The 72089-nt window shown below is 42.6% G+C and overlaps 1 protein-coding gene across 1 annotated transcript; it reads right to left on the bottom strand.

Moving 5' to 3' along the window:
- Positions 1 to 25039: 25039 nt before the first annotated feature.
- LOC119648478 (ataxin-8-like) lies at positions 25040 to 67020 on the bottom strand. The gene is made up of 2 exons (XM_038050240.1): positions 66827 to 67020; positions 25040 to 25214 (listed from the first exon to the last, which is right to left on the bottom strand). Exons 1-2 carry the CDS (start codon positions 67018 to 67020, stop codon positions 25040 to 25042), a joined length of 369 nt encoding a protein of 122 aa, XP_037906168.1.
- Between the last annotated feature and the right edge of the window lie 5069 nt (positions 67021 to 72089).

Raw genomic sequence — 72089 nt, 5'->3', positions numbered from 1 at the left:
AGGGAGCAACCACACCAGGCGCGGAAGTTTTACCAACAAGTCAGCAGGATGAAGCCTTATACACCTCGATGCACATCCTGCCGAGACAAAGAGGGAAATCTGATTTCCGACAGAATGGGCATATTTGAACGATGGGTTGAGTATTTTGATGAGCTACTGAACAACCAGAACATCGGCGAGTTGGAGGTCCCGCCAACTGAAGACGGCGGACAAATACAGCCACCACCAAGTATAGGAGAAACAGTCCGTGCAATTCATCGGCTTAAAAATCATAAGTCGCCAGGAGCTGATGGAATTACAGTCGAATTAATTAAATATGGAGGCGAGCAGTTACACCAAGTGGTTCATCAACTTGTGCTCAAAGTATGGGACAGCGAATCAATGCCTGACGATTGGCAACGAGGTATTATCTGTCTCATACATAAAAAGGGATATATCACACAGTCCAGCAATTATAGAGGTATCATGTTGCTGCGTACCATCAATAAAATATTCTCCGCTATCTTGCTAGGCCGGATAGCCTCATATACCCAGAACATAATTGGCCCATAACAAAGAGGCTTCACTCCAGGCAAATCAGCAACAGATCAGATTTTCTCTCTGCGGCAAGCGATGGAAAAAGTGTGTGGAATATGGACAATAGTTGCACCATCTATTCATCGACTTTAAAGCTGAATATGATAGCATAGCCAGGGTAAAACTGTACACGGCCATGAGAGAATTCGGTATCCCGACGAAATTGATAAGACTGACTCGGCTGACCCTGACCAATGTGCGAGATCTGATAAAAGCAGCAGGATCACTCTCAAGACCATCTGGCATCAACAACGGTCTACGTCAAGGGGATGCCCTATCATGTGTGCTCTTTAACCTGGCCCTCGAGAAAGTTATCCGTGATGCTGAGGTAAATACAAGAGGTACGATCCTCTTTAAGTCCACCGAACTACTGGCCTATGCTGACGATATCGACATCATGGGAAGAACCACCCGAGACGTACAAACTGCCTTCATCCAGATCGAGCAGGCGGCGCGAGATCTTGGGCCGCACATCAATGAAGGCAAAACATAGCATGTGGTGGCAACGTAAGCATTGAAAACCAACCAACCAACAACATCAAACCGCACTGATCAAACAGGAAGAATAAGGATAGGAGAATACAACTTAGAGCCGTTGATAATTTCTCCAATTTAGGGTCGAAAATCACAACCGATAACCGTAACGATGAGGAAATCCGCGCACGGTTGTTGGCAGCCAACAGAGCCTATTTCAGCTTGCAAGAACTGTTCCGCTCGAAACGTCTCACCATAGGGTTAGCTCTTACTGTACAAGTCTATGATCATGCCAGTCCTCATGTATTCCTCGGAAACTTGGGTTCTTATCAAGAAAAATTGCGAACTCTTGGCCGCGTTCGAGGGAAGAATCCTCCGAAGAATTTTTGGCCCCCTACATGAGGATGGACGATTCCGTAGCCTAGAATCCGGCTCAATAGGTTACGGTGGGCGGGTCACTTAATCCGTATGGATGAGGATGATCCCACCCGGAAAGTCTATAAGGGCAATATCTGTGGTAGGAAAAGAAGACGAGGCAGACCCTGTCTAAGATGGAGCGATGGCGTAGGTTAGGACGCCAGACAGCTTTTAGGGATATCGAATTAGTGGACCTCGGCGCAAAACGGGGATGTCTGGAGTTTTTTATTAAGGCAGGCGTAGACCGGATACCGGTTGTTGCGCCGTTGATGATGATGATCTTATAGATGGTACTCAGCAACGTGATACCTCTATAATTGCTGGACTGTGTGATATCTCCCTTTTTATGTGTGAGACAGATAATGCCTTGTTGCCAGTCGTCAGGCATTGATTCGCTGACCCATACTTTGAACATCAGTTGATGAACCGCTTGGTGTAAATGGTCACCTCCATATTTAATCAACTCGGCTGTAATAACGAGCGACGAGGTGTATAAGGCCTCATTCTGCTGACTTGTTGGTAAAACTTCGGCGCCTGGTGTGGTTGCTCCCTGTACTTCTCTAGTTTACAGACTTCGTGATTCTGTTAGGCTTCCCTTTTTCCTTCTGTGAAGTCGCTTCTCCGCTCGACGGAGTTCGTGATAAATCTCCACGCGTGCCCGCGTTCTTTGAGAATGCAACATCACTCGGTATGCGGCATTCTTCCTTATTTGTGACCGTATCAATGGTAACGTTCTTCAGGTGTTGAAGGTTGTGAAGATCATTTGTTGGTGCTTCATATCCAGGGTCTCTGTTCACTGCGGTTATTGCGGCGTCCATTTCGCCCTTATAGGTATTACGGAGGGCTGTATTGTGAATGGCTTGAGTATTCACTCTCACCTGATTGTCAGAGGGGATTTTAGGTAGTGTCGTAATTCGAGCGCGGAGCACTATGCCAACGAGATAGTGGTCCGAGTCTAAATTGACCTTCCTATATGTTCTTACAATCATCAATTCAGAGAGGTGGCGGCGTTCAATCAACACGTGGTGGAGTGGAGTGGAGTCTGAAGAGGCCCACGTATGTTTGTGGACCCCTTTCCGCGCAAACCAGGTACTTCCCACAACTATTTCGTGCGATACTGCAGTTCGTTATCATTGGTATCCCTATGTAAGTTGTGGGAGACATATGGGTCTGCAGGGGGACGGTTCCCCTGGAGGTTTGCAGCACCGGCTTCTGCGCGTCCATGGTGCAGGAAAGATACCCTTGAACATGCACGTTTCGAACAGCTCCGCAAACATACCCGGTCTACATTTGACGGGAAGTTTGAGGGCCTTATTTGGTATTCCGTCCAGACCCGGGGCTCTGGTGTCGCCTTTTCGACTGCACATTCACATTCATGGGACGCTGGAACGTGTCGATACCCCTCTTGCTGGCGAAATAGCCTCTGGATTATTTTGAACAAAAGCATAGGGCACGTGGTCTGCGGAAATGATCGCCTCTGAATCGTCTTGTCACAGTTTTATAGGTGCTACCCCACGGATTTATGTCCGCTTCCAAACAGAGCTCCTTGAAACATTCCCTCTTACTCCGCTGGATGGCGAGCTTGAGGTTCTTGCGAGCTTGCCTATATGCATGCTGCTTTTGCCGTTGATCGATCCTACCTATTGCTCTCTGAGCCGTTCCGCTGGTTCTGTGGCAAATCGATCGAAAACTGGCAAGTTCACTATTCTCGTCTCGTTCCCGCCAAACTCAATGCTCCTCGCATTGAAGTCACCAGCTATCACTTTTGGGCTTCCATCCCCTTGCATCGCGAACAAGATTGTCTAACAGGTCTTCAAACTGAGGCAGTGTGAGGCTCGGTGGGGCGTAGCAGCCGTATACAAATATACTGCTTATTTTTGCCCACAGAAAGCCGCTAGCTGCTTGATGCCTGCCATAATATATGGTTTTACAACCGCACGCCCAAAGCAGTGCAGATCCTTGCACTGTATAGTATAGAAATTTCATGTTTTTGAGAACGTACAGCGACATTCGCCCCAGTTGAGTTATAACTTGATTACGGTAGCCGTCAGGTTTTCCATGCTTGATGTTTTCAGCTCAAACATGAGATCTCTTTCTGGGTCCTCAGGATTTTGCTGACATTCCCGCCTAGGTCCTTTAGGTCGGGGTCAGATTTCACCTTTTTCGATATTACATTACATACATTAAGTTTCCTTTGCCGGAGATTACAATTGTCTCCGGGCGAATTCGAACCATTGGTTCCTTGTTCTCTTTTTTGTTCACGGCTTTACTCCAATCACCGCTTTTATTAAGGTTTTGTGTGAAACAAAACCTTATTAGAATCGAGACGGTGTCTGTCTGTCCGTCTGTCCGTCTGTCTGTCTGTCTGTCTGTCTGTCTGTCTGTCTGTCTGTCTGTCTGTCACACCCAATTTATTCGGAAACGGCTAGACCGATTGTCACGAAAATTGGTGAGAATATGTAATCTGGTGTTCCCTTTACATGCAGTAAGTGGCGCTATCTTGTGTTACGTTTAAGGGGGGCTCCCCATACATGTGAATGGAGGGTACAAATTTTTTTTTCATAGAATGTTGCCATGTGGGATATCAAATGAAAGGCCTCGATTAGTACTTTTCGAAACTGATTCCATATTTGATATTGGGTGAAACATAGGGGAGTGAGGGCTCAAAAAGTGACCCCCAAAAAGTGTAACAGGTCTCGTTCTCAGAACTTATTGAATCGAAAAATCTGAAAAAAATCACAGTGGTGCATCTCTACGAAATCTAGGCCTCAAAATATATGCGGTTCCGATATCTGCACAAATAAAGTTAATAATAGTATATTTCCACATTTTAGAAATTTACCCGGGAACCCCCCTTATGTTCATCCCAGAAGTACGCAGTTGGCATGCGTATAATGAAGAACATAATGCACAAGCTAGTCAAGTTTGAAGAAAATCCAACTATTACTAACAAAGTTATAGGGGGTGAAACTTTGCAATTTATTGTGAATTTCGTGCACTCTTCAACCTGCATGACGTCATCATCACATATCAATTCGTCAATACCGCAACGAAATGAGTTCTTATGAATTGGGTCGCAGAGAATTATTTTGTTTTAGTTTTTTTAGTTATTTGCCAACCAGACATGTGTGCATGTAGGTATATAATATATGCGTGCTAATGAACTTTGCGGGTAGTGCCTAATTCAGACAGATATAAGAAGTAAATCGGAAATATGGGTACCATCAATTTATATACGTGCATATATGTGTACAGTATTCGGAAATAGGCAGTTTGTTTGTTTAGGGTGAGCATAATATCGTATGTCTCGTAGTTTGGAAAAATATGAAGGAATATGTTGGGTTTGTAGCTATATACGGATAGAAAAATGTGCGTTGAAATTTCTTACATAAGATGAACACAAAACCTTTATACCCGAAGCGCGAGCTTCCGGTATTCCGACTTGTTTCCCTTCGGTTTTGCTTCGGTAGCCGACATTCCCACTTCGGGCACACGTTTTCCCCTTCAGAGCTTTTAGTTCCGTTTCTTAGACTGGTCAAGACCCTTTTTTTAAGGTTTTGTGTGAAACAAAACCATATTAGAATCGATTCGATGTCTGTCTGTCCGTCTGTCTGTCTGTCTGTCTGTCACAGCCGATTTATTCGGAAACGGCTGAACCGATTGTCACGAAAATTGGTGGGAATATGTGATCTGCCGCTCCCTTTACATGCAACAACTGCCGCCATTTTATATTAAGTTTAAGGGGGGCTCCCCATACATGTGAAAGGAGGGTGCAAAATTTTTTTTCATAAAATGTGGCCATGTTGGATATCAAATCAAAGGTCTTAATTAGTACTTTTCGAAACTGGTTCAATATTTAATATTGGGTGAAACAGAGGGGAGTGAGGGCTCAAAATATGACCCCCAAAAAGTGTAACAGGTCTCCTTCTCAGAACCTATCCAACCGAAAAATCTGAAAAAAATCTCAATACTGCATCTCTACGAAATCTAGGCCTCAAAATATATCCGGTTCCGATATCTGCACAAATAAAGTTAATAATAGTATATTTCCACATTTTAGAAATTTACCCGGCACCCCCCTTATGTTCGTCCCAGAAGTACAAAATTTGGCATGGGTGTAATGAAGAACATAATGCACAATTTGGTCAAGTTTGAAGAAAATCCAACTATTATTAACAAAGTTGTAAGAGGTAAAACTTTACAATTTTTTGTGAATTTCGTGCATTCTACAACCTGATGACGTCATCATCAGATATCAATTCGTCAATACCAAAACGAAGTAAGTTCGTATGAATTGGGTGGAAAAGAATTATTTTGATTTAGTTCTTTAATCATTTGTATATGAATATCAATTATTCCAACGAGACATGTGTATATGTAGGTATATAGTATATGCGTGCTAATGAACTTTGCGGGTAGAGCCTAATTCAGATAGACATAAGAAGTAAATCGGAAATGTGGGTACGTTCAATTTATATACGTGCCCATAAGTGTACAGTATTCGGAAGTAGGCAGTTTGTTTGTTTAGAGTGAGCGTAACATTTACGGCTGTAATATGTACGTATGTCTCGTAGTTTTGTAGCTGCATACGTGTAGAAAAATGTGCGTTGAAATTTCTTAGATAAGATGAACACAAAACCTTTATACCCGAAGCACGAGCTTCCGGTATTCCGACTTGTTTCCTTTTTGGGGCCTGTTGATTCCCCAAAGCTTCCTCCTTTTTGTCTCGCACTCTTTTACTTGAGCAAAGGGCGATGACTTTTTGCTTTGGTGTCACTTGGGTCGCCTGTGACACTGTTGAGGCTGGGATGTCCGGCTTTTCCCTAGGCTTTCTTATTTCTTCCTGTGACCTATTGTGTAGCACCCTGATGGCTCTCACCATGTTCTTAATGGCTTGGTGCACGTTGTGTTTGTCCTTGATGAATTCGGACAGCTCAACTATTTTAGTCCCAAGCTGCATAAAAGGTAGTTCCTCTGGGATGATGAATTTAAGCCTCTGTTCTCGATGAATTTAAGCCAGATTACTCCTTTACAGACGCCTTCACCGTTTTTAGTTAACAGGCTCCCATGAGCTTTTTCTTTTGTCGGTTTTGGTAGTTTAGGAGATTGTAACATTGCTGAGCTTCTCCTGAATGGATGTATTTGCTGCTGTTGGAGTACCTTTGACCTTTTTTGGCCAACTATCTCCGACGGTAATGCTGACGACATTTTCTCCTACAGTGTACTGTAGCGTACCGTTACGGTCTTGAATGAAGTGCTCTTTCACACTTTCTGATTCAATATTGATTATTGCGCCAACGATTATTATTATTATTACCTCCTCGTAGCCCATCATTCTCTGTCCTTGCAATTGGTGTTCTTGGCGCAGTTGTGCTTCATCTAAATACCTCCTTCTCCAAATCTTGTTGCCAAGCTGTGCACCACCGAGGCACTGCGGTCGAGAGAGATCGACGGCCGGGAGCCCGCTTGCTCATTCCCAAAAGCCGCGGCACTGGGCTCCTGCACCGTAACTTTACTCCTTCTGAATTTGTCCATGTTGGTTTTATTTTCTGGGTGTCCTTTCCATAACCATTTGGGTCCACGCACCAGAGATAAGCAAACTCTCGCCCATGCACAGTTAGAAAAAAAAGTGCATGAACACATATTTACGCATTAATAAGTATGCCCTTATCCGCCACCTGGGGTCGCGCCTGATGGGAAATCTGGCAACTGCTCACAGGTCCGTCTGTCCATTTGTAGGCCTGTTCCTCTCTCCGTATGTCCATCTGCCTGTCTCTCCGTCTGTCCGTCTTTTTTTTTAGGAGATGGAAATCTTTAAATGATAATGGCCTGGATACGAAAGCGTGTGGGATTCTTTCCCACTAAAACCACCCCCGACTCCCCCAAGCCCTGTGGAAGCACCGTACGGTATTACACCACAGGGTGTAGTCAGCTCATTTTAGTTTGATCACATTTCGTCTTCACGCGGCGTACGCAACGCGCTTTTCTAGTCTCCTCTGCCTTTCGCAGTTTTCTCTGGATAGATACGAACATGGAGTTGATCGCCTCCGAGTCTTCCTGACATGCGAACATTCTCCGCACCAGATTTTTTGGTACGAGGACCTCTCCTAGAGTCTCCTCTAGGTTCTTCCTTTCATCCACAAACCTTGGACAGTAGAAGAATACATGCTCGGGGTCCTCTGGGACTCCATCGCAGTTATATTATAATTAATCTGAGGGATGCGCCTGTGTGTCCACCGACCCTTTCCCGAGCGTTCCCAACGCATCATCCTTGCCAGGGCCACACTTGCAGTGAATACTTCGTCATAGACATACTGCACGTGTGCCTTATAGCTAAGCTTCCCATCTATCATCACTCCCAAGTATTTCATCGCAGGCTTAGAAGTGATGATATGATTCCCAATTTGAATACGGGCAAAATTTCTTGTTGATAAGGACCGCTTCCGTTTTTTCCTCCGCAAGTGTCAGACCAGAACTCTCTAGCCAACAGCACTGATCCTTCCCATGAGTAAAACTCAGCATCTTCGAGGTGCTTTGCGGCCACAACCAGCGCTACATCTTCGGCGTAGCCCTCCACCGTGGTTTCCTCCGGAAGGAGAAATTAAGTACATCGTTGTACATGATGCTCCACAGTAGTGGCCCCCCCCCTGTGGGACACCCGCAGAGACAACGTACTCCTGGGGTTCGTCATCGATGTCATACCAAAGCCTCCGTTCTTGTAAATAGCTGCGGACATAAGCTGCAAGATAAGCGGGAATACCAATCTTCGCCAGAGATTCCCGTATTAGGTTCCAATTGGCCGAATTGAATGCATTTCTCACATCTAGGGTCACTACTATGCTATATTTGCTAGTACTGCCCTTTCCGTGGATTGCATCTTCGGCCAACGCAGTAACCAATTTGATGATATCAATGGTTGATCTGGCTTTTCGGAATCCATACTGCCGATTTGAAAGGCCGCCCCGGCTCTCAACAACCCAGAATAATCTCTTATAGACTGCCCGCTTTAACATTTTCCCCACCGTGTCCAAAAGACATATGGGTCGATATGAGGATGGTTCAACTGGAGGTTTACCACGCTTAGGCAGAAGTACCAACTTCTGTCGCTTCCATGCCGTTTCGGGCATGATAACTCTTTGCCCTGAGGCTCGACAAATATCTCAAAGAAGATTGTCTGGTGATCGCTGTGGGTGTAGCGTTCACTGACGCACCAGGACATACCACGCGCCAGCGAAGGGCTGACAAAGGTCAGGTCTACAACTGAGCCTGACACCCCTTTCTGGAAGGTTTTTACAGCACCTCCGATAGCCAAAACCATGTCCATCTGTGCGAAAGTTTCTATTAAACTGCGCCCCGTAGCATTTAATTCTCTGCTGCCCTACTCTAGGCCCAAGCATTGAAATCACCAGCAATCACCTTTGGACTCCGTTCCCTTGCATCGAGAACAAGATTATCAAGCATTTGCTCGAATTCAGACAGTGTCAGACTTGGTGGGCCGTAGCAGCTTTATACATATACACCACTTATTTTCGCCCACACAAAACCACTGGCTACCTGACTTGCAGTATATTGTATGGCCTGTCGACCACAAGCCCATATCGCCCCTCCACCAGTCGAATCTGCGACCAATACGCCACCGTTTCTGTATGGCTTACTTATGATGGCGATTTCCATCTCAGATTCGAACGTGGTCCGCTCAAGTAAATCCTGAGCGACCCTGCATTGATTCAGCTTTATTTAAATAAACCTCATTTTCTTATTGCAGTGAGCGGTTTCCTAAATTCGCGGCAGTTACTTCTTCTGGCAATATGCTGGTTATCTTGTCCCTCTTTCACCTCGCACAATAGGCATTTCGGGTCCCTATTGCACTCTCTGGCAATATGGCCCTTCTCCCCACACCTTCTGCATCGATCGGATCAATCAATGCTGCTGGTGCATACCTTCGCGAAGTGCCCAAACACGAGGCATTTAAAGCACCTCTTTAGTGAAGTCTGTTCTCTTAAACGGAAGACAACCCATCCAATCCGAACTTTTCCGGCCCCCAATAATATCTGTGCTGCCTCGGCTAGTACTCGTATTGTGGCCGTTTGAGTATCGCCATAGGTTTTCGTAAACTCACAACAGACTCCTCAGCAACTTCTTCCAACTTGAATTGCTCTTTCAGAGCAGTACAAATTTCTGCCTTCGATGTTATTTCATCGAGATCCTTACATTGTATATAGATCTCATGTTTTTGGGAACGCACTGCGTCATTCTCCCCAAGTGAGTCATTCACCCGAGTGCGAAAGTCATCAGCCTTGCCCACGCTAGATCTTTTCAACTCGAACATGATATCCCCTCTCTCAAAGTTGATGAGCTTCTTTTGAATGCATCCTTTTCTTGTTCCTGGAGCACTTCTTGTCGTAGCGTATCTTGAACATATGCGGTGGGTGTTGCCACAGTTTTTGTCGTCCAACGATCCATCTTCAGTTCATTCTTGGTCGTTCTTGCTACTGGTGTTCTTGGTAAGGTCGTACTTTGCTTGAACACTTCCTTCTCCAGATCTAAATCACCTGTAGCATTATATACCAAGGTGGCCAAGTTGTCCACCACCGAGGCACTGCGGTCGAGGGATATCGACGACGGGGAGCCCGCTTGCTCACTCCCAAAAGCCGCCGGTACTGGGGTTCCGAGCCCCTGCACCGCAAGTTTCCTCCTTCTCTCGTCTTCCATGGTGGTTTTATGTTCTGGGTATCCTTCCCATAGCCATTTTGTTATGCGCACCAGAGCTGAGCAAAAAGCCCATGCACAGTCAGAAAAGAAAAGTGAATGAACACATATTTACCCATCAATAAGTATGCCCCAATCCGCCAGTTGGGGTCGCGCCTGATGGGAGATCTCGCCACTCTTCACAGGTCCGTCTGTTGGTCTGTCCGTCTGTCCGCCTGTCCGTCTGTCCGTCTGTCTTTTTTTTTGAGGAGGTGGAAATCTTTAAAAGATTCTGGTGTGCCCAGGCCAGAGATTTTTACCCACTAAAACCACCCGGACTCACTCCTACCCCGTGGAACCCCCTTTAGGTATTACATCACGGGGCGTAGTTAACTTACTTTAGCTAGGTCTCCTTCCGTCTTTCCGCGGGGTTCGTAACCGCGTTTTCCTCATTTCTTCTGCTTCCGCAGTTTCTCGCACTTCGTACTTCACCTAGAGTTTCCTCTAGGTTCCTTCTTTTTTCGACGACCCTACGACATTGGGAGAATACGTGCGCTCAGTTCTCTGGGATCCCGTCGCGGTTTGGACAATTAGGTGAGGAGTTCAATTTAAACCTGTACAGGTATTGGCAGTATTTTCCATAGCCGGTGAGAAACTGGATGAGATTATAATCGATTTCCCCATGCTTTCTCTCCAGCCACTCCTTGAGGGAAGGGATGAACCTGTAAGTCCAACGACCCTTTTCTGACTGGTCCCATCGCTGTTGCCATCTGCTTATGGATCTCTCCCTTTCAGCTTTTTTCACCTGCGATATGGGAGAGGTGGACCTGGTGTTATTAATGTCCATCTTTTTGGTTGGCAGGATGTCAATCGGCATCACTCCCGAGATAACGAACGCTGCATCCTCTGAGACGATCCTGAAGGTAGAATATACCCTTAAGGCTGTTCTTCTGTAAACCGCACTCAGTTTATATGCATTGCCTAAAACCCGCAGCACGTTTCCCCAAACTGTGACTGCATACAACATGATAGAACTCACCACCTCGGCTATGAGCAGCCTGCAAGTGTGCCGCGGGCTTCCTACTTTCGGCATCATCCTTGGCAGAGCCATACTAGTGGTCGATGCTCTTTTACAAATATGCTCTACGTGCTGCTTAAAATTAAGTCCTCCGTCTATCATCACCCCCAAGTATTTGATGGCCGGCTTGGAAGTGATTCGATTCCCGATGCTAATACAGGCGTAATTTCTTTTGCGGCGCTTAGTGATGAGGACCGCTTCCGTCTTTTCCTCCGCGAGTGCCAGTCCAGCACTCCCTAACCAAGCCTTAACCACACTGATTGCTTCGCTTGAGTACAACTCAGCATCCTTGAGATGCTTTCCGACCACAACCAGTGCTATGTCATTGACGTAACCCGCCACTCTGGCCTCCTTCGGAACCGGAAGGTTAAGCACATCTTTGTACATGATGCTCCACAATATTGGGCCCAGTAGAGAGCACTGTGGGACACCTGCGGAGACAACGTACTCCTTGCGTCCATCATCGGTATTATACCACAGTGTTCGCTCATGCAAATAGCTATCTGTAATAGCGGCGAGGTAGGTGGGAACACCAATCGTCGCCAGAGACTTTCGTATAAGTTTCCAATTGGCCGAGTTGAATGCATTCCTCACATCCAGGGTGACCACCACACAATATTTGCTGGTACAACCCCTTCCGTGAATTGCATTTTCGGCTAAACCAGTAACCATTTTGATGTCATAAATGGTTAATCTGGCTTTACGGAACCCAAACTGCCTATCTGGAAGGCCCCCTTGGCTCTCGACGACTGGGAGTAGTTAATTATAAACAACCCGCTCCAACATTTTCCCCATAGTGTCTAGAAGACATATGGGTCTATACGAGGACGGTTCCCCTGGAGGTTTGCCAGCCTTAGGCAGCAGCACAAGCTTCTGCCGCTTCCACGATGCTGGAAAGATGCCCTCCGACATGCACGTTTCAAACAGCTCCGCGAACATATCCGGTCTACATTTGACGGCAAGTTTGAGGGCCTTATTCGGTATACCATCTAGACCCGGGGCTTTGCTGTCGCCTATTCCACTGGAGATCGCCAGCAGCTCGTCCCTGGTGACGCTGGAAAGTGTTAGCACCCTGCTCTTGAGCGGCGTCAGCTCATTCTAGCTTAGTGACCCTTCTTCTATACGCGGCGCACGCGACCGCGCTTTTCTCCTCTCCTCTGCTTTTCGCAATTTATCTTGAATCAATGCGATCATGGGGTTGACCTCATCCCAATTTTTTTGATGTGCTAGTATTTTCGGCACCAGATTTTCTGGTACCAGCACCTCTCCTAGAGTCTCTTGCCATCTATTTATGGATCTCTCCCTTTTAGCGTTCTTTGTCTGTAATAAGGAAGAGATTGGCCTCGCATTGTATATATTCGCCATCTCATTTGCCAACATGTCAATCGGCATCATTCTAGAGATGACGAATGCTGCATCATCTGAGACAGACCTGAGGGCAGGGCATACCCCCAGAGCTGTCCTCCTGTAGACTGCATTCAGTTTGCTAGTATTAACTGACATCCGCAACGCCTCGCTCCAAACTGGGGTCGCATAGAGCATAATTGAGATTACCACCCTGGCTATAAGGAACCTAGAGGTATGTCGTGGCCCTCCCAAGGTCGCCATCATCCTTGCCAGAGCCATATTAGAAGTGAACGATCTTTGGCAAACATCCGCCCGTGTTGCTTATAGCTGAGCTTCCTGTCTATCACCACCCCCAATCTCAGTGTCCGTCTGTCCGTCTATCCGCCTTCTCGTCTCCCCGTTTATCCGTCTGTCTGTCAGTCTGTCACACTCGAAAACGGCTGAACTAATAGTCACGAAATTTAGTGAGAACATGTAATATGTGTGCCTCTTTAAATATAGCGAGTGGCGCCATTTTGTGTTAAGTTTTAAGGGTAGCTTTGCGTACATGTGAAAAGAGGGTGTACATTTTTTCAAAGAATATGATCATGTGGGGTACCAAATGAAAGGGCTCGATTAGTTCTTTCTGATATTTAGTAAAGTATAGGCAGATAGGGCGCAAATTGTACGCTCCAGAAAGACTTATTCTCGAAACCTATCCATCCGAAAAATTTGAAAAAAATCACAGCGCTACATCTCAATATAAATCCCATTCCGATATCTGCACCAATAAAGTTAATAATAATATGTTACCATGTTTCAGAAATTTACCGGAAAACCCGCTAAAGTTCATCCCAGAAGTATCGGCGTAGACGATAATATAGGACATAATTCTGAAAAGTGTGGACGCAATCCAACTATTGTTAACAAAGTTAGAGAGGATCAAAATTTCGCATTTCGGGTAAATTTATTGCATTCTCTGACATGTATGACGCTGTCATTACATAAAGTGAACTTATGTGTATGAGGGAACGTTTTGGTTTTCCTTTTTTATTAAGGTTTTGTGTAAAATAAAACCTTTTTAAAATCGATTCACTGTCTGTCAGTCACACGCATTTTTCTCCAAAACGGCTAAGCGGATCCAAACGAAATTTGGCGGATAGATGGGAACTAGGAAATCTCACGCAGCTAGTGATGTGAATTCAGGTGGAGTTTAAATTTATGCAAAGGGCGAATCTAAACATTTTTTTCAGGTTATCAAAGGTTTCGATCAGTACTTTCCGAAACTGTTATTAGTTTGGGCATGAATTGCAAAGTGCGCGAGTGAGGAGTCAAAAAGGAAGTACGTAAAGTGAGACAGGTCTCATTTTCGGAAACTACGCAAACCAAACATCCGAAAAGTACACTTAGATGAAATCTAGGCCTTAAAATATGTTCCGTTCCGATATTTGCTTGAATAAACTTACTAATAGGACTTTACCAGCTTTTAGAAATTCAGTGAAAAACCCTCTTAAATGCACCAGTATATTTCGCATACACATGCCGAATTTCGTAGAAATCTGACCATTAACGCCGAAGTTATAACAGTTCAAACTTCGCGCTTCTAAAGCCATCCAAATAAGATACTGACGTCATAATTAACGAGAATAATTAACATTCGCATGAAATATTAGAGTCGCATTTATGAAGAATCTACTTCTCCGGTTTCCCTTTTCACGGTTTTGCGCAAAACACTTATGTGAAATTTAAGCCTCGAAAAATGTCCCATTCCAATATCTGCTCAAATAAACTTACTAATAGTATATTACCATTGACTGAAAAACCCCCTTAAGTTCATCCTAAAAGTATTAAATTTAGCATCGGCATAGAGGACAGCCTCGTGCATGCGAGCTTTATGAAATTCCGATTTTGTGTTTGTCCGTGACACGCGTTTTTCTCTGAGACGGTTATAGCGATTGTCACCAAATTTGGTGAAAAGGTGGGAACTGTGAACGCTCACACATGCAGTGAGTCACATCCTTTTATGTTGAATTTAAAGGGGGTCCTCATACATGCAAAACGGGTGTGTAAATTTTTTTTTCACCAAATATGGGCACGTGGGGTATCAAATGAAAGGTCTCAATTAGTACTTTCCGAAGCTTAGCCTTAGTTTTGACATTTGTTGGAAAGGTGGGGAGTGCTTGGGTTCGAAAGTGATAATTTAATTAACGGGCCATTCTCAGAAACTGCCCAGCGGAAAAATCTGAAAATAAGTAAACAGGCTGCCACTATATCGTGCCTAGGTTCCGAAATACCTTCCATACCGATTTTCCTTCAAACAAAGTTAGTTATAGTATATTACTATAATGTTGAGTAATTGGCTACAAACCCTCCCGTAACTTCATCCTAGTACCACGATAATGTAGATTATAGCATAGAGCATGATCCTACCAAGTTTGGTGTAAATCGTGCTATCACTAATAAAGTAATAGTAGGTCAAAGTTGCCGTTTCATTACAAATTCAAGCGTCAATATCACCCGAAAGTGGATACTTTTACATGGATACTCTTACATAACATATGCATATGTTACGTGCTACGTACTAATGGCGCAAATGCACCTTCAAATGTCTTTTTATAAGAAGTACACAAAACCTTTCATACCTGAAGCGTCCAGCTTCCGGTTTCCCAACTTGTTCTTTTCAGTTATTAATCTAGAAACGTTATTCGGCTTTTTTTAGTTATTTGCATTTTGGTGTCAGTTACTCGAGGAAGTCATGTGTATTTGTATGCATGTGCCATAAAGTTTGACAGTAGTAACCAATTAAGATGCGTTAGGTCAATTTGTCAATGTACAGGTAATATACAATGTTTGTTAATTTAGAATGAACACAGTATTTATGTCGTTGATATATATGTACACATGTGTATCTTTAAGTTTGGCAAAATATGACGGAATGTGTACGAATGAAAAATCGTGCATAGAGTTTCGCACATAATATGAATACAAAACCTTCATACCCGAAGCGCTTAGCTTCCGGAATCTCAACTTGTTTTTGTCATGAATCAGGCGGAATTATAAGTAGGTTGAAGGCTTGGGAAATAGCAATGGTAGTACCAAATATCATGTTTGCTTCGTATTAAGTTTGAAATCGATACGCTCGCCTATTTTTGAGAAACCATCTGAACCAAGCGCAAAAACGTTGTTTTGAAAAGAGGGCATTTAAAATTAAAATTGGCTCTTCTAAAACACAGCCTTTATTTTGCGAAACCGTTACATAAAATCATGATTGTTCATATATCTGTAAGTGTATACACCGATCGGTTGCTTGTATATTTAATCCATAACCCCAACACCATTCACGATGAGGAGAACGGACATGATCAATGGTATTGTACTCTATAAACAAAATTATACACACCGCTTATCATTCGAGAATCGAATTAAATAAAAATTATTCCAAATTGAAGTTAAATCGTTTGCTATAATTCTGGAGACTCGGAATCAACATCATCAACCGCGCAACAACCGGTATCCGGTCTAGGCCTGCCTTAATAACGAACTTCAGACATCCCGGTTTTGCGCCGAGGTCCACTACTTCGATATCCCTAAAAGCTGTCTGGCGTCCTGACATACGCCATCGCTCCATCTTAGGCAGGGTCTGCCTCGTCTTCTTTTTCTACCATAGATATTGCCCTTATAGACTTTCCGGGTGGGATCATCCTCATCAATACGGATTAAGTGACCCGCCCACCGTAACCTATTGAGCCGGATTTTATCCACAACCGGACGGTCATGGTATCGCTCACAGATTTCGTCATTGTGCAGGCTACGGAATCGTCCATCCTCCAGTAGGGGGCCAAAAATTCTTCGGAGGATTATTCTCTCGAACGCGGCCAAGAGTTCGCAATTCATCTTGCTAAGAACCCAAGTTTCCCAGGATTACATGAGGACTGGCAAGATGATTGTCTTGTACAGTAAGAGTTCGACCCTATGGTGAGACGTTTCGAGCGGAACAGTTTTTGCAAGCTGAAATAGGTTCTGTTGGCTGCCAACAACCGTGCGCGGATTTCATCATCGTAGTTGTTATCGGTTGTGATTTTCGACCCTAGATGGGAGAAATTGTCAACGGTCTTAAAGTTGTATTCTCCTATCCTTATTCTTCTTCGTGTTTGTGTTTGACCAGTGCGGTGTGATGTTGTTGGTTGATTCGTCTTCGGTGCTGACGTTGCCACCATATATTTTGTCTTGTCTTCATTGATGTGCAGCCCAAGATCTCGCGCCGCCTGCTCGATCTGGATGAAGGCAGTTTGTACGTCTCGGGTGGTTCTTCCCATGATCTCGATATCGTCAGCATAGGCCAGTAGTTGGGTGGACTTGAAGAGGATCGTACCTCTTCGTACGCTCAACGGAGTTCGTGATAAGTCTCTGCGCGTGCCGGTATGCGGCATTCTTCCGTTCTGTTGCTAGCTTACATTCATCGTCAAACCAGCCGTTCCGACTCCTTTTGCGGCTTGGGCCAAGTATGTTTGTGGCCGTATCCATGATAACGTTCTTCAGGTGATTGTAAAGATCATTTGTTGATGCTTCATCTCCAGGTCCTCTATTGACTGCGGTTATTGCGGCATCCATTTCCCTCTTATAGGTGTCGCGGAGGGCTGTGTTGTGGATGGCTTCAGTGTTCACTCTCACTTGATTGTCAGAGGGGATTCTAAGTGGTATTGTTATTCGAGCTCGGAGCACCATGCCAACGAGATAGTGATCCCAGTCTATATTGGCCCCCTTATATGGTCTGGCATTCATCAAGCCTGAGAGGTGGCGGCGTTCAATCAAGACGTGATCAATTTGATTGAAAGTGGTTCCGTCTAGAGACGCCCACGTATGTTTGTGGACCGCTTTCCGCGCAAACCAGGTACTTCCAACAACCATTTCGTGTGACCCTGCTAATTGAATAGTCCGCAGTCCGTTATCATTTGTTTTTTCGTGTAAGCTGTAACGTATCGCCTGAATATGGGCTCCTTCCCTACTTGGCTGTTAAAATCCCCAAGTATGATTTTGATATCATATTTGGGACAGGCTTCGAGGGTTCGTTCTACTGCCTCGTAGAAGGTATCCTTCTCCGACTCTGCAGTCTCCTCTGTAGGGGCGTGAACGTTTATGAGGCTTAGATTTCTAAACTTGCCTCGCAAGCGGAGAGTGCATAGCCGTTCGCTTATGTTTTCAAAGTCGATAACAGCAGGTTTCATTTTTTGGCTGACTAAGAAACCTACTCCGAGCACATGGTTTACTGGATGACTGCTTTAATATATGGTGTAGTGGCTCTTCTCTAGGAAACCGGTCCCTGTCCATCGCATCTCTTGCAACGCTGTTATATCAGCCCTATATTGGGACAGGGTATCGGCTAGCTGCTCGTCAGCTTCATCTTTGTACAGGGAGCGCACGTTCCATGAGAAAATGCGCAAATCGTTATTCCGTGTTCGTTGCCGGGTCCGTCGTTTCAAAATCCGTCCTGTCCGATTCACTATCATAAGTGCTATAATTCGATATTCAACTGTTTTGAGAAAAAACCCAACGGTTGCCAGCTTTGATTCACTCTTTGGCGAAGAGGACGGCCTACTGCTGTGTCTGAGGCATCGACCAATATGGTTAGAGGTGCAAGTTGTTAAGGAAACGCCAAAAGACAAGCGTCTACTAGCTGTCGCCTCGTTGATTCAAACTCTTGGACGGTTTCTGGAGACCACACAACCACTCGCGAATCCTTGGTCTTTCGATCAGACAGAAAAGCATTAAGTAATGCCAAATGGTGAGTGGCTTCGGACAAGAAACGATGGTAGCAGTATAGCTCAAGAACCTTCTAAGATCTTTGACAGGGGAAAGCTCGCGATCGCTTGTATTTTGTATGGGTCGCGTTGAATCACCCATGTGGACTTAAAAATTTCATCTACTGCTGCATTTGTCCACGCTAAGAATTAGATTAGACATGTTCAGGGGGGCGTTGAAAAATGCACTCAAGATGTGCCAAATTGTCAGAATCGGTAGAAGATGCGCCCAGGACATCATCCAAGTAAACGAAACAGAAGTGCACGTTTGGTAGCAGAGAGCGGATGAATCTCTGCAATATTTGCGCCCCGTTGCATGGGCCAAAAGTCAACCGTGTGAACTCGAAGAGTCCAAATCGGGTGCAACTTGCTGTCTTTGGAATATCTTCGGGAGCTACGGAGATTTGTATGTAGGCCTTGGCGAATTCCAAGGTCGAGAAAACACGACAGTTTGCCAAATAGTGCACAGTCTTGGATGAATGAAATGGGGTACCGGACAGGAATCGTCTGAGCATTCAGGCGTCCATAATCTCCACAAGATCGCCATTCGTCATTGGGCTTGGGGACCAAATGGAGTGGAAATGACAAATTTCTGTTGGAAGGTCTGCATATACCCTGCTACTTAAGTAGTTGTTCAAACTCTCTCCGCACAACAGCGTACTTCTGGAGGGTAAAACATACACCTTCGAGAAGATTGGGGAACCAGTAGTAATGGACGTTATGCTTAACTGGTTCGGAGAGACTACATTCGGTAATAATGTTGCGATATTTTTGGATGAGTGGGCTTATGCGTGGATCGTTTTCCAAAATGATAGAGAGAGTTTTGGTGTTCGAGCAGGTTGAAATTTTCCCTGACGACGAGGTTGAGGGGTCCGTCAGGGACCTATGTCGCATATCTACCAGCAGCCTATAGTGACACAAGAAGTCTCCGCCTAATATGGGGAAACTAATGTCGGCCAAAATGAAGTGCCTCGAATAGGTCCTACGCAAACCAAGACTCACGCCTACTTGCCTGTAGCCGAAAGTTGCGATGGGCCTGAAATTTGCTGCCGCTAATTTCAGCTGCTGGGGAAATAGTTCATTGGGTCTGGAGACGGGAAGCGCCTGTGTCTACCAGATAATCGCATCTACTAAAGGGGTTGACACTGTAAGGCGACGTGCTGCTGCACTTCGGGTAGACGTCATCACGCCCCCAGCGAACTCAGTTTTTTTGGAGTCGCGTTAAAAGTGCATGTACCACATTTTATGGCTTTATCCGCAAACCTACGGTGGTACCAGCACACACCTAAATTCGATGTGGGCTGCGGCGCACGGCTACACGAATGCCCGTTTCTCGAGGCAGCCGCTGAACGTTCGAGACCGTTCTCTCGAACACAAAGCATCTACCCCCGCCATCAGTGTGGCTACATTGTTCGTAATCGCAACCGATTGTCTCCGAAGTTCCGTCACGCGACGGATTCGCGAGACAACTCACGTGACCACTGGGCGCGCGTGCACTTCATCTTATTCGCAGTTGCAGCCAACACCTCAAGAGAACCGTCACTATTCACACCACACTTGGTAAGATCAAACTCTATATTATAGCCTACATTGCTTCAAAATTTCGTGGTGCTAGGATGAACTTAAGGGAGGTTATACAGCCAATTATTGAAAGTTATAGTAATATATTATTATTAACATTATTTGAAGGGATATAGGTATGGAAGGCATTTCGGAGCCTAAGCACCGTATAGTGGCAGCCTCTTGGGTTTTTTCATACTTTCCGGATGGCCAGTTTCTGAGAATGGCCCCGTTAAATAAATGATCATTTTCGACCCCTCCCACTTCCCGCCTTTCCAACAAATGTCAAAACTAAGACCAGTTTTGGAAAGTACGAACCGAGGCCATGAATTTGATACCCCACACGACTATATTTGGTGAGAAAAAAATTTACACCCTCCTTTTGCAGATATGAGGACCCCCCTTAAATTCGTCGCAGAAGGATGTAATTCATTGTATGCGTGAGCGTTCATAGTTCCCACCTTTCCACCAAATTTGGTGTCATTCGCTGGTACAGTGTCCGAGAAAAACGCGTGTAACGGACAAGCAGATAGACAGTAAACCGATTTTAATAAGGTTTTGTTTTACACAAAACCTTAAAATTAAAATTATTATATTTAACTTATAGTTTTAACAACAACCTTTTTATTTTTGGTCATTACATTTTAGCTTTTTATTTTATTTATTTATAGCAAAACTACCTAATTCTATTAAAAATGTAAAATATAGAAATCCGTACTCTGCTTTGTGAGTTAGAATTTAAGAATATACTTAAGTATTCCTGTTAGTCCTGCATGGCGTTTAAAACAGTTCGAAATTGACGGGCTTGCAACCTGGAAACTTCGAAACAACTTTGCTATCGAAACGTCAAAAATCCCTCGTATAGGGGTTGACATCAGGGCTACAATTTTGGCTTTCGAAAACAATTTATAAATATTATAATTTTTGGAGTGTGTGCACGTTTCTCGGAAACAGTATGGAGAACCCGGCAGAACCCATGCTTTTCCCAACTTTAGCGGAAATGAGAAGCTATAGCCGGACATTTAGCACTTGACTGAAGTATGATGCTTAGACTCCGGAACGTGCTTTCTCTCTCTCTCTCTCTTGCAGCAATCCGTTTTTAAGGTTTTGTGTAAACACATTAAAATCGGTGTCTGTCCGTCACACGCATTTTTCTCGGAGACGGTTGTAGCGATTGACACCAAATTTAGTGGAAAGGTGGGAAGTGGGAACGCTCACGCATATAATCAGCTACATCCTTTTACGTCGAATTTAAGGGGGGTCCTCAAACATGCAAAAAAGGGGTGCAACATTTTTTTTCAGCAAATATAGTCATATGGGGTATCAAATAAAAGGTCTCGGTTAGTACTTTTCGAAGCCGACATTTGTTCGAAAGCTGGTGAGTGCGGGGGTTGAAAGTGATAATTTCTTTAACGAACCCATTCTCAGAAACTACACAACCGAAATTTCTGAAAAAAATCAAGAGGTTGCCACTATACGGAGCCTAGGTTCCGAAATATCCTCTATATCGATACCTGCTCAAATAAAGTTAACAGTAGTACATTACTAAAATTTTTAGTAATTGACTGGAAAACCCCCTAAGTTCACCCTCGCATCACGAAATTTCACAGCAATAATAGGCTACAGCATAGAGCATGATCCTGCCAAATTTGGCGAAAATCGCACTATTACTAACAAAATTATAATAGATCAAAGCGGTCGCTTTTGTGCAAATTCAATTCAAATTCACTGAATGTCAATATCACTTGAAAGTGGATATTTTCACATTGTAATATGTAAATTTTCACATGACAAATGCACACTCAAATCTCTTTATAAAAGAAATACACAAAACCTTTCATACCTGAAGCGCCTAGCTTCCGGTTTCCCGACTTGTTATACTCTGTCTAACGGTAGCAAACATGAATTCGGTGTTGCACTGTTTTTGAAGACTACGCCAAGGTGCGATCACCTGCGTTGAGCGTCGATTTAAACAGGATCCTTGTTGCAAGATTCTGGTCCACATTAAGAGTATCACAATTGTACCGCACTATACATAAAATGATATTTTCCATACAGTAGAGAGGGGAAGGTTTCTCTTAGAAACAGTATTCAGTTCACGAAAAGTATCCTAAAGATGACATTTTGACGGGGTTGTGTGACCTGAATGGCTTTGTGGGTTCTGACAAAATGTTTCTCAGCCATGTAATGAGAAGGCATGACCACTAACCGCATAATGATAAAAGTTGGAAACCTTCGCGATTCGGCTGACATCCAGTATTGCAAAAAGTATCTTGTTCCACTAGTAACACAAGATTTCAATATTTCGCTCGAGAATATTGATGAGAACTATACCGCTTTGGGAATGTGCGTAACAAAAGAGGGATTATCGTTGGCCTCGAAAGGCCCCATCATCGACTACGTGCCACTACAGTTTGCGTGCAGAAGGACACAGCGTTTTCCGCTCAAATTCAAAACAAGCTGTCTCAATGATCCAACTTTGCTTAAATTGCTTTATATTGGTGAGCCCTGGACCTCCAATAAGAGTGCTGTTATCTTTGGTGGAGACGAGGTGATCGACCTGGTTGACTGTGTAAACGTGAATGCGGATCGATGAACGCAGGAAGCTATGAGCCCTGTGGGTATGCGTCAGTCGTCGCGGGCGTTACAGGTATGAACTCTGTTACTGCGGCAAATTACGAGAACCGAGTCGTCACGAAAGAGCTTGAAGTAGTCGTAAACCTTATGGTCCTGTGAGGGACGAGAACGCTAGGCTTCTCATACGCAATGATGAGCAGGTCACGATGTAGATGAAGTGCTTCACCACGATTGTGAATCCTTTAACACCAGGTGAAATTTCACATCTATTCGATGACATGCAAGCCTCGGTAACAGGCGAACACAAATTGTTGAAGTGTTCCGACAAACAAATGCAAAATTATCTTTGCCATCAGCTTGACGGTCTGCTTGGGTGCAGCTCCTGGTCTACAGGGTTGCTACATTCATCTGCCAGTCTTAATTAATTACCACAAGTGGAGAAGCATTATCGTGTCTCTGGTATTCGCAAAGTTATTAACCGAAAGAATTCTGCAACATATCAGGGAACAACTCGCTTTATTGACAAGAAGTAAGCTGGTTTCCACCCTCGACCCTCCTGTACTGACCTCAGTAGCACTTTTTTTATCCTTGTGGAGCGGTGTGTAGAACTTAGCTGGTTTCCACCCTCGACCCTCCTGTACTGACCTCAGTAGCAATTCTGGCAAAACTAGCAGTCATTATTAGAGCGACATATGGCGGCGCAAAGTGTCACGTGCTCCAGGGAAGTAAAATATCAGAGGCGTTTGAATTCTAAAGTGAGTTTTGTTCAAGTTTCATTCTGTCACCAATATTTTTCCTCCTCGGGTCATAGACCTAGATCAAATCGCTCTGCCATCGTGCTCTTGCTGTTTGTATTAATATGATGATCATGGAAGGCGTCGATCAATTTATACAGTAGATCAGAACAGGAAGGGAAGATTGCAAGCTTCTTGGAAAATAGTGGTGGGAGTTGAAGACCATTGCCAGAAACTGACAGCGATATCGCGTATGTTTGAGTAATGCATAGTGCATTACTCAAACATACGCGATATCCCCACAAAAAAGTTTTATGAAAACTATAAAGCATGATATATACATAGAATGTCAGTGTCACATTAAAGTAAATATTTTGCTATTATATAAGCGATACAATAAACACTTTTACATACAATCCGCAAAACCTTCATACCTGAACGCCGAGCTTTCCAACTTAATTCATTTCTCCAGTAGTTCAAATTCTTAAAAATCCCTAATCCAGAGCGAATCGATATAGCTATCAACTGAATTGCGGTGATATCGTACTGTACTTAAACTGCTCCGTCTATATACAGTCCCTACTTCTGCAGGTCACCATGGGGGATCGCTTCATTGAGGCTCGGTTGCAGGAGTTTCCCCATTACTCGTAGGAACAAAATCGACGAATTGTTTTTAATTGATTAACCCCAGAGACAAGAAGACAACATGGTAGTGATCAATCGCTGTTGATTACTAGAGTCGGAAGGCCTAGAGGCCACATGGTTTGGTTATACCAACTCAATCAATTTCTCTGCCACTTCTATTATCGCATAATGAGCTTAGAGCGCCATGCCGGCCTATGATGAGTTCGTAGACCGATTTTAAAGCATTTTCCGAAATAGAATGTTGTCAAACAATACCGAGCGATAGTGAAAAAAAATAAGTTTCCCTTTTACGAAGTCTCACTTGCGCTTGGTGTAAAGTCATTAATTTCGATCGTAAAAAATATTTGGAGGAAGCCATCTTCGATGACATCGCATTCGCTAAGAACTCATTTGCTAAGATTTGTTTCTCGGCACCACTCATCAGGTGCAGTCTAACGAGATGAGGCGACCCCGCTTCTGAACAGCATTAAAGCTGCACAAGAAGGCAGGGTGTTTCAGAACTACCAGATAAAATGAATGCAGCGCTTTTCCTCATACAATTCTAAACAAAAAATATTAGAAAAATTCTTTTTAATTGTTGATCCTTTAGCTACAACGAACATTTCAAATTCTGCAAAAGATTGCCGCTTTTACGATACTACTATTTACCAACTATTTTTTTTAATACCCTGGTAGTCTAGGGGATTTAAATCGGCCGATTTTTTGATATGGGAAAAACTGAGGCCCTTCAAGTTAATCTCCGATAACGCCAACGCAAACATCGAAACGCTCGAAACATCTCCCCTTAACGGTATTCCTCAGAGACATGCGTTCTTGGTAGGAAAAATTGGGAGCTTTAAGCTTCGTTCAGCAACTGAGTCTTCCGAAGAATTTTTGGCCCCCACGGGAACATGGACATTTATATAGCCTACGTAACGAAGGTGGGTGGGTCACCTAATTCGTATAGCTAAGGATGAACGAGCCCCGACAAGGACAAAAATTAGACCAGAAAGCCGGACAGCTACTAGAGATATCGAATTGGTGGACTCAGGTTTCAAAGCAGAATATTTGGAGTTTCTTATTAAGCCGGGCCTAGACCGGACCCGTTGATGATGATGATTATTATGAAGCTGTAATGTTTAACCGGTGTCGATTTTGAAAATGTGCTTCACGTAACACGCGGAGATTCAATTCACTTCACTAGTGACTATTGTAATCATTATAAATTCCTTCCTGGCTAAAAGGCATACATCGGTGAATAAAATATCTTTAGTGAAGTTATGATTTTCGCTAATTCGTTCTTGCAGCGAATCATAACAATGAACCCACGTTTCGTAGTCCTGGGGATGTAGTTTAAGGACTCTAGAGAATGGTAAGGAAACAAGGTCAAGTCAAAATTGAAATCCACAATTGTCGGAATATTTTCCGAGATTGTACTACGATTGAAAAATTGTACAACGAAACTGTAGGCAGCTCTTATGGACTGGAACGGCTTTTATCGTTTCCCTCGTCTCATCAAAGTTGCCTTGTTAATCTTGCTTGAATTGCAGTCTGCGGAAAACGTTCGCATTCGGATATCGTCGATTAGGGAAACTTCTTCGATATACCCTAGCAGCATGAGCATGGCAACAAGTACTGAGACCATAACAAAATATTTCTCTAAGTATATTTATTAATAAGGTGGTTTCTGGTTATATAGTGGCAAATCGTTTAATGAGGGTTTTTCATAATTTAACAAATTAAAGGGTTTTTAGGGAACAATTAAACAACCAAAAAGCAGATCGGCGAAGATTTGAAAACCTCTCCACTCCACCCAGATCATGCATATGACCGAAAAAAGGGCCATTGTTTTTCATAGTAATAGCTTCCTGTGGGCCCTTATGGTGATTTGCATTTTTTCCGTTAAAGCTTGGTGATCCGTTTAATATCCAACAGATTCAAATTGGAGCTTCTCGGTTTGGTTAAATTTTTATTTGCAGCAATCTGGCTCCAGGAGTAGCTGCTTAAGTGGTTCATCCCGCGTGAAAGTTTTTTTTTTCGCTTGTTTTAGAAATAATGTCTTAAGCAGCGGTAGTAATTTTTCCAGCTCGACTGCAATGTTCATTATTGAAATACAGAGCAACTTATATACCTACTTCCAAAAAAAAGATGTTTTCCTGCTGCCACGCTAGAGGGCGCTTTGATCTTCTTAAAGGAAAAGTGTAAACGGCATTAACGAACGGACTTAACCACAGTCAGCAAACTAGGATTATTAAAAAATATTGAAAACTAAATTGGTGCCTTGTTAAACTTTTTTTTGTAAATTTTGGTGTTTTTCAAGGCTGAATAAAAAAAAATACTGAATGAATCGCAATTATCATAGTTTGCGGACCGTAGATATATGTTCTGAATAAGTCGTGAATATTTTAAGGAATTTCGTTGAATAGATTTTGGGCTATCACTGTAGTGCTTCTCTACGAAATGTAGGCCTCAAAATATATCCGGTTCCGATATCTGCACAAATAAAGTTAATAACAGTATATTCCTTTTAGAAATTTACCCTTATGTTCATCCTAGAAGTACAAAATGACATGAGTGTAAGGCATAACATAATACACAATTTAGTCAATTTTGAAGAAAATGCAACTATTCTTAACAAAGTTATAGGGTATTTTTGTGAATTTCGTGCATTCCACAACGTGTATGACGTCATCATCACATATCAATTCGTCAATACCACAACGAAGTGAGTTCATATAAATGGGGTCGGAAAAAATTATTTTGTTTTAGTGTTTTAGTAATTTCTTTATATATCAATTACTCCAAACAGACATGTGTGTATGTAGATGCAGTATATTCTATGCGTGCTAATGAATTTCGCGGGTAGTGTCTAATGCAGATAGATATATTTGTACATTAAACTAGCCGTATTTGATATTCGTACTATTTTATTTAATATACTTACATATGCATGGTTTTGGGTACGAAGTAAATAGGAAATATGGGTACGATCATTGTACAGTATTCGGAAATAGGCAGTTTGTTTATTTAGGGTGAGGATAATATTGCTGTAATATGTACGTATGCCTTGTAGTTTGGAAAATATGAAGGAATATGTTGGATTTGTGCCTATATACGGATTGAAAGTTTCTTACATAAGATAAGGACAAAATCTTTATACCCGAAGCGCTAGCTTCCGGTAATTCCGACTTGTTTTTCATGAACAATAGCAGTGTCTGTGAAAATGGTGGATAGGGGAATTATTCCGCCCAAAGTATCCCCGGCATCTATTAGAGCAATAGCAATTAAAGTGCTTGACATCCTGGATCCATTTCACTACCACGATGGTTACAGATAACTTATTCAGAAGCTAGTTCAAAACTCAGCTGTTAATCGGGAATTAGAAACTAATTTTTGAATTGAATTGAATTCCTAAAAATGTTGACAATTAGTCTGCAAATAATAATAAAAATTTTATAAGTAAAAATGGTTATACTAAATAAAATTATGTGCCACAGTTTAACTTCCAAAATGACAAAAATAACGGTAAAAATTCTCCTATTAATAATAAATTAATAGACATTTCCCAACAGAGACAGTATCGTCCTACTCAAAATTTTAACCAACAAAACTAATATTTGAATAGTGATCACACTATGCCAATAACCAAAACTTCACGCTAATGAGGTAGAAAATTTTCAGTATATGCCTCAGAACCGTTCAAATATTTTAAAAATTTCCCATAATTCCCATTACAATAAAAAGTGAAACTATTCATTGCTTAACTGGATGAAATACATCACTTCTCGATAACAATTTATTTCCGGAATCATGCTCGCACTGTAATGGAAGTATACCCAAAGGGATCTGGACAAACTTTCCGGCAGAATTCGATCGAATATTGGGCCTAACTCCTAATTTTGGCAAACACTAAATTTGATTTCATTCTTGGACAAAATATTCTAGTTCCCACTGGTTCAGTAATTAATAACTTTGACAATTCCATCGTTATAAATAATAAACAAGTCGGGAAACCCGAAGCTGAATGCCTCAGATAAGAAAGGTTTTGTCTGTAAATATTTGAGTGAACATTCAGTCTTAGAATTGGCACTTTGACCACTATTTTCACCTATTATAACTTTGGTAGTAATAGTGTACCATCATGCTCTATATTATAGCCTACAATACTGCACGTGGTACTAGGTTTAACTTAAGGGAGGTTTTGGAGCCAATTACTGAAAATTATAGTAATATACTATTATTAACTTTATTTGGAGGGATATCAGCATGGACGGTATTTCGGAGCCTAGGCACCATGTAGTACTAGCCTCTTGATTTTTTTTCAGATTTGTTCAAATATCTGTGATCTGTTCAAATAAAATTAATAATAGTATATTACTATAATTTTTAGTAATTGGCTGTAAACCGCCCCCCCCCCCCGCCTTTGAGTTCATCTTAGCACCGGTGGAAATCGCACTATCACTAACGAAATTAAAATAGGTCACAGTTGTTGCTTCTTTGCAAATTCAAGACAATGAATGCCAATATCACGTGAAAGTGGATACCCACAGATAATATATGCGTATATTACGTGCTACATACTGCTGGGACAAATGCACACTAAAATGTCTTTATATAAGAAAAAGACAAAACCTTTCGTACCTGAAGCGTCCAGCTTGCGTTTTCCCGACTTCTTTACTAATTGCCGCCGCTTTTCTAATTTGGAAAAAAACTGTGATGGAAGAAGACAGAAAACATCGCTGTCCCCGTTGGCTACAATGAACACATAACAAGTTGGGATGTTGGAAGCTGGGCGCTTTGGGTATTAAGGTTTAGTGTTCATCTTACGTGAAGAACTCTCAATTCGAACATAGCTAAAAATGCAAAATATTCCTTGATTAATCGGTAAACTCCAAGTTATACATACATGTGTATATACATATCAAAGACAAATGTTATCTTCATCCTAAATAAATAGACGTTACCCATGACTTCATACTAATGCACACCTATACGATGCATGAATCATCCAAATTGATCTGACGCGTTTTCACGCATTTCCACTTATGCCAACCTACGCACATAGTCACCCTATTGGTCACTACCTGCAAATTGTCTTAGCGCATTTATATAACATATTATAGATACATATGTCTGCCTCGAGTAAATCATACTGATATACAAATAACTAAAAAAAGCTAAAAAAGGAAAACTCAAATGCCCCCATGGGCCTCGTCGTTCTTATAAGTTCGCTTATGATGACGTGATAAACGTCTTAGAGTGCAATGAATTTACGTGAAATGCAAAACTTTCACCTTCTATAAGTTTGTTAATAACAAACTTCCAAACTTCCCAATATTTTACCTTATACCACTGCACATCTTTGTTCTTCTCGGATGAACTTAAGGGGGATTTTCAGGTTAAAATTTTAAAATACGGTAATATTATATTATTAACTTTATTTGTACTAATATCGGAAGGCGATGTATTTTGGGGCCTAGATTTCGTAAGTAGGAGTCATTGTGATTTTTTCCCGATTTTTCGGTTGAATAAGTTCTGAGGACCCACGATCTCCTATGTTTCTCTCAATATAAGACATAAGATTATTTTCGACAAGTCCTAATCGCGCCCTTTCATTTGATACCTTGGTCATATTCGGTTAAAAAAAATTAACACTGCCCTTTCGCATGTAAGGGGAAACCCCCTCAAACTCAACACAAAATGGCACCGCTATATTTAAAGGGATTCACAGACAACACCTCACCAAATTTCGTGACAATCGGTTCAACTGTTTTCGAGTAAATCGATTTTAATAAGTTTTTGTTTCGCACAAAGTTTTAGAAGGTTCCGTTTATGTCCGAGCATCAAGATCCCGAAACAATTTCTAAAAGTCTTCGGCTTACTTTAGACCAACTTGCTCCAGTAGAAAGCGCAACCAAAACTTTAAAACAAACAGATCACCTAAACCCCGAAGAAAAAGCTGAATTGATCAAGGTCAAAATCAATACAATTATTTATGTTATAAAGAAGGGGATGCTCTAACTTTAACTGATGCGCTATTATGCACTAAATAAAGCTTACTTCTGATAAACCTATTTTCCCTAAAATTTGTAGGTTTCCACAAGTCCACCAAAATTAGGTGGAACAAAAAATCTCAGAAATGCTGAAGGATAAAGTAATCCAAGAATCGGATTTTCCATATGATACACCACTCTGGATCGTGCCTAAGAAGGTAAACGGTTCTAAACTAGGCAATTGGAGAATCGTAGTAGATAACCGCAAATTAAATAGTATCCCAACTAGTCATGAATACTCAAACCCGGATATTGAGGATTTATTCGATAAAGTACTGCTTCCTCGACACATAATGACTACTACGAATATTTGCGAATGCCTTTTGGGTTGAAAAATGCGCCCGCTACTTTTAAAGGATGATAAACGCCGTTTTGAAAGATAATATTAATAAAACCCGGGTCGTCTATTTATATGACGCACTGATACTTAACATCCTTTTAGTCATACTGATTCTATCCGCAAACTATTTAAAAAAACTGGATCAACACAATTTCAAAGTCCAACCAGATAAATGTAACTTTTTCGCAAAACTGAATTTCTATTCTTATAAGGGCAGAAAACCGAATTCCAAAAAGTTGAACAAAATTCAAAATTTTGCAAAAATCCGAAAATTTCAACGTAACTATCATCATATTTTGATTTAACCAGATCATCAACATCATCATCAACGGCGCAACAACCGGTATTCAGGCAAGCCTTAATAAGGAACTCCAGACATCCCGGTTCGATATCCCTGAAAGCTCTCTGGCGTTATGTAGACCGTAGCCTACATTCCGTAGAATTGTCCATCCTCATGTAGGGGACCAAAAATTCTTCGGAGGATTCTTCTCTCGAACGCGGCCAAGATTTCTCAATTCTTGCAAAGAACCCAAGTTTCCGAGGAATACATGAGGACTGGCAAGACCATTGTCTTGTACAGTAAGAGCTTTGACCCTATTGTGAGACGTCTCGAGCGAAACAGTTTTTGTAAGCTGAAATAGGCTCTGTAGGATGCCTACAACCTTGCGCGGATTTCATCGTCGTAGCTGTTATCGGTTGTGATTTTCGACCCTAGATAGGAGAAATTATCAACGGTCTCAAAGCTGTAGTCTCACTGTTTTCGTTTGACCAGTGCGATCCGATGCTGTTCGATCTTCTTTGGCGCTAAGGTTGCCACCATGTACTTCATCTTGCCTTCGTTAATGAGCAACCCAAGATCTCGCGCCGCCTACCCAATCTGGATGAAAGTAGCCTGTACGTCTCAAGTGGTTCTTCCCATGAAGCCAATATCGCTAGCGTAGGTTAAGTGTAGTTGGTTGGACTTGAAGAGGATGGTGCCACACGCGGTTACATATGCATGATGAATCAATTTTTCCATGGCCAGGTTAAAGAGAACGCACGATAGGACAGACCTTTGTTGATGTTGAATGGTCTTGAGAGTGGTCCTGCTGCTTTTAGCTGGTCTCGCACATTGGTCAGGGTCAGCCTAGTCAGTCTTATCAATTTCGTTGGGATACCGAATTCTCTCATGGCCGTGTACAGTTTTACCCGCACTATACTGTCATAGACGGCTTTAAGGTCGATGAGAAGATGTTGCAGCTGGTGTCCATATTCCAACAGTTTTTCCATCGCAGAGAGAAAATCTGACCTGTTGTTGATTTGCATGGAGTGAAGCCTCTTTGGTATGGGCCAATGATGTTATGAACGTACAGGGCTCGGTCTAGCAAGATAGAGAAGAATATGTTACATCTTTAAGCCGACGAATTGCACGGAATGTTTCTTCTATACATGGTGGTGGCAGTATTGGTTCGTCGTCTTCAGTTGGCGAGACTTCCAACGGGCCTATGTTCTCGATATTCAATAGTTCATCAAAACCCTCAATATACCCATTCTGTTGGAAATCAGGTTTCCCTCTTTGTCTCGGCAGGATTAGCGACGAGGTGTATCAGGCTTCATCCTGCTGAATTGTTGGTAAAACTTCCGCACCTGGTCAGGTTGCTGTCTGTACCCTTCGAGTTCACAGACTTGGTGGTTCTCCCAGGCTTCCTTTTTCCGTCTGTGAAGTCGCTTCTCCACTCACTTCTCCACTCGTGAAAAGTCTCTGCGCGTGCCCGCGTTCTTTGAGAATGCAACATTACTCGGCATGCAGCATTTTCCGTTCCGTTGCTAGCTTACATTCATCGTCAAACCAGCCGTTCCGACTCTTTTTGCGGTTGGGGCCAAGTATGTTTGTGGCGGTATTTATAATAATGTTCTTCAGGTGTTTGTGAAGATCATTTGTTGATGCTTCATCTCCAGGATCTCTATTGACTACGGTTATTGCGGCATTAATTTCCCCATATATGCGTTACGGAGGGCTGTGTTGTGAATGACTTCAATATTAAGTCGCACCTGATTGTCAGAGGGGATTGTAGTTGGTATCGTAATTCAAGCTCGGAGGACTATGGAAACGAGATAGTGGTCCGAGTCTATTCATCAATGCTGATAGGTGGCTGCGTTTAATTAACAGGTGGTCAATTTGGTTTAAACTGGTCCCATCTGAAGAGGCTCAGGTACGGTTGTGGACCGCTTCCCGCGCAAGCCAGATACCTCCAACAACCATTTCGTGCGATACTGCTAACCACAGTCTCTTATAATTAGTATCCCTGTGTGCTATGGGAGCCGGCGTATTACCTTAATACGAGCTCTGTCCCTACTTAACTGTTGAAATCTCCAAGTATGATTTAGATATCATACTTGGGGCAGGCTTCGAGCGTCCGCTCAACTGCCTCGTAGAAAGTATTCTTCTCCGGCTTTGCAGTCGCCTCTGTAGGGGCGTGAGGCTTATAATTTGTCTCGGAAGCGCAGAATGGATAACCTTTCGCTTATATTTTCAAAGACAATAACATCAGGTTTCATTTTTTGCTGACTAGGGAAGCTACTCCGAGCAAATGGTTTACTGGATGGCCGCTATAATATATGGTGTAGTGGCTCTTCTTTAGAAACCGTTCCCTGTTCAGCGCATATCTGGAAACGTCGTTACATCAGCCTTACATTACGACCGGGTATCGGCTAACTGCTCAGCATCATTCGGTCTGTACAAGGACCACACGTCCTATGAGAAAATGCGCTAATCGTTATTCCGTTGTCGTTGCCGGGTTCGCCGTTTTAAAATCCATCCTGTCCGAGGCTCCTTCCATGGCTTCGTACTTCGGTTTTACGTATAGGGTTGTCAGCCCTACGCAACCCTCAACCTGGCGGAAAATCCGCCAATACCAATATATCCGAAATATACGAATAAATTCCTACGAAGATTTTCAATGAATGTGAATACGAACAGATGCTTCTGTATCCGACAAATGTCTGTCTTTAAACTAGCCGCACTGCAAAGAACTCTGTGTCTGGGTATCACCAATGCCATGAGCGCGACATCCGACGCAGCTCTGAATGCACTACTCAATTTGCAGCCCCTGGATATATTTATTTAAAGCACTGAAATAAGGGCAGCTCCGATTCTCGTGTCCCCATACATCCTTGGTAGAAGATATGAAGTTATCCAGAAACGTAGAGAGAACTGGGAAGTCCCAGAGGAATGTGCGGCGGGGTATACGGAAGTCTTCTACACCGATGGCTCAAAAATAGAACAGGGTTCTGGAGTCGGAGTCTACCTCTCGAATAAAAACGAGAAGTAGGCTTTTCCTTTGGAACAATATGTAAAGATTTTTGAAGCCGAAGTTTATGCGATCCTAAAGGCGGCAAACTGGGTGATGGACGGGCGGTTGAAGGGCAGGCACATCGCAATCTGCAATGACAGCCAGGCTGCATTGAGGGCGTTCAGTAATCCTTTGATCACGTCGAAAATCTTTCAGGGATGCAGAAACCATTTGAACTCTATTTCTACATTGAATACGGTAGAACTACTCTGAAGGCTTGGTCACTGTGCCTTAGAGGGAAATGAAATCTCGGATGCTTTAGCGAAAGAGGGGTCAATCTCCTCTATGCCGGGACCAGAACCAGCAATTGGAGTATCAGTAGCATTGGCTAAGTCTGTTTTCAAAAACTGGGAACAAAACTTCCCACAATGACAGGTGGCAGAGCCCAAATGCTGCTCGACACACCAAACTTTTCCTTCCAGAACCGCAAATTTTATCCTGTCGAAAAGCAGGAGGACCTGCACAAGTATTGCGGGCATTCTGACAGGCCATAAATCACAAGCTGGGCATATGCTCAGAATAGGACTTATTCAAGATGATGCGTTTTCCTCATGTAATGAGGAAGCGGAATTCACATTTCCTATGTGAATGAATTCACATTTCCTATGTGAATGCCCGCCTATAGACGCATCAGGTATCAGATCTTTGGTGCCGATGTTTTCCAGTTGCGACGGGTAACATCACATCCACTAACGGAAATCCTGCAATACGATAGTGAATCCAGAATATTCCTTTAGATGGGGGTGGCGAGTACTATGGGCCAACACAGTCTCATAATCTATAGCTTCTCCCCCAACACACACAAACAAAGGAACTATTTTTATGAAACTTAAAAATCGATTTCCAAACAAAGTCAGACTCGCAACACATATACCGAATCTAGAACAACAGATTATGTAAAAACTCCGAAACGTACTGGCAGAAACCTAACTAAAAATCAAAAACTTAGTTTGGATAATGTAGCACTAACATAAATTGTTCAAAACGTTTTGTCATTCCAAATCACACCAATCTCGAAACTTCTACAAGGAAAGCCTTTATTCATAACATTACGATTAACGTTGGCCGCCATCCAGATTGAAAAATTAGAGACAATAAAATGACACTAATTGAACGACAATGAACACGTCTAATAGCTGATCAATATCGGCAAGTCAAAATTTCCGGCAATGACTATAAATTTATCACCGAATACTTCTCTGATTTAAAGCCACAAATAGATGACTTAAGGTGCATTTACATTTGCCATTTGTGTCGCGATATTTATGTCGGACAGAAGTCGCGCCTAATGTAAACGGTAAAGAATTTATATCAGATGTATACATATATTGTATTTCAACCGCCAGCTATTTGTACCGGAACTTCTATACGAGCAAATGGAAACGTCGATTAGTTGCAAATTCATGGTTGTCTGATACTTATTGCGAAAGTTGGTTCTTCGTCTACTTTTCATCATCATCATCATCGACCCAACAACCGGTGTCCTGTCTAGGCTTGCCCTAATAAGGAGCTCCAGACATCCCGGTTTTTCGCCGAGGTCCACCAATTTGATATACTTCAAAACTGTCTGGCGTCTTGGCCTACGCCATCACTCCATCTTAGGCAAGGTCCTGCTCGTTTTCTTTTTTTACCGCAGATGTTGCCCTTATAGACTTTTCGGGTTGGATCATCCTATCATATCATATTTATTTTATTCCAGGCAGAGTTTAGTTCATCTTGCTAAAATTGCCGATTGTTAATGTTTCTTGTGAAATAAACCTTTTCTCAAAACCCGGGTCCTTCAACTCAAATGAAATTTGTTGGACGTGTAGGATCGATGATATCCCATGCATGAATGGAATAAGTTTATGCGAAGTTTAAAGAGAGCTTCCCATGCATGCAACTAAACTGGACTAGGAATCAGTTCCTGGTGCAGGAAGGCGAGGCTGCTCATCAATCTAGCTAAGGTCAACATAGTAGCATTGAGCACAACAGAGAAGGAGTTACACAAACATACTAAATTAACTCCTCTCGATCTTTACATCAGAATCAGGCAAGGAGGGCGATCTTCAGAACGTGGGGGAGTATCAACGAAGTGAGGAGCTGCCTAAAGTGAAGGAAGATTGAGATCTAAGCGATATCCTGAATTGCTATAAACAAGAGATAAAATGACAACAAAGGGAAAATAACAGGTGCCAAGTTTAAATGCAAGTAGCGAATATAATTCCTATTGGTGACACTTAATGGATTCCTATAACCAATAAAACGACACAATTTTATATGACGCAGTGCAACTTCCTTTCCCAGTATTGTTATTATTGTACATCAGTATATATGAATAAGCAATGTTGGTTTGTTTATTGAGAATGAGCAAAATATTTATGTCTGGAGTAATTTTTGATTTGTTTAGTGAAAAAACATGTAAGGAAAACACGAAACTTTTATATCTTAAGCGTCCAGCAGCCGAAACTGCGAACTGTTTATGTTTGTTTAAGTCAACTTCTAAACAATTGAAATCTACAAGATTTCCAAAATCACTATTTAGCGTATCAAGCCACCGTTATTTCGGCCGGCCCTTCGGTCGTTTTCCAATTCGATGTTCAGGCCGATCTTGGCAATTGAATTCCCTTTCGCGCGAGTTGCGTGGCCATACCTTCAAAGATGCCTCTCTCGCAATTTTTCCACGTTCGGTGCAACCCATATTGAACACGAATATCTACATTTCGGATGTGATCACGGTGAGTTACGCTAATGGTTCAACGCAACATCTCCACTACCGCGAGACGACCTTCATTGCCTCTTATAGTCGGCCTACAGTCAGAGCTATAGAGCGTGGCAGGGCGAACGACACTACGGTAAATTTTGGGTCTGTGATGTTAGTTGATATATCGACCGCAAAGAATTCCAGTTGTGGAACACCATTTCATCAAGGCGTTTCATTGGAATCTTCTTCTTTATTTTTTAGCCTTTGTCCCGTTCACAAGTGGGATTGGCTTGTCGTGATCGGTTTCGCCATTTGCCTCTCTCAAATGCCTGATCTGGATGTAACCTCGAGGCTTTTAAATCCTCATCCAGCGTATCAAACCACCGTTGTTCCGGTCGGTGGTTTGGTTGTTTACCATCGACTTCGACGTTCAGACCAATCTTGGCAAGTGAATTCTAGCTTTCAGTTTTCTTTCGATTCAATCTGAGGCCGTGTTGCATGAGGCGATCATTCCATTTTGGGAATTTTCTCGAGATTATTTTTGCAGTTATATAATATAGGACTCTGGACGTGTATGTGACGGTGTCCATAACAAAAACATTCGAATCGGGCGTCGAGAATTCTGTTTTATTCAGACTCAATCTCAGACCGTAATTGATAAGGCCATAATTCCATTTTTGAACATACCCCGTGTAACAGTGTCCATAGGGCACAATAGTTCTTCAAGGATGCGGTGCGACTTTCCCTTAACAGTGTCCATAAAATGAACAAAGACTATTGGTGGGAGGGTGCTTCCTTAATGAGCTTCGATAGAGACACAAAGCAATTTTGATACACCTGCCACACTTCTAACTTTACTTTTCAGATCGTGGTAAAGCAATTTAACCCAGCGCATTAGTTCTTCTGATACTAGGTGTTTCGGCAGAGCATTCCAGATGAGTTCATGTGGTACACGGTCGAATGCTTTCTCTATATCTAGAAATGCAATGTAAACAGGGCGATGCTCCTTACCATGTTCCTCCAGGAGAAACCGCGCAGCGGAGGTGGAAATCTTCAAAAGACACTGGTTTGGACACACCAGCGTGTGGGATTTTTACCCACTAAAACCACCCCCGACTCCCTCCCTGCCCCGCGGAACCACCATAAGGTATTACATCACGGGGCGGAGTCAGCTCACTCTAGCTTAATCCTATTTCTTCTGTACGCGGCGCACGTGACCGCATTTTTCTCCTTTCCTCTGCCTTTCGCAGTTTGGTTTGGATAGGTGCGATCATGGAGTTGATCGCATCCCAATTTTCTTGATGTGCTAGCATTTTCGGCACCAGATTTTCTGGTACCAGCACCTCTCCTAGAATGTCCTCTAGATTCGTCCTTTCTTCCACAAATCTCGGACAGTGGAAGAATACATGCTCTGGGTCCTTTGGGATTCCTTCGCAATTTGGACAGATGGGTGAGGTCTCCAATTTAAACCTGTGCAGGTATTGGAGATATCCTCCAAACCCTGTGAGAAACTGGGTGAGATTATAATTAATCTCACCGTGTCGTCTCTCCAACCACTCCTTGATGGCAGGAATGAACCTGTGAGTCCACCGACCCATTCCCGGGCGTTCCCACCACTCTTCCCATCTATTTATGAATCTCTCCCTTTCAGTCTTCTTCGTCCGCTTCGTATTGTATATATTCGGCATCTCATCTGCCAAGATGTCAATCGGCATCCTTTCGGAGATGACGTATGCTGCATCATTTAAGACAGTCCTGAAGGGAGAGCATACCCTCACAGCTGTCCTCCTGTAGACTGCATTCAGTTTGCTAGTGTTAACTGACATCCGCAACGCCTCCCTCCACACTGGGGTTGCATAGAGCATGATCGAGGTCACCACCCTGGCTATAAGCAACCTAGAGGTAAGCCGTGACTCGCCCAGGTTCGGCATCATCCTTGCCAGAGCCATAGTTGTTCGGCATCATCCTTGCCAGAGCCATAGTTGCAGTTGATGATTTGTCGCAAACATACTGCACGTACTGCTCATAGCTAAGCTTCCTGTATATCACCACCCCCAAGCATGTGATGATCGGCTTGAAAATGATGACAACAACCAGCGCTATGTCGTCAGCGTAACCCACCACTGTGGCTTCCCTCGGAAGGGGAGATTGTTTTTTGTATTTAAAATCATTTTTATTTTTAAGAAATAGGTAACAATAGTAACAATAGATTGGAAAAATGAACAATAAAAAACAATCTTTTAAAATAACAAAAAATAACTTAAATCTAATGGCCACTGTGGGCTCTCAAAATGTTTGAATAACGATTTCCAGACAGAGAAGAGAAACAGTAAGAAATGAAAATCTAATTTTACAATAAGTTGTCGGGAAATGGTCAAAAACCCGACAGAATTCACTTGGCCTTAGTGGCAAATAAAGAAATATAAAAAATAATAATAAATATTTAATCGCTTCAAAAGATACTTTTAACTTAAATTATTGTTCTTAAAACTATCATAATTATAGATTTTATATTACACATTTTTTCTTTTTTTTTACAATAACATACAAAAAAAACAAAGAATAATAACGTATATATTTATAAGTTACAACTGGAGACAAAATCAGCACCCGTTCAATGTATACATATTTACAAAGCCCCACCAAGAAACAAATGGCAGGACTGAGCACGGCCACCGCTAACCGGCATCCCGCAGCCACCAGTACCAAGATTTCTCTTTTTCATCCCGCTTAATGTCAATTGCTCTCGCTCTGGAGTATCTCCAGTCGAATCCCGGAGCCCCCACTGTCAAATTCGGGGGGTATTCTATCCTTTTGTCCGTGGCCCGTCTATGTATATGATACATAACCGGATCACCGGCAGAATCAAGAATTAGACCATTCCTGTCAAGATACACGAACGCTTCGGGAGGAATGAAGCCTGTCGTGAGAGTTTTCTCGAAATACCCATCATTTGGGTAGAACGGCTGCGAAACCCAAGGGTTCTCACCATGCGAAGCAGATCGCACTATATGATTCCGAATCAATCTGACGATAACTGTATCGATTCTTGGCACAGCAGCAGCTGCATACATCACATCATTAGTTACATAGTGCTCATTGTTTGACGAAGCAGTCCTATTAAGCCCCGTGCATGCACGCAGACATTTCCTTTCAAAGATCCTTATTTTCTCCATTTGGCTAGCACTCAAATTAAACCAGATAGCACACCCGTAGGTAAGCACCGGTCTAACCAAAGTAAGATAGCAAATAATCTTAACCTTCCGGCTAAGATGTGGAGCATAAAAGAGTCTTCGAAGAGACATGAATGCCTTGCGAGCGCTTTCTAGCGCGACTTTAACGTGCTCGTTAAATTGGAGACGCTCGTCAAGACGCACACCCAGGTATCTAACGCACTTCTTATGAGGAATGCGCTCAGAACTATCCTCGTTCGCGACAATGTAGAAATCTCTCCAATTCCTTTTCAAGTTCCTACTGGCATACGCCAAGGAATTTCGAAACAGAATCGTTTCACACTTTTGGGCATTGATTTTCATCCGCCAACTGTTCGTGAAGAACTTAATATCATTGAACATCTTCTGAAGTTCAACTTGCACCTCAGTTACCTTCTTGTGCGCCGTGTAGGCTATCAGATCGTCAGCAAAGGCAACCAACGACCTTTTAGGAGATTTATTAAAATCGAAAGAATTGAGCAATTCGCCGGCAAATACCGCAAAAAGTGTAGGCGCAGTCACTGTCCCTTGTTGTAATCCATTCAGAACATGAAATTCTCTGTTAGTAGTGAGATTTCCGTCCGTAATAACAAAGCACTTGCCATACAGCATACTACACATCAGAGCTACGAGGTGACTGGGAAACTCATTCTTCAGGAGCCTGAAAATCAGTCCATCCAACCAGACGGTATCAAAGGCTTTCTCCATGTCTATAAGGCAAGCGTCTACGCACTCACCATTGTTAATCCGCCAGCAAATATCAGACGTTACCTTCGTTATTGCATGTATTGTTGAATGTCCAGATCGAAATCCGAATTGCGCGTTCGGCAATAAATCCTTCTTCTTGATATGCCCGTTCAAGGCTTTCAATACCAAAACCTTAAACACCTTGCTGATGTTAGGCAGCAAACTGATTGGGCAGTAGCTTTGAGGGCTGGATGAATCCTTCCCTCTCTTTAAAATCGGGAATACTCGGGCTTTCTTCCATTGTCCTGGAAAGAAGGAATTGTTCATTAATTTATGGAACAAAATGCAATAATTACGAATGGCAATGTCTGGTAAATGCCTGAGGACCACGTTGGGAATGCCATCCATACCGGATGATCTCTTATTGTTTACTCTTCTGAATATGGAAGTTAACTCAACACATGAGACAAAGTAATCAAGCAGATTATCACTCGGTATGAGATCAGCCTGCAACGCAGAGCTAAATTGGAGAACTGTGGTGCCGTTCAGGCTATATTTGAAATTGTGGACATCTCGTTCTACAATTTCCGAAAGTCGCGTTGGCTCTAAGTCCGTTCTGGGCCGATGCACCGATTCAAAGTGCTCCCCTATAAGTTCGAGTTTCAGAGCATCATCCATCACGATGTAATTGCCTTGCGCATCAGCAGTTACACTATTCGTGTCTATACCTGAGTCAATAAGGTGTTGTGTCTCGCTGCCACCGACTTTAATTCTCGGCACAGTTATTCGTGACTTCTTGCGGAATAACGTATTTATCTTAGTAAACATGGAATCTGGATCGCTTGGTGAAATACCCTTTAACTTCTCCCGCCACTGGGAGTTCACTTCACTTACGTAATGTTGACGGATAAGATCCCGCGCGATCTTTAGAAGTGATTTGAACTCAACCAATATGGGATGATGATAGTCCCCATATCTCCGATAGATTTTGTTGACGCGAGTGAGCAGAAGGCATTTCACTTTTTTCAACCGTTTTATGGCTGCAGTTTCATATCCTTCCATATTATTGCGAGGTTTAATTTTAGGGACGACTTGTTCAATTGTTTCCAGCGTCAAGTTCTCCAGCTTGAGAAGATACTGAAGTATTTCCTCGTTGCTCAAGTTCCTGTCACCTGGTGCAATTGTACTATCGTTTTCCCCATCAAGAGGTGGGCATTCCTCTCGATATCCCCGAATAAACCTCTCTTGGAATTTTTTCCAATTTGTTTGTTTAAAGTTCAGCCTGTGGATGCCACTGTCCATCGGCAGAAGGCGAACTCTTCGTCCATCAAACAGAACTTCAATAAGAATAGCGTTATGATCGCTATCGTAAGGAAGAGTCTGTAGTTTCCGATGAGGATTCCTAAAATTAAAGTTCAAGCGCGCGTCAGCAATGCACAAATCCAGATAGGAATTTGCCCTGGGCCAGGTTGGACTCTCTGACCCATATAATTCGCATTTATACTCTATCTGGTATTGCTCTATCCAAGATTTGAGGAATACCCCTCTGGGATTGTTTGTGGCGTTTAGCCACGAGGTATGCTTAGCATTCAAGTCGCCAGCTATAATATAGTAATTATGCAGCCTATTCAGTTCGAGTATCGTAAACAGAGAATGGAATTCCTCCCTGAACTTGGCTCGGTTGTTTCCCACTGCATAGACTGACAGAATGTATAAATTCCCTCCTCTAGGCAGTGAAAAAAGAATACATGAGACTTCGATACACTCAAAGGTTTCAAATTCAGGCCTATTAATATGCCTGAAACGATAATGGCGACCCACAAGTATTCCGGTACCACCTCCCCCATCACAATTTCGTCTATCGTTCCTCACGAATTCAAAATCCTTGAATGTTATCGAATGCCTCGGATTGAGGTGGGTTTCTGAAATCAAGACTATGTCAGGCTGTTGTCTGGCAGCGAAATCAAGGAGCTCCGCTCTTCGATGGATTCCTACGATGGAATTCACATTAATCGCGATGATCCGGAGACCATCCAGTGGTACCGCTGTGACTGCAGACCTAGCAGCGGGCATGCTTTTTGTGTAAATATTCTGTTATGCTATTTATTTTTGTATTGTGTACGTGTAGCGTATGCTGCATGTTTTCACACATGGTTAGTATTTTATTGAGGATGGTGTTCATCCCGCCACTTGCATCTTGTTGGGGCTTCTTAGCTCCCCCTTGTCGAACTACTTCTGCAAATGGGATCCCAAAGACGATTGGTGCCGAAGGGACGGTACCATCCAACGCCGCTGACACCTTCGTTTTTTGGGCCGATCTCGGTGCTTGCTGCCTTGTGACCTTAACATTGCGGTATGCAGGACATCCACGGTACGAAGCCGGATGCCCTCCGCTTCCGCAGTTAACACAGAAAGTTTTTTCCTTGCCATCTGCTTCAGTCAGCGAACATTCAGCTGCGGTATCGTCTTTCCCGCACTTTACACATCGTAAGGTCATTTGACAGTTCACTGCCGAGTGACCATAGCGCTGGCATCTTCGACACTGGACTATTTCGCCCCTTAGCAGGCGCTCAAAACGAATGGCCTGGTAATTAAGCGACCTGATGCCGATCAGATCGCTTCCCCGGCTCTCCGGGCTTATCTGCACGAGGAAGTGCGGCAGGATTTGTTTTTCCGAAACGGACCTCCTCGTACTAAATCGTGACACTGAGAGGAACTTAACCTCATTTCCCGTCTCCCGGAGCATTTTGAGCACCTCATCGGGCTCTTCCTCCGCATCCAAGCCTTTCAGAAGGAAGGTTTGCACCTTCTCTTCCTTTGGAGTGTAGGTGAAGTGAGGAGCCTTCACTCGCTCGAGGACCTCCCGTGCTTTTTTGTAATCTGCAATTTTATTGCATTTGACTTGGGCTCTCTCGGCCCCCGTCTTTTTAATAACAAAATTTGAGAGCCCCGCGCTCCTATTAAGTAGAGTGGCTAAATCTCTACCACCTAATTTATAAACATTAAAGGGGGGCACCCTTTCCCCCTTTTCTTTATTTCGGGTGCTAATTGTATCCCCAGTCGGACCATTTTTTAAATTTTCACTCGTACTTGCATTATTTTTTAAATTTTCACTCGTACTTGCATTATTTTTTAAATTTTCACTCGTACTTGCATTATTTTTAACATTATTTAATATTTTTTCTTGAGTTTTGTTTTTTTTTCTTTAATTTTTTGGAAACATATACCAAAAACTCACCCAATTTTCCATCTTCACTATTGCAACTTGCCTGGTTAGCATCCTCTTCTGGGACATTTCCATCGCCACCGTTGTCGCCGACTCTCGTATCGTCTGCTTTACTGCTCTCTATGTCCTCCATACGGACAGATTCGCTGTCGAGAACTTGTTCGCCCTCAAGGCAGCCCGGTTCCTCCATGATTGCAAAAGTAGTCGAAGATAGCTTAACCTTTTTTCTGGCTACTTTTGGAGACGGCGGGCCCGTCTCCCCAGCCATTAGCTGCTCTGAAAGCTTTTCATTTTTTTTTATCAATGTTGTCATTTGCCTTTTGAAATCTTCGAGTGTCTTCGCCAGCTCGCCATTTCTCCTTTCAATATTGGCTATCCTCACTTTGGCTATTTTCAAGTCTGGATCCTCCTCGTTGCGGACTCCACGACCGATCCGAGTGCCCCTAGGCCTTATGGTGGGGGGCCGGTCTGGTCCGCCACCCGCCGGCGGCTCGCCGCTCATTCCCGCCAAGCCAAAAAAAAACGAATTTTTTCTCAAAACTTTTTAAGGAAAAGTTTAAGTTTTAAATTATATATTATTAATTAAGTAATATAAATATCTTTTTATATTCTTGATAAAAGTTAATTTAATTTCAATTTAAATTATTTTTATTAATAATATCAATTTGTAGACACGTCCGTTCTCTACAAATGTCAGCCTACTATTCTTCGGAAGGGGAGAATTAAGTACATCGTTGTACATGATGTTCCACAGTAGCGGGTCCAATATGGAGTCCTATGGAATACCCTCGGGAACAACGGTGGGGTTCGTCATCAGTGTCATACTAGAGCCTCCTTTTAGTTAAACAATTATCGACAATAGCAGCGAGATAGGCGGGAAAACCAACCTTGGCTAAAGATTTCCGTATTAGTTTTCAATTAGCCGAATTGAATGCGTTTTTCACATCCAGGGTTACTACCACACAATAATTGCTGGTACTACCCTTTCCGTGAATTACATCTTCGGCCAAGCCAGTAACCAATTTAATGGCATCAATGGTTGATCTGGCTTTACGGAACCCATACTGCCGATCTGAAAGTCCGCCTTCGCTCTCAACAACCGGGAGTAATCAATTATAGATTACCCGCTCTAACATTTTCCCTACCGTGTCCAAAAGACATATGGGTATGAGGATGGTTCACCTGGAGGTGAATTACCGTTGGAAATATCCCCTCGGGCATGGCACGCTTCGAACAACTCAGCGCATATGTCCGATCTGGATTTCACGGCAAGCTTAAGGGCCTTATTCGGTACTCCGTCCAGTCCCGGCGCTTTATTGTCTCCTATTCTACCGCAGATATCCAATAGCTCGTCTCTGGTGACTGGGCTCTCCTCTTGCTGGGGGAATAACCCCTGAATCATTCTCAACAAAAGGGTGGTGATTTGCGGAGATGAACGGCCTCTGAATCGTCCCCATCATGATTCTGTAGGCAGCCCCCCCCCCCCTACGGGTTTATGTCTGCTTCTGAGCAGAGCTCCTTAAAGTATTCCCTCTTGCTTCGCTGGATGGGGAGCTTCAGGTTTTTGAGGGATGCCTTATAGGCACGCTTTTTTTGCCCCTGATCGACTCTACCTACCGCCCTCTGAGCCGCTCTTCTGGCGGTTTCGGACTTGATAGGTCTTTGCCCTGTGGCTCGATACATGTCTCAAAAAAGATTGCTTGGTGATCGCTGTGTGTCTAGTGTTCGCCGACGCGCCAGGACGTACCTCGCGCCAGCGAAGGGCTGACAAAGGTCAGTTGTACAACTGAACCTGACCCCCTCTTCTGAAAGTTGTTCACAGCACCTTCGTTAGCCAAAACCACGTCCATCTGCGCAAAAGCTTCTAATAAACTGCGCCCCCAGGTATTTAATTATCTCCAACGCCACTCAAGGACCCAAGCATTGAAATCATCAGCAATCACCTTTGAACTTCATCCCCTTGCGTCGAGGACAAGATAATCAAGCATTTGCTCGAATTCAGACAATGTCAGACTTGGTGGGCCGTAGCAGCTGTATACATATGCACCACTTATTTTCACACACACAAAGCCACTGGCTGCCCGACTTGCAGTACATTGTATGGCCTGTCGACTGCAAGCCCATATTCCCGCTCCGCCAGTCGAATCTGTACTCACCACCGTGACGGTTTCTGTATGGCTCACTTATGATGCCGATTTCCATGTTAGATTTGAATGTGGTCTGATCAAGCAAATCATGAGCGACGCTGCAATGATTCAGGTTTATTTGAATAAACTTCATTTTCTCATTGCAGTGAGTGCCTTCCTAAATTCCGGACATTTACTACTTCCGGCAACATGCCGGTTGTCCTGGCCCTCCTTCACCTTGCACAATAGGCATTTGGGGTCCCTGTTGCAATCTCTGGTATAATGGCCTTTCTTCCCACACCTTCTGCATCGATCGGATCGATCAATGCTGCTGGTGCATGCCTTCGGGAAGTGTTAAGCCTTAGGTATTTAAAGTACCTCTTCAGTGAAATTTGTTCTCTTAAACGGCAGACAACCCATCCAATTCGAACCCTTTCGGCCGCCAACAACATCTGTGCTGCCTCGGCTGGTACTCGTATTGTGGCCGTTTGAGTACCACCATAGGCTTTTCGTAAGCCCACAACAGACTCCTCGGTGAGTTCTTTCAATTTGAATTGCTCCTTCAGAGCAGTATAAACTTCGCCTTTCGATGTTACTTCATCGAGATCCTTACATTTTACGTAGATCTCATGGTTTTGGGCACGCCCTGCGGTATTTTCGCCAAGTGAGTTTTTCACTTGAGTGCGAAAGTCATCAGTTTTGCCCACGCTGGATCTTTTCAGCTCGAACATGATATCGCCTTTCTGGGTTCCTCGGATTCGGTTCACTTTTCCGATCATGTCTTTTAGGTCGGGATCTGCTTTGACCTATCTGAGTATCTCCGCGAAGGACGGATTGCCCTTACTGGAGATAACAATCGCACTTTTCGCACTTTTGCTTTTCCCTTCGTTCTTTTGCTGGTAACCTTAGTCCATCCATCGTTTTCGTTCGTCTTGGGCTTCGCAACGCTGGTCGACTTTTCTACATTCGCTGTATGCTTTCCTCCTTCAGAGCTAGTAGTACTGGTTTTCAGAGTTTCCTGTCCGCCTTTTTTCCTCTTAAGTGCCTGTTGATTATTTTTCACGTACTCGTTTATTTCGCCGTGATTCGATTGCAGTATGGTTAGGTGTCACTTGGGTCGCTTGTGACACTGTTGGTGTAGCGGGGTTCGACGTATCCTTATTAGCCTTTTCCGTTTTCTGCGATCTATTAAAGAGGACTCTGATGGCCTTCACCATATCCTTTATGGTTTGGTGTACGTTGTGCTTGTCCTTCATAAACTGGGACAGCTCAAGTATTTTTCCCAAAAGTTGGATAAAGGGCAATTTCTCCGGATCGGGAGTCTGGCCCCTGTAAACCCCGGCAGGGTTACTCCTTTTATACGCTCCTTCAATTTTGGCATTTATTGATCTTCACCATCATCAACGGCACAACAACCGGTATCCGGTCTAGACCTGCCTTAATAAGGAACTCCAGACATCCCGGTTTTGCGTCGAGGTCCACCAATTCTATATCCCCAAAAGCTGTGTGGCGTCCTGACCTACGCCATTGCTCCATCTTAGGCAGGGTCTGCCTCGTCTTCTTTTTCTATCATAGATATTGCAATTACAGACTTTCCGGGCTGGATCATTTCCATCCATACAGATTCAGTGACCTGCCCACCGTAACCTATTGACGGTCATGGTCATCTAGGGGACCAAAAATTCTTCGGACGCTTCTTCTCTCGAACGCGACCAAGAGTTCGCAATTCTTCCTGCTAAGAACCCAATTCTCCGAGGAATACGTGGGGACTGGCAAGATACTTGTCTTCTACAGTAAGAGCTTTGACCCTATGATGATACGTTTCGACTGGAACGGTTTTTGCAAGCTGAAATAGCCTCTGTTGGCTGACAATAACCGTGCGCGGATTTCATCATCATGGCCGTCATCGGTTGTGATTTTCTACCCTAGATAGGAGAAATTATCAACGGTCTCAAATTTGTATTCTCCTATCTCTATTCTTCCCGTTTGACCAGTGCGGTTTGATGTTCTTGGTTGGTTGGTTTTCGGTGCTGACGTTGCCACCATACACTTTGTCTTACTTTCATTGATGTGCAGCCTGAGATCTCGCGCCGCCTGCTCGATCTGGATGAAGGCAGTTTGTACGTCTCGGGTCGTTCTTCCCATGATGGCGATATCGTCAGAATAGGCCAGTAGTTGGGTGGACTTAAATAGGATCATACCTCTTGCATTTACCTCGGCATCACGGATCACTTTCTGGAGGTCCAGGTTAAAGAGGACGCATGATAGGGCATCCCCTTTTCCTTGACCGTTGTTGATGTCGAATTACTCTCAATCCTGCTGCTTTTATCTGGCCTCGCACATTGGTCAGGGTCAGCCTAGTTCGTCTTATCACTTTCATTGGGATACCGAATTCTCTCATGGCCGTGTACAGTTTTAGTCTGCCTATGCTATCATAGGCGGCTTTAAAGTCGATGAATAGATGGTGCAACTATTGGCCATATTCCAACACTTTTTCCATCGCTTGACGCACAGAGAAAATCTGATATGTTGCTGATTTGCCTGGAGTGAAGCCTCTTTGGTATTGGCCAATGATGTTCTGGGCGTATGGGGCTATCCCGCCTAGCATGATAGCGGAGAATATGTTATAGATTATACTCAGCAACGTGATACCTCTATAATTGCTGCACTGTGCGATATCTCCCTTTTTATGTGCGGGACAGATAATGCCCCGTTGCCGATCGTCAATCATTGATTCGCTGTTCCATACCTGAAGCATCAGTTGATGAACCACTTGGTGGAATTTCTTTACCTCCATATTTAACCAATTCGGCTGTAATTCCATCGGCTCCTGGTGACTTATCGTTTTTTAGCCGATGAATTGCACGGACTGTTTCTCCTATACTTGGTGGTGGCAGTATTTGTCCGTGGTCTTCAGCTGGCGGGACCTCCAACTCGCCGATGTTCTGGTTGTTCAGTAGCTCATCAAAGTACTCAACCCACCGCTCCAATATGCCCATTCTGTCGGAAATCAGATTTCCCTCTTTGTCTTGGCAGGATGAGCGTTGAGGTGTATAAGGCTTCGTCCTGCTGACTTATTGTTAAAACATCCGCGCCTGGTGAGGTTGCTCCCTCTACTTTTCAAGTTCACAGACCTGTTGGTTATCCCAGGCTTCCTTTTTCCGTCTGTGAAGTCGCTTCTCCGCTTGACGGAGTTCGTGATAAGTCTCTGCGCGTGCCCGCGTTCTTTGAGAATGCAACATTATTCGGTATGCGGCATTCTTCCGTTCCGTTACTAGGTTACATTCATCGTCAAACCAGCCATTCCGACTCCTTTTGTGGCTGGGGCCAAGTATGTTTGTGGCCCTATCAATAATAACGTTCTTCCGGTGTTTGTGAAGATCATTTGTTGATGCTTCATCTCCAGTTTCTCTGTTGACTGCAGTTATTGCGGCATCCATTTCCCTCTTATAGGTGTCGCGGAGGGCTGTGTTGTGGATGGATTCAGTGTTAACTCTAACCTGATTGGGGATTCTGGGTAATGTTGTTATTCGAGCTCGGAGCACCATGCCGACGAGATAGTGATCCGAGTCTATATTGGCCCCCTATATTTTCCGACATTCATCAATGCTAAAAGGTGGCGGCGTTCAATTAACACGTGGTCAATTTGGTTGAAAGTGGTCCCGTCTGGAGAGGCCCATGTATATTTGTGGACCGCTTTCCGCGCAAACCAGGTACTTCCAACAACCATTTCGTGTGACCCTGCTAATTGAATAATTTGCAGTCCGTTATCATTTCTACTTTGGTGTAAGCTATGGGAGGGAGCCAACGCATCGCCTGAATACGGGCTCCTTCCCTACTTGGCTGTATGATTTTGATATCATATATGGGACAGGCTTCGAGAGTTTCTTCAACTGCCTCGTAGAAGGTATCCTTCTCCGATTCTTCAATCTCCTCTATTGGGGCGTGAAAATTAATGAGGCTTATATTTCTAAATTTGCCTCACAAGCGCAGAGTGCATAGCCGTTCGCTTATGTTTTCAAAGGCGATAACAGCAGGTTTCATTTTTTGGCTGACTAAGAAACCTACTCCGAGCACATGGTTAACTGGACGGCCACTATAATATATGATGTAGCGGCTCTTCTCCAGGAAACCGGTCCCTGTCCATCGCGTCTCCTGTAACGCTGTTACATCAGCCCTGTATTGGGACAGGGTGTCGGCTAGGTGCTCAGCAGCTTCATCTCTGTACAATGAGCGCACGTTCCATAAGAAAATGCACAAATCATTCTTCCTTTTGTCGTTGTCGGGTTCGTCGTTGTGTAATCCGTCCAGTCCGAGGCTCCTGTTGTGACTTCTTAGCGAGTTGTTTACCATGTAGGGTTGTCAGCCCTACCCAACCCCCAACCTGGAGGACCAGTTGGTATAATTCGTCCCGTTTTTAGGCGCGGGAGGCTCGCCTTCATCCTTCTCGGTCTGCAGCTTTTCCTTAAGAAAGAGGTGCCAGCGGTCACCACGAGGAGGTGGTGATAGGGGTTGGTAGTAGAGCTGTTGGTGTAGGTTCAGCAGGCGTTTCCCTGGTTTTATGCTCCATCGTGGGTACCAGTCCACGTTTCGCCCTGGGACTACTACCCTTTGACCGCACAGCGTGTGTTAAACACAGAACAGACGGAGGTATTCATACTTACCAGCAAATAGTGAATGTATTGAAGAACGCTTTGCGCTGGATGCGCTACCTGCTGGTTAGTATGAATATTTTCGTCCGTGCTCTGTCTAGCACGCCCCATGTTGAATACCCTGGTAAGTCCGAATACTTCCATAGCGACAGTATGACGGAATAATTTTGCATCTAACAGGCTCGTATGTATAGAACTTAGTATGTTCCATGTTGAATACCCTGGTAAGTCCGAATACTTCCATAGCGACAGTATGACGGAATAATTTTGCATCTAACAGGCTCGTATGTATAGAACTTAGTATAGGTAGAGGTAGAGGGTAGGGGTAAGGTATTCAGTTTAAGTAAATATAACATATACTTATTTGCACGGAGTAAAACAGAAATATTCAATTGCACTCGATCGTTGAGATGCGTACATATATATGTATGCATCAGTATGTTGTAATATGCAATACAGTGGAATCGCATAATAAATAATCTGAAAAAAAATCACAGTGATGCATCTATACGAAATCTAGGCCGGAAAATAAATCCCATTCCAATATCTACTTAAATAGAGCTAATGAGACTATATTACAATATTTTGGAGATTTACCTGAAAACCCACCTTAGGTTCATCCTAAATGTGGGTGTGGTATGCTTATAAGTAATAACATAGTGCATAATTTTGGAAAAGCTTCACGTGTATTTAACGCACTTTAAGACGTGAATGACGTCATCATTATATAAAGTGAATCCATACGAACGGCGGAGTTGGAGTTTGGAAATACATAAGTATATCAAGTAATATTTTGAATTGATGATGTCGCAGCGCTTGTTGCTGGACGCACTGTCGTACAGGTGGAAAGCAGACTCGGTATATTGATGCGACGGGTAAGCGAATGGATGACTACTCATGGTGTCAAGTAGTCGTCCTGACCGAAAAGAGAATTCCGACCCTGCGTCCCATATCGTTCGGCGAGTCAAAATCAGCGGTAAAGTATCTCGAGTTGACTCTTGACTCAAAGATGAGCTTTTTTGTACAAATCAAAGCAGCAGCGAACAAGGCGGCAGATGGAGTTTCGGCGTTAAGTAGGCTAATGGCAAACATTGGGGGTCCTACTTCTAGCAGGCGACGTCTCCTGATGAGTTCAATGCAGTCTGTCCTGCTTTTGGGCGCAGGGGATATCTCTCCAACATTGTCGAAGAGATACTGAGGAGTGCTGACAGGTGGAGCCGTGTGGCAACACCTTACGTTTGGGCCTTTCTCGTTGCTAAGAAGAAAGAGCTCATCCGGTGGAGGAGCCGGATGGCAGGGGATTCCTTGAACTAACAGTTCCCTTCCTCCTCTCCCCTCCCGTTGGTGAAAGGAATCCCCTGATTTGAAGGCTCCGCAAGGCGGGAGAGGCTAGTCCGAAGTAATGTGACAAACGGTTCCAGGCTAGCTCTCTGACGATGGGGAGGTGTTTAGTTGGTAGTCCGACATGTGTGCCAACACCGTGTGCGTAAATGCATTCAGCTACCCTACCCAAAACAAAAAAAAAACGAAAAATAAAAAATATTCTGAATTGGAGGTGTACATGAATGAGAAAGGTGAAGGGGAAATTACACACACAAGATTAACACAAAACCTTTATACCCGTAGCGTCCAGCTAATGTAAAGCTTGCTTTTTAAAGTAAACTAAAGTGGATTTTCACACAGTGAAATTCTAGGTTGCCAGTAGTCAATAACTTAATTTAAAACCACGTTGTTTCCATCTTTTTCATTTTTATTGTTTCTAAAAACTGTTAGCACTAATAAAAGTCTTCCGTGTAATATCCATTCGGGCTCAAATATCGCAAATGCCCACAGTCTTAAATGGATTAATAAAACGTGCAAGACTTCCAAAATTATTAATGTATAAATTAAATTTGGAATAACGCCATCAGATATTCTCATTTCGGATGTGATCAAAACGTGTCACGCCACTAATCCAACGCAACATCTTCGTCTCCATTACCGTAAGACGCCGTTCATTGTCTCTGATAGTCGGCCAACACTCAGAACCATAAAGAGTGACAGGACGGACGGCATTGCGATAAATTTTCGACGACAAAGAACACCAGTTGTGAAACGCCACTTCATCCAGTTGCGTTAACGCCGGAAGCAATTTCATCACGCAGTTCTCCATTAGCTGATAGCGTTGACCCGAGGTATTTAAATCGCTCAGTTCTAGGCAGATCACTGCTGTTGATAGTAATTATGCTTTTTTCATGGGAACTGGTCGTCAAAAGTTCAGTTTTGTTTAGATTCAATCTGAGACCGTGTTGCATGAGGCAATCATTCCATTTTTGGACAGGTTGCTCGAGATCATTTTTGCTGAAAACATCATATGCATCAAGCAGTGTATAGGCTGCTGGACGTTTGATATGCCGTGTGACGGTGTCCATAACAAGAACAAAGAGGAGTGGTGAGAGGGCGCTTCCTTGATGAACACTAACAAAGACACGAAGCCGTTTTGGTACACCCGCCATACTTCGAACTTTACTTTTCGGATCGTGGTAGAACAATTGTCCCCATTCGACATCAACAACGGTCTACAACAAGGGGATGCGCTATCATGCGTCCTCTTTAACCTGGCCCTCGAGGAAGTGATCCGTGATGCTGAGGTAAATGCAAGAGGTACGATCCTCTTCAAGTCCACCTAATTACTGGCCTATGCTGACGATATCCACATCAGAGACGTACAAACTGCCTTCATCCAGATCGAGCAAGCGGCGCGAGATCTTGGGCTGCACATCAATGAAGGCAAGACAAAATATATGGTGGCAACGTCAGCATCGAAAACGAATCAGTCAACAACATCAAACCGCACTGGTCAAACAGGAAGAATAAGGATAGGAGAATGCAACTTTGAGACCGTTGACAATTTCTCCTATCTAGGGTCGAAAATCACAACCGATAATAGCTACGATGATGAAATCCGCGCACGGTTGTTGTCAGCCAACAGAGCCTATTTCAGCTTACAAAAACTATTTCGCTCGAAACGTCTCTCCATAGGGTCCAAGCTCTTACTGTACAAGACTATGATCATGCCAGTCCTCATGTATTCCTCGGAAACTTGGGTTCTTAGCAAGAAAAATTGCGAAATCTTGGCCGCGTTCGAGAGAATAATCCTCCGAAGAATTTTTGGGCCCCTACTTGAGGATGGACGATTCCGTAGGCTACACAATGACGAAATCTATGAGCGATACCATGACCGTCCGGTTGTGGATAAAATCCGGCTCAATAGGTTACGGTGGGCGGGTCACTTAATCCGTATGGATGAGGATGATCCCACCCGGAAAGTCTGTAAGGGCAATATCTATGGTAGAAAACGAAGACGAGACAGACCCTGCCTAAGATGGAGCGATGGCGTAGGGCAGGACGCCAGGCAGCTTTTAGGGATTTCGAATTAGTGGACCTCGGCGCAAAACCGGGAGTTCCTTATTAAGGCAGGCCTAGACCGGATACCGGTTGTTGCGCGGTTAATGATGATGATGATGATGAAAATAAAAAAATTGAATGATTTCAAATTAGGTTATGGTGTAGAAGCTTATCTGTAAGTGAACCCTCATCGCTGACTTATAAACATAATCTTTCCGCACCGCACTCTAGTTGAATTGTTCCCGATTTTTCAGTGCAGCTCAAACTTTACTAATCATCTGAAATTGACATCAACAAATTACAATAACTTGGCTCGACACTTGTAATGCATTACCAATGAAACATGGTTTTGAGCAACTGGTACGCTCCGAATTCGTGATAAATGTAGCACATGTAGGGAGCATTTATTGAAACTCCAAACAGATATTTGGCAATAAATCTAAAGTTGAAGCCATACAATAAGAAAATCGATCGTCTGTAAATCTTTGCTGTACCACAGTCCCATATGTGGCACCTGACTTCTTATTTTCCCCTGAAATAAGTTTTTTCGGCCTGCTACGTTGAATGGCTACGAATATGTATAAACGGGTGTACAGACGTGACTACGTTCGTATACACGAACACAGTATTGCACATATAATCGTATATGTATACACATGTATGTATGTATGGCTTGAGCAACTCGAAGAAACGATATGTTACCAAAGGGAAGCACGAATTTTGAGTAACAAATTGATGTCTTTCAATTCCAAATTAACAAAATTATGGGAATTAGAACTGCCCATCATTAGGGTGAGTTCAATGTGCCAATTTATCGTGCAACTGGCAAATTAGATTTATCCTTTCTGCGGCCTCGTTATGTATGGGCAAATTTACAAAAAGATATCAAATTGAGCAGAGTCAGTTGAGGGGTGATATATTTGCTGCATCAAAGTGTAAGCTGTAGAATCCCAGTAAGAGACTTATGTATGTGGGATGTATTAACGGAGGGCATTCTTACAAATTGAAGGTTTCACACCCTTGACACTGAAATATGCACAGGCTCGTCCTAATAAAATGCACCTTTTCTTACAAAAGTGCATTACCGTAATGGAATTCAAACTTCTTCAAGGATTGTCTAATTTAAAATGTAAACATGTCCATTTAAACCTTTTACTAGAGACGAAAATTATAAATCAACGTTTAAGAACGTTTTATAAGTATTTCAAGTTTCTGCTGTACAAAAGAACACTACTTAAAAATATAAATACGCTTTTTGAAAGAGCTTTTTTTTCTTCCTTTTTTCTTGACAACAAACTCTTAATAAGCTATTTCTGTCTTGAGGAAAATTCTATCTGCCACATGAAAGGATAGAAAGTTCAATTGCTTCCAGAGAAATCAAAACTAACATCTGAAATTTTGAAATCTTTTTGTATAAGAAACATAAATATATATGAATTTTTAATAATACAATCGAGTGAACAATTACATCGCAGGTTTACTAACATTTTGGAGCTTCTAGCAGCTTAGTACTTATTTTGAAAGATTAGTTTGTTTCTGGATAAATATATTTATATAAGAGAACATACATATATGCAACAAATATCACCCTTTTATACATAAGAGAGTGGGTAATTTAAAGTTATGTTACTGTACATCATTCGATTTTTGTTCACATTGGTGAATAGGGTGAGCAATTCCATGGTGCTGATATTTCCATCATGTCGAGGCGTGTTTCAATAATTCACCCTCGATTTATTTTAAATATTTATGTTCACAATATTTTAAGGAATACTACCTTAGTAATCTATAGACGTATGTTCACAGGGAGAATTGGGTTTAGGCATTTCGATAGAAATTTGGTTCGTTTCTGAAAGGAAGTATGAAGAATTTCAGAAAGGAAGAATGCCTATATTTTTGAGCCTCAAGTGTATAACTCCAACCTACGTTCATGCCCAGCAATCGCGTTAAAATACACTTGAGGTGAACGTAAATGTGAATTTATTATTGGCATATTGCCATAAATCATTGAAAGCATTCCTAGTGGGGTTTGAAAAAGAGGGTAAAAGTTTTCACAAGATTCCAAATTCCCTGATTTTCGCGATTTTATAAATTCTAGAGAGAGTAGCAATAGTGAAAAACTGTTCACGTATCCCTTTGAATCCAATTGTGGTTTTCGGTTTGTGTTTTTATTACACTCGTACATACATATACACATATGTATATACGTATGTATATATTATAGATAAAATTATTATGAGAAATGATGTCGCGTATAGTATTAAGGCAAAAGTTCGGAATTCTGGAGTAAACTCAAATATAAGTATATATATTCTTCTTAGCAAAATATGTAGAAGTGTAGATGGTACGCCCATGTGAAAGATGTATACCTGCTCCTGCATATTTTTTCAAATCTACTCATTGCTTCTTATTAATTCCATAATCTAGTCAAAAGGCATTTTATTAGAAGAAAATGTACCATTGAATTATTCACACGCCAATATGTGAAATATTCATTTATTCGCAGCGAGGCTCCAGAATTCCAACCCACAAATACATTAACACACTGCAACAGTTACAGTTTAGAAACGCTTGGAAGAACGCAGTTCATAATTCTTGCTTCAAGCTTCAGTTGCAATCCCTTGGCGTCGAAGTGTTTATTTTATGTCAAGTGCCGATCCAAATACATGTCGAGATATTTTACCAATTTGACCTAAGGAACTATAACTCCACTTAATGAAGTTGGTGGAGCTGGAGGAGTGGATACTCTGAATTACTGAATCGACAGAAAACGTCGAAATTTTCAAGCTTCTGTCTATAGCAGGTTTGCAGTAAAAGTCGCTAGAAATGTTTTTATTAGCAGCGATCTCTCCTAGGCGTCAAGCTTCTTTTTTACCAATGTTGGATAAGAAAAGATTCTAAAATATCGAGCATTTTTAAGGGAACATTGTTTTCTAGAGTAAAGTGTAATCAACTCGAGGGTATGTTACTTAATTTTCGGCGACGGAAACGAAAGGATATTGAAGGGAATACAGGACCGTAGCGAGAAAATCCGGGCCCGGGGTGAAAATTATGCGAAAGTAGGGGGCCGGGGTGATTTTTTTCGGCAAGGGGGTGAACATTCTGTGGGCTCTTATTATCCCTTTTTTTCCGTTGAACTTTCCATTCCGAACCCTTGAAAAACTCCCGGCCCTAGTGGAATCGACCCTTTCGCCATGCCTGGCTTAATGAATTATCGCCAAACTCAACATTATGTCGCACTATAATGGGTTTGAATTTCACGAAACTCAAGAAAAGGCTCTACGAGTAATAAATAGTCAAAATTTGTAGTAGGCGGGATTTATCTGTTCATAGCGTCAGTTGGTACATAGTATGCAGCAGCGTAGACGTACTTTCCTATGATTTACAAATTCATTATGTTAGGACATAATAATCAAATATTACTCAAAGGATCTGGTGTTGAATCGAAGAAGTGCACCTGGTTGACCCGGTAAATGTAGAACTACCAAGTAAAGGTCAAAAAATGAGTTTAGTTACTATGTGGAGGTGCTGAAGTCTAGAGTCGCTTAGCGAGTATTCACCCGAGCTCCACATCAAAGGAGCGCAACTCATCACGACACGATCGTGTAATGAGTTGTCTATCCATTCGATTGCGTTCAAACAATTTCGTTTTGTTTTCGCCCACTCCAATATCCACTACATACCTAGTAAACGGCGTCGGCGGAAAGGAGCTTTATAACGCTGGGCTGCGTTTTCAAAATCAGTTGCAGCCTCCTAAGCATGATCTGTAGCATCACCTCCGCACTACTGGCTCGCATATCTTTCCGAAGGTGCGTCCATTACCACTCTAGGAGCTCGCTGTTGATAACAAAGTATTCGACATACTTTTCAAGCAGGGTACTTGCAGACCATCGAATAGCCACTGGTCTTCTCCACTACCCATGGTCCCAAACTCCAAAGGCGAATGGAAACCAGGTAGCGATTACTGATGTCTGAATCCACAGACCATTCCAGACCTCTAATCCATACGGACAACCATGATAACTGCCGTATTTTCACGACCTTGGACTTAACCAAGGTGTGCCATCAAATCGATGTACCTCCAGAAGACATTCCGAAAACAGCAACATGCACATCCTTTGGACTCTTCGAGTTCACACGGATGTCTTTTGGTCTGTGCGGCGCAAACTTTTCAGAGGTTCATCTAGTCTGTCCTGCGAGACCATAACTTCTCTTTCATGTACTTGGATGATATTTTGGTCGCCTATTCTTCTGAGTCCAACCATTCGGAACATCTTGAGTGCATTTTTCAACATCTCCTTGAGGCCGGTTTTGCATTTAACGTTGAAAAATGTAACTTACTTCAGGAGTAGGTCAAGTTTTTAAGACAAATAATTTCTCCTGAGAGAATCCACCCAGATCTAGCCATCACAGATTTCCCACAACATAAAACAGCCAAGGATCTGCGAAGGTTTTTGGGCATGTTAAACTTCTATCGTCGTTTTTTCCCCAAAGCCGCACTACATCAGGCAATAATTAACGTCTACTTGTCTGGGCCCAAGGCTAAAAGACACACGAGTGACTGCGTGGCCTACAGGGGCCTTCCAGGTATTTGAACTAACCAAACGATAGTTGGCGGACGCTACACCCCTGTTATTCCCTCAAACAGACGCCCCCTAGCAGCATTCGTCAATGAATCAGACATCGCAGTAAGTACTGCCGTTCACCAAAAAGTTAACCAGATCTTGCAGCCATTGTGCTACTATTCCGAGAAATTGAATGCAGTTCAACAGAACTACAGTACCTATGATTGTGAGCTATTTAGCCGCGTACATGTTCCCTAGAAGGTAGGTCGTTTGCAGTGTTCAGTGAACACAAGCCTCTTACCTTCGCTATTCAGCAGGAGCCCGACAAAACGTCCTCCGCCAGCTTCGGCATCTGAACCTTCATAAGCCAGTTTACTTCGGACATCCTGCAAGGATAATTTCTTTGCAGACTTTTTGCCGCGCGTTTTGGAGTTTCTGCGACGACCGATTTTTCGGTAATCCCCAAGGCACAGAAGGATGACGTAGTGCTTCAGAGATTCGTACCCGCGTACCCGCAATACAATGGGATACTGGAACGCTGGTATAGGACGCTGAAGGCCGCTATAATCCCACAGACTGTCCCTTTGGGGTCGCAAGTCCTACCTTTTATTCTACTTGGCATACGTACAGCACATTGTGAGGAGTTTGTTGCCAGCTCCGCCGAGCTAGTATACGGGGAAAATTTCAGCGTCCAGGCTAAAGCCTTTTGTTTCGGGGCTGAGGTCTTGGGGGAGAAAGGTGCAAGGCGCGTGAGTTTCGATATGGGACCTTAAAATTGGTGGGCAAGGAGTCGGGTTTTGTCCCTGAAACCCAGTATCATTTGGGGGTGGGGTAGTGTGGAGGCGCTGCAATGTGGAGCCGCTTAGCGAGGATTCACTAGACTTCCATATCAAAGGAGGGGTCTCGGGCAGTGGAGTGTGCCGTCAGTCGTGAACAAATAGTAAGGATAATAACATTAAGATAAATAGTACGCCTTCGGTATAAAGTAAATATATAAATAATTTAATACATTTCAATTTACGTGCTATATAGAATGTGATTTTCGTGCGACAGAATTCAATTTTAATTATTTAATAACTATATCCACCGTTCTAGGGTTTTCACAGCATCCTACGTAATAATAAAAGTCTCTGGCGACAGTCATGGAACCGAGTAGACCACCCTGTCAACGCCACCATCTTAATAAGGAGAGGCACTTATGGAGCGAATCAACTGTACAACAGTGTTTTATTTTCTTAAACAGACCTAATTTCTAAAATCATTATCTGCATTCGTTTAAAGCATTACGTTTTTCGAAAAATCAAAACTGATGATGAAGGATAATGCTATCTTTGAATATTTATGATAATACATTATTAGAATAAAGTGGATATACCGATTCAGAGAGATCGAGAGAGAGATTTCGAGAATGGTATTGAGGTTAAATTTAAAAGACAATAGATTGGAAGGGTTGTGGGAACAGTATAACAACCACAAATACTAATAAATAAACAAGTCAAACGAAATAAACATAGCAGACAAGTGTACAAACTGTCAAATAAACGGGTTTAATTAATTAAAAAGTTTATTTTTCCGACCCTTTTTATCATATTTTCCATTATACGTCTTCTCATTGAATTTACAAGGGCCTTGAGAAGAGTAATGTCAATTTTCTTCCACTCTTCACAAATGGCAACTTTCAGCTCCAAAAGTGTATCATATTGGCATACTGCAGAATAGATGCGTTTGGATAACAGCCCCCACAGATTCTCTATGGGGTTAAGATCAGGACTAACAACATAACGATATTTTTCGACGTCAAAAAATTGCGAACCATCTGGACCATCCATATTAAACTTCTTCACATCACTAAAGATGACGGGGTGCCATTCGGTTTGTCGACAGCAAGACGTTTTATTTGCCTTTTCACCCTTTCATCAATGTTGAGTGGATGTCCTGGTCGTTTGCTTTTTCCATAATTTTTTGAATTTTTAAGGCAACCATTTGCAATTCCTTTATTACGATTAACGGATAGAATATTCGCATATTCTTATATGCACATCACCCTGATTTTTTTCAAATTGTTTGTTAGTAGTAGTTACCGGGGGGGGGGGGGGGGTCTTACTTTAAATGTGACCATTTTGGTTTCTTGTCCGGATAGCTGAGTGGTTAGAGCGCAAGGCTGTCGTACAGAAGGTCACGGTTCAAACCTCACTGGTGCCAGTGGAATTTGTATCGTGATTTGATGTCGGATACCAGTCGACTCAGCTGTGAATGAGTCCCTGAGTCAAATCAAGGTAATAATCTCGGGCGAGCGCAATGCTCACCACATTGCCTCTTAGTGTACCGTTACGGGCTTGAATGAAGTACTCTAATACACTTCAAGGCCCTGATCCAACATGGATTGTTGCGCCAACGATTATTATTATTATTTTGGTTTCTTATTGGCGTACTTTGAAATTTATGTCAAATCTTATACCAGGTTCGAAAAGTATTCATCGGGGCCTGACTATATACGGTGAAAAAATTTGTACATCCCCCCTTTGCATGGAGATACTAAACTGCACGTAAAATTTTGTCACTCACTATATACGTAAGATTTCATAGTTCCCATATGTCAAGCAAATTTCGTTTGAATTGGCTTAGCCGTTTTCGGAGAAAAGTGCATGTGGCAGACGGATGTGAATCGATTTGAATAAGGTTTTGTTTTCGACACAACCTTAAAAAGAATATGTAGATTACATCATTTTAAATAGCTTGTAGTAAACTTGGAACTTTGACCTTTTGTACTTTTGTTAATAATAGTGCAATTTCCACCAAACTTGGTAGTATCTTGCTCTATATAATAGCCTTGATAGAGATCGAACCTTTCTTTGAGATTAACAAGAGTAACCATTTCTGACAAAATGGGTGTGACAGAGAGACAGGCAAGCAAACAGATGGGGGAAAGGCAGACAGACCGATTTTAATAACGTTTTATTTTACACAAAACCTTGAAAACGGTTAGAAAGGAAAACGAAGACTAAAGATCACGCCTGCTTTAATGATTATCATATGTTTGACGATGGTGACGCTCAGCAGGTCGTATTGTAGACTTAATCTCAATAATCGACTACCTGAATATTTGATTGGCCGTCATCGATATTGGCACTGAATATAGCCGAGAAGCCTCTATTCGGGATTTTGTTCTCCTAACTGGACGAATTACCAAACTAGGTGCAAAAACGTCTATCACGAATATACTCCACATGATCATCATCAACGGCGCAGCAACCGGCTTTCGGTCTAGACTTGCCTTAATAAGGAACTGCAGATATCCCGAATTTGCGCCGAGTTCCACTAATTCGATATCCCTAAAACCTGTTTAGCGTCCTAGCCTAGGCTATTGTCCGCCTTCTTCTTTTTATACCATAGATATTGCCCTTATAGACTTTCTATGCTGCATCATCCTCATCCACACCGATTAAGTGATCCGCCCACCGCAAAGTTTCTATGAGCTGAAATAATATTTGTTGGCTGACGGCCGTTATCGGTTGTGATTTTCGATCCTAGATAGGAGAAATAATCAACGGTCTCAAACTTGTAGTCTCTTATCTTTATTCATCCCGTTTGATCAGTGCGATTTGATGTTATTGGTTGGTTGGTTTTTGGTACTGACGTTGCCACCATATATTTTGTCTTGCCTTGATTAATGTGCAGTCAAAAGTCTCGCGACGCGATCGGGTCGTTCTCCACATGATGGGTTACAAATATTTCGGAGAGATGTTATTTCGTACTTTTCCGATTGGTGCTTTATACTTTTTTTAAAGGTTCTGTGTTAAACAAAGCGTTGTTAAAATCAATTTACTGTCTATTAGATGTTCAGATAGACGTCTGCCACAGGCTATCAAATGAAATATCTCAGATTCGACATCCGTAGCAAAATAGAGGAGTGAGGGGTACAAATTTGAAGTGAGGTAAAGTTCATTCTCATACCCAAAATATAGCCTTCAATCGTACCGACTTTGTTCAAAGGAGTAGTAGAGTAGCTAGTAATAGTACGCATATCAATATATTATCAAATTTTACTGAAAAATTCGTTTGAAGATTATATTGCTAAATCGTAAAACATAGCATAAATAGTACTAATCAAGCCCTTTTATTTGATACCCAACATGACTATATTCTGTAAAAAAATATGCAGCCCCCTTCGTATGTTTTCATATAAAACCTTAAAAAATAAGTGATGAGTTCCAGACGCCAGTTCGGCTCCAGAGCCAGGTAGGCCTGCGTCTGATTTACTTCTCGTGTATACTAATTTTTTTTTTTTTTTTTTTTTTTTTTTTTTTATTTACGATAGTGACTTACTTCTAATACATTATTAATTACTTTCTAGCTTAGATATTAAGCTTAACTAACTTAACTTTATTTCAATGGGTGGCTATTACAATTGTTTGGCCTACCCGACCTTCTGTGTAATTCTTACGTTAATTGTATTGATTTAATACATGGATCTTCACATTTATTTTCAACTGCTCTGGATTATTTCAAGACTGCGCTTGCACTAAAAGCGCCAGAAGGCATTACTTACTTACTTAAAATACTTAAAACTAACTAAGTCTAAACTTAATCTAACTTAATCTAACAATAAATACTTAACCTACTATATACAATAGCACATTACATGTCTTGTGCTTAGCCTCGATGTACCCCTACCAGGCAGGGAGAATCATATAGGGAAAGGATGGCGGGTTTAAGAGCTTCGCTCACTATTTGGCAGGGCCTTAGATAGTTGGCCAATGGGAAGGTGCTACCCTGTTGGTAGAGTTGCCGGATTAGTGGATTTGGATGGTTCTCCGTTCTTTCGAAGAACCGTTCCACCAAGTTGAGAACGAATTCTCGAAGAGGTTGTACCTTTGGCGCGTCGATATACCTCGGCGTTTTTTCCAACCTTCTTGGTTTTCCAATTATAGGAAAGACCAGTGCAGTATCTTAATATCCGGCGTTCGAATGCCTCACATTTGGACATGGTTCGGGTGGAGCAAGTGATCCACGTGGGCGCTCCATAGCAGATAATGGGTCTGATCAGGGTCTTATAGAGAATCAGTTTGGCCTTGGTGCTGAGTCCTACCTTCTTTCGAAGAAGAAAGTAGATCCTACTGAGTGCACCGCGTGCCTTACCGATAGCGAGCTCAAGATGTGGCTTGAACTTAAGGAGTTCGTGAAGTTTAACTCCTAAGTACTTGATGGTCTGGGAATTGCTCACTATAGTGTTTCCGATCTTCATTTTCAAGCGTGTAGCTTTTCTATGGATTCCTCTAGAACCTAGGTATCTAGCTTTCCTCCGGAAGGTGCAAAATTGCGTTTTGGCCTCATTAATCTTAATGCCCCATGCCAGGTAATATTTGCCAAGGTCTTTCAAATACCTCTCGACCGCTTTGGCTGCCCTGTTGGGGTGGAGGCTTGAAGCGAAGATGAGTGTATCATCGGCATATTGAATGAGTTCGGTGCCGGTCTCAGGAGTTGGGACGTCAGCCGTGAAGATATTATAATATAAATATATATAATATTATATATAAATATAATATTTTATAAAAGGTGGGTCCAGAAATGGATCCTTGCGGTACTCCCGATGTTACCGACAAGAGATCGGAGAATTCATTCCCCACACTGACGTAGAAATACCTATCTTCGAAGAAGCTTAGTGCAATTCTAATGATCGGAATTGGGAACTCAAGATCTATCAGTTTGTAGATTAGTCCGTTTACCCATACGGAGTCAAAGGCCTTTTCTAAGTCTAATGCACATGCTACGGTCGATTTATTATTGACGTTAAGTCTTGCTACGACGGTGTCGTGAAGGTAGCTAAGTGCATGTTGAGTTCCGTGCTTGCTGCGGAACCCGAACTGATGGTTCGGTATAATCTCTTTGAGGTTGCAATATTGGACTAGCCCGATTGTCCATGCTCTCTCAAAGAGTTTGCCTAAATTGGATAATAATGAAACGGGTCTAAAGTTGTTAGGCTCAGTAGAGAAGCCTTTTTTCCGGATCGCAATTATTTTAGCTACTCTCCAGGTGGTGGGAAAATAGCCATTATTTATGCAGTTATTAAATACTGCCAGCAAAAATTTGATGGAGACTCGGGGAAGTTGCCTAATTACGTAATTAGGAATTTCGTCAGGTCCGGCTGATTTTTTACTGTTTAGGTTTGAGGTCAAGTCGGTGAGCTGTGATAAACTCAGAAATTGTTGCGAATCCGTTGGTTTTACGGGGGAGTTCGTTTGGGAGAATGTTACTAATCTATTTGAATGCCCAGAGACAAAGTCGGCGATAGTTGTTTCAACCATCGACACTATTGCCGGGTTACTTTGAGGCGGAGGGGTATTGAGCTGAGACTCAAATGATTCCGCAAGGACTTGCGCCTTTTTGGCGTCTCCGCAGATTGGTTCCTTGTTCCTGGTAAGAACGAAATTACGGGACTTATTTTTCCCCGCTAGCCTATTTATATGTTGAAACATATCTGGCCCGGGTTTAATATCTGCGAGATTACGGGTTAATTCTTTATTGCGGAATTGCGCCACCATTTCCCGGATAATTGTACTCAGGCAATTAATCCGGGAGAGCAATGCTTTGTATTCAGCATTAACTTTATTTCCATTTTTATGGAAGTTGCGCTTGAGGTTCCTGCGCCAAATCTGTCTGACCTTCATATGTAGCATGATATCATGCGGGAGTTTGTTGTATACAAACTCATCGACTTTGATAAGCCTGGTATTTCTGCGTGTAGCAGTATTGATGGCGTCCGTGGCCAAAATGATTGCTTCGTCGATTTCTTTGTCCGACAGATTGCGATCTGTAGCGAGTTTCTTCAAGTTCAGCCTTGGTGCTAAATCTGACTTGAATTTGTCCCAATCAGTGTGGGCGAATGACCTGATGGTTATCTTAACTCGCTTCTGCAGTTGTGAAGTTGAGGCCATTTTGAGTTCAACTGCAAAATGGTCGGACATGCCTGGCAAGGTTTTACAGGAAGTTACCTGAAAACTTTGCTTGGTTTCATCAGACAGCAGGAAAAAGTCAATGATGGATTGACTAGCGGGTCTTGTCGGCGAATCCGGCGAGACCACCTCAAGGTTGGCTGGCGTGAAAGGGTCGTGGATCCAGTTATACAGGGTTTTCCCATTTAAATTTTCTGCCTTATCGCCCCAGGATTTGTGCCGTGAGTTAAAGTCGCCACCGAAGATAAGATATTTGGATTTTAACTGGAGATCGCCCAAGACTTTTAAGTCATGGCCCAGTTGCTCACTTGGGGAATTGTATTTGAAATAAACGGAAACTACCAAAATCCGTTTATTATCAGTAGTTTTAACTATTGCCGCTGCAGCGGAACAGACTAGTAAGCCCTCGATGACGACTTCCTCAAAATGGTAGTCTTTTTTGACTAGAAGGGCAGCGCCCGTGTTGCTGTTATGCCGAATAGTGGTATATCCGGTGAAATTGACATTATGTCTGTGGTTTAGGTGGGTCTCCGAAACGCAAAATATGTCTGCTTTCAGAGTATCAACCAACGCTTGGGCAGTGGCACGTTGGGCGTGTGAGACCAGGGACGCGGAGTTAAATGTGACTATATTTAACTCCATAAGTTCATGAGTAGTTGGATTGTGGCAATCTGCCGCTGCTCATTTGTTTGGGCGGAAGCGAGGCTTTCGACCAAGTTCTTGAAGGCCAGTTTGTTGCCTTGTGGAGCTTGAGGTGCAGCTCTAGGAAGAGTATTCCTAGCTGCTTGGGCATATGATACACCTGGCCGGGACAAGCTTTGTGACATCTGTGTCACCGTTTGCTTGGTCCTCGCCGTTTCTGCATTTTTTCGCGCCCTGCCAGCTTCCCTTCTGGCAACCATATCTTTGTATGCCGGGCATCCGCGGTAGTTGGCGGGATGTCCGGTCTGGCCGCAATTGCAGCAATGCGGCGCCTCCGCCGATGGTGCGGGGCATTCCCCGCGAGCGTGTTTTTTTGCGCACTTCACGCACCTGTGCACAATGGAGCAGTTAGGGGCAATGTGCCCGAAGTTCTGGCAGTTGTAGCACTGCACTTCTTCAATTGGCTTGACTTTCTCAAGCGAAATCTTCTGCTGAAGTATATATTTAATTTTTTGTACTTCACTGAGCTCTTGGGAGGGCTCGAAGGTGGCTATGAAAAGTCCCGATTGTGACCTCATCGGGAGTGCCGGGTTCTGGCTGTGCAGAAGCTTATCTGCACGCGTAATTAAGTTGGCCACAGTTTTCACTTTTAATTGCGGGTAATCCTCATTGAGTTCCCGCAATATGTCTGCTGGGTCTGTCTCCCTGTGGAGACCGCGAATAACCAGCGACTTTGTTCTAAGGGTCGGCGGGGTGCTGGTGGTGGCGTGAAGCCCTTTCTCTCTTATGAGAGCGAAAATCGCAGCATGGTCTTCAACCGTCTCGGCGAAGATGAGGGTCTTGTCAGCCCTCGTGTTCTTCAGGGTTGCTTTCAACCCTTTTTCCTTCAAAAGTTTCAGGAACTGCGGTACATTTAGTCTGTACCCAGTTATCGGGGGAATTTTGGGTTTCTTAGGGGTGGCTGCTTGGGGACTAACAACGGTGGCACTAACCTTAGTCCTATTTGCTGACTTCTTTTTTCGGACGACGAAGTTGAAGGGGTCTCCTTCCTCCTCCTCGATGATGACCTCCGGGCACATGCCGTCATCTTCTTCATTTTGCTGTTCCTGTCGTTGCTGCTGCTGCTGCTGTTGTCGCTGCTGCTTCCTCTGTTCCTGCTGTTGTTGTCTCTTTTGCTTAATTAGCTGCTGCTGTTGTTCTTCTTGCTGATGGACCGGCTGCCTCCCGGCCATGTTGGCTGCTTTTATTTCCGCCATCTCCTGCTGCAGCTCCTTGATGAGCGCCAACTGGCACTCCAACTGTTGGGCCATGTCGGCCTTTTCCTGCTCGAGCTCCGCAATCCTGATGAGCAGGCTCGAATCTGCTTCCATCTTTGTTGTAGGGCCCGTTGCTCCCTCTTCCTCGGACGAAATTTCGTCCGGCAGGATCAGCTTCGTCCTCTTGGCGGACATCCTGTCCCCAAGCCCGTCTTGCGTGGTTGTTGCACTTCCTCTGGTATTTTACTGAAACGATAAAATGACACTGGTAATTTTGTTGACTGAGAATACAGTATCTCAATAATATTGAGATGCACTGTATTAATGATAACGGAACGATACTTCCTTGAGTATCTGCTTCTCACTCCAATTTCAATGATTCGCTGTTCGTCCTTCTCTGTTTCCACTGCACTACTAATTTCACCACTACTAATTTCACCACTCACTTTGTTTCCTTCTCTACAACACATCTGCTCGCTTCGATAGCTCGGAGCGAACTTTGTATACTAATTAAGTGAATGAAGTACTCTAATACACTTCAAGGCCCTGATCCAACATGGATTGTTGCGCCAACGATTATTATTATTATTTTGGTTTCTTATTGGCGTACTTTGAAATTTATGTCAAATCTTATACCAGGTTCGAAAAGTATTCATCGGGGCCTGACTATATACGGTGAAAAAATTTGTACATCCCCCCTTTGCATGGAGATACTAAACTGCACGTAAAATTTTGTCACTCACTATATACGTAAGATTTCATAGTTCCCATATGTCAAGCAAATTTCGTTTGAATTGGCTTAGCCGTTTTCGGAGAAAAGTGCATGTGGCAGACGGATGTGAATCGATTTGAATAAGGTTTTGTTTTCGACACAACCTTAAAAAGAATATGTAGATTACATCATTTTAAATAGCTTGTAGTAAACTTGGAACTTTGACCTTTTGTACTTTTGTTAATAATAGTGCAATTTCCACCAAACTTGGTAGTATCTTGCTCTATATAATAGCCTTGATAGAGATCGAACCTTTCTTTGAGATTAACAAGAGTAACCATTTCTGACAAAATGGGTGTGACAGAGAGACAGGCAAGCAAACAGATGGGGGAAAGGCAGACAGACCGATTTTAATAACGTTTTATTTTACACAAAACCTTGAAAACGGTTAGAAAGGAAAACGAAGACTAAAGATCACGCCTGCTTTAATGATTATCATATGTTTGACGATGGTGACGCTCAGCAGGTCGTATTGTAGACTTAATCTCAATAATCGACTACCTGAATATTTGATTGGCCGTCATCGATATTGGCACTGAATATAGCCGAGAAGCCTCTATTCGGGATTTTGTTCTCCTAACTGGACGAATTACCAAACTAGGTGCAAAAACGTCTATCACGAATATACTCCACATGATCATCATCAACGGCGCAGCAACCGGCTTTCGGTCTAGACTTGCCTTAATAAGGAACTGCAGATATCCCGAATTTGCGCCGAGTTCCACTAATTCGATATCCCTAAAACCTGTTTAGCGTCCTAGCCTAGGCTATTGTCCGCCTTCTTCTTTTTATACCATAGATATTGCCCTTATAGACTTTCTATGCTGCATCATCCTCATCCACACCGATTAAGTGATCCGCCCACCGCAAAGTTTCTATGAGCTGAAATAATATTTGTTGGCTGACGGCCGTTATCGGTTGTGATTTTCGATCCTAGATAGGAGAAATAATCAACGGTCTCAAACTTGTAGTCTCTTATCTTTATTCATCCCGTTTGATCAGTGCGATTTGATGTTATTGGTTGGTTGGTTTTTGGTACTGACGTTGCCACCATATATTTTGTCTTGCCTTGATTAATGTGCAGTCAAAAGTCTCGCGACGCGATCGGGTCGTTCTCCACATGATGGGTTACAAATATTTCGGAGAGATGTTATTTCGTACTTTTCCGATTGGTGCTTTATACTTTTTTTAAAGGTTCTGTGTTAAACAAAGCGTTGTTAAAATCAATTTACTGTCTATTAGATGTTCAGATAGACGTCTGCCACAGGCTATCAAATGAAATATCTCAGATTCGACATCCGTAGCAAAATAGAGGAGTGAGGGGTACAAATTTGAAGTGAGGTAAAGTTCATTCTCATACCCAAAATATAGCCTTCAATCGTACCGACTTTGTTCAAAGGAGTAGTAGAGTAGCTAGTAATAGTACGCATATCAATATATTATCAAATTTTACTGAAAAATTCGTTTGAAGATTATATTGCTAAATCGTAAAACATAGCATAAATAGTACTAATCAAGCCCTTTTATTTGATACCCAACATGACTATATTCTGTAAAAAAATATGCAGCCCCCTTCGTATGTTTTCATATAAAACCTTAAAAAATAAGTGATGAGTTCCAGACGCCAGTTCGGCTCCAGAGCCAGGTAGGCCTGCGTCTGATTTACTTCTCGTGTATACTAATTAAGTTTATTCGCATATTATAGAACAATTTATATCGGGTTTGGAGATACATCAATCAATATTTTGATTTTTTATCTATATACGAAAAGAAACACAAACAAGCAAAGTTTCTCACATTAGAAAAACATAAAACCTTTATACACACAGTCTCCAATTTTTGGTTTTCAGATTTGTTTTGCCAAATTTTTGTGTTTGGGCAACATGAACTCGATTCAGGCCTGTCTGTCTGCCTATCTGTGTCTACCCTTCCGTCTGTGTGTCTGCCAAAATAGTAACGATGCACTTGCGTATGTAATCCAGGCCAGGTCATATTGTAAGCCATGAGACTGGAAAGTTTTTAAAAACCAATCTATAACTAGCAAAGTTACAATAGTTAAAATTCGTGCTGAGATATGATACTTAAATTTATCAATTTCATGTATACTTCGGTGAAATGCTTATATATAGTCGTGCAGCCGTGGTTCCTAATAAAAGAGCTTGTCGCGTTTCTATAGTAACCGTTAGTCTTCTTGTATGCAAATCCCGCTAAATCTGGAAACAGCCGAGCGCAAATTGACAAAGTGACATTGTATGGTAATATCATTCGGATCGCCGCCTCCTTCGATTGATTTGGCACTCAATATTAATGGAAATACGAATATTTAAAGATTCCCCACTTTACGGTCATTTCCCCAACTCCTAGACCCCGAAGGCGAAGCAGGAGGTGCTTTCTCTCATAACCCGTTGCAAAATCGCGATGCCCCCCCCCATTAAAATGGGATGATGCTATAAAAGGGGTCGCACTAAAATTCGAAATAGAAGTAATCAGATATTTTCCCCCTCTCCAAAAAAAAATTAATAAATTAATTTTTGAAATTTCTAAAGCAGCGTAACTCCGGAAACTCGAGGTAAAACGATGTTATTCCATATTGTGTCAACGGGTATAACCATTTCCCAGAAAAAAGCGAGTGACAGACTTGCAGGCAAATTGACAGGCGGGCAGACAGACAATGAACCGGGTTTTATACATTGGGTACATAAACAGCGCGGAGGAGTTTAAAATACCTTCAGTATACACAATGTTGCCAAATAAAAACCAGAATATGTATGCACGTATTGTCCAGTTAGTATGTAATGCTTGGCCGAAATTCCAGGGCTAATTAATTCATCCTCTATATGCTTACTTTATGCGGAACAGCAAGGGTCCTTTTTAAGGTTTTGTGTAAACACAAAACCTTATTAAAATCGGTTTACCATCTATCTGTCTGTTTGTCCGTCACACGCATTTTTCTCGGAGACGGTTACAGCGATTGACACCAAATCTGGTAGAAAGGTGGGAACTACGAACGCTCACGCATATAGTGAGTTACATCCTTTTACATCGAATTTAAGGGGGGTCCCCATACATGCAAAAAGGGGGTGTAAATTTTTTTTTCATCCCTCCACGAAAGAGAAATAAAAGCTAAAAGTCTCGTATTTCGAACATTGTCCGAGATTTTCAAAATCATTTAATGTTTGAATACTTGAGTTTATAGGTAATTAAAATGACTTATATAATATATTACTAAATTTAAATTTATTATTAAATTATTGGACCATATTTATTATTCTTAAATTGACTCAACCACCCGCTTCCCTAATCGAACTCCAACTGACATCTAAAAACAAATTTCGCCGCCAAAAATTGTTGTTCGACGTCGTGGCCAACTTGATTCGCACTTGCGTGCGTGCGACAAGAAAGTTGTTCGTTCCGCCACAAGGGAATTGGAGCAATTTCTTTTTTAAAGTTTTGTGCAAACACAAAACTTTATTAAAATCGGTTTACTGTCTGTCTGTCTGTCCGTCACAAGCATTTTTATCGGAGACGGCTATAGCGATTGGCACCAAATTTGGTAGAAAGGTGGGAACTATGAACGCTCACGCATACAGTGAGTTACATCCTTTTACGTCGAATTTAAGGGGGTCCCCATACATGCAAAAGGGGGGTGTAAATTTTTTTTTCATCAAATATATTATAGTCATGTGGGGTATCAAATTAAAGGTCACGATTAGTACTTTTCGTTTTCACATTTGTTGAAAAGGTGGGGAGTGCGGCTGGTTGAAAATGGTCATTTTTTTAACGAACCCATTCTCAGAAACTACTCAACCGAAAAATCTGAAAAAAATCAGGGGGCTGCCACTATATGGTGCCTAGGCTCCTACCAATACCTATTAAAATAAAGTTAATAATAGTACATTACTAGAATTTTTAGTAATTGACAGGAAAACCCCCTTTAAGTTCACACTAGAATCACAAAATTTTGCAGCAATGTAGGCTATAGCATAGAGCGTGATCCTGCCAAATTTGGTGAAAATCACACTATCACTAACAAAGTTATACTAGGTCAAAACTGTCGCTTCTCTGCTACATGCTGCTAGACAAATGCACACTCAAATCTCTTTATAAAGGAAATACACAAAACCTTTCATACCTGAAGCGCTGAGCTTCCGGTTTCTCGACTTATTCTTAATTTATTTCTTACCGTAAATAAACATTTTAAACTTATTGGTTATTGCTTTCAAAATAAAAAAACAATTCTCCTCTGGGTCGTCAGACGAAAAATTGTTTTCACACTTTTACTTTTTTCATACATTCCATGAACTTTTTTAAGGTTTTGTGTAAAATAAAACTTTATAAATATCAATATTTC

Source organism: Hermetia illucens, chromosome 2 (assembly GCF_905115235.1).
Source record: "Hermetia illucens chromosome 2, iHerIll2.2.curated.20191125, whole genome shotgun sequence".
Classification (NCBI taxonomy): domain Eukaryota; kingdom Metazoa; phylum Arthropoda; class Insecta; order Diptera; family Stratiomyidae; genus Hermetia; species Hermetia illucens.
The sequence above is the reverse complement of the archived record's forward strand: the minus strand, read 5'-3'. Positions and strand labels throughout refer to the sequence as shown.

Excerpts from the sequence above, each read along its gene's own strand:
- LOC119648478 (XM_038050240.1), bottom strand. The coding sequence starts at position 67,020 with ATGGCCCAACAGTTGGAGTGCCAGTTGGCGCTCATCAAGGAGCTGCAG. Across the intron at positions 25,215-66,826 it reads CGACAACAGCAGCAGCAGCA|AGTCCTTAAACTACATCCCC; the intron begins GCAACGACAGGA and ends ACCATTCTCTAG.